Source organism: Cryptomeria japonica, chromosome 1 (genome assembly GCF_030272615.1).
Source record: "Cryptomeria japonica chromosome 1, Sugi_1.0, whole genome shotgun sequence".
Taxonomy (NCBI): domain Eukaryota; kingdom Viridiplantae; phylum Streptophyta; class Pinopsida; order Cupressales; family Cupressaceae; genus Cryptomeria; species Cryptomeria japonica.
The window spans coordinates 368900152-368972240 of NC_081405.1; positions in this window are offsets into that span (position 1 = coordinate 368900152).

The window sequence follows — 72089 nt, forward strand, 5'->3', positions numbered from 1 at the left end:
AAAACCTACTATCCTGCACAAGACAGTGAACAAATCCAAGAAGGATTGGCATCTATAGCTCAATCCTGCACTATGGGCTTATAGAACAAGTATCAGAATACCTAGTGGGGCTACACCTTTCTCTTTGGTGTATGGGTCCAAAGAAGTACTAGCTATTGAAGTATAACTACCATCTCTAAGAGTTTCTTTGCAAGGTCTTGTTACTGATGAAGATCATAGAATATCTAGATTGCAAGAACTTGAATTGTTGGATGAGCATCGACAAGTGGCATTTGATCATCTCAGAGTATATCAGAAGAGAATGTCCAAAGGATATAACAAGAAAGTTTGACAAAGAGAATTTCAAGTTGGTGACCTAGTTCTGAGAGAAAATCCTAAAAATCAGCAGTTTCGAGACAACAAAGAGAAGTTTGAACCCAATTGGCTGGGTTCCTACATTGTTGCTACAGTATTCGGCTCTGGTGCTTATCAACTCTCAAATTCAGAAGGAGAACAACTTTGTGAACTGATCAACACCATCCACTTGAAGAAGTTCTTTGCTTAGCATTCTTTGTGCCACCAACTTGTACAGCTGAAAAAGTCCTGAAAAAAAAAAAATAAGAAAAATCATTAAAAAAAAAAGGAAAAGAGAAAAAAAATATAAAGAGAGAAAATGCCCTCATGAAAACCTAGTAAATAGGCACCTTGGTAAAAAAAAAAGCGAATCTCTGCCAAGCAGGTGAAAACCTAGCAAACAGGCGCCTCTTGTACTCAAGCGCTCCATCTATCAACGCAACATTGGCATTTCCCGCTTTCATGCATCTTTTGCTTTCACTTGTACATATTTTTCAGTCACTTTTTTGACATCCTGGTTCATTGGAACCCTCATGACTTGAAACTGATCAACGTCCTAGTCTTAGGTTACTTGACAGAGCAATTTACATGTCCTAAGTAGTGTCAAACAAGTCATCTTTTCGTCAATGAATCATGGTCGTCCACTCCAAGTCAGTCACCTATCTCCTAAATACCAAAGAGTTTTTATCACTGAGTAAACAAGCAAAACAACATAATGGAAAACAATCACTAAATAGTTTGAGCTATGAATTAAAATTTTCTTTGCGTGCTATATTTTATATTGGTTTTTGATTATTATCCCTCTAAGTAACTCAAGGAAGTCTATTGTGACTAAGAGGAGCAATTATTGGGGGCATAATATTTTCTTTGTTTTCTACTTGTAGGAATGATCCCAATGATTTGGAAACATATAAATTAGCTGGGTGTCTATGATAAGAGCCTTCACAACAAGGTGAAATCGCCTCACATACCTCGACTTCGCTTATTTGTATGCTACAGGGAGGTCCATATCATTTCTTTGTTTGTTTTGAGGGAATTTCTTTATGGTGCAATTCGGGTCCTTGTGAAATCTGTCCAAGGATATGAATGAAAAAAGGGTCATTGCAGACAAGATAATACATATTGCACATTGAGAAAGAAAGGAACTCTAACCTGCCTGTTGTGTTCGTTATGCTCAGTGATGAATCTTAAGTATTTTAAATCCAGTGACTAGGCTTAGGTTGCATTTCGCATATCATTTTGCATATAATTCTGCATTTTTATGAATTTAGAGTGATTTCGGTATGGTAATAATCTCTTTATCTTTTGAATGAGAGCTAAAAGCATCATCATTTCTTATGCTAAGTGATCTATTTATCATCATTTCTCCGATCGAGTACTTGTGTTTTTGAGATGTTTTAGCTGCATACATAACATTTAATATAGATTCATACATTTTATTACTCACTCATCTACATTTATCTTATTGCATAGAAAAATGAATTTTTTTTTGCATTATTCATTACTTAGTTGCACATTCATTTATTTGCATATGGAAAGAAACAAAAATAGACTTCCATAATCATTTGCATTACATAAATTCATATTGAAAAGAAATACATACATATATAATAAAGCATATAAAAGACATCTCATAAACGAATCAACACAAGAATGATAAAGTCAAATCAGATCTTGTATATATATATATATATATATCATGTCAAGTCTAAAGGTACAAAATGATGTCGAATGACATATACAAACTCCCATCGGAGCAAGAATCGTATAGGCTGCAAAAAAATGGGTGTGTCTACAAAAAATATATCCAAGCTACAAAAAGAATATCTATCTCTGAGCGTCTCTATCATCGCCTAGTGGAGGAGGAGGAGCTTGATGACCGGGATCCTGTCGAGGTGCCCGAGCTCCCTCAGAACATGCCATATACTGAGAATAAGGAATCACTTGCTATGCTACTGGAACTGCCACACTATATGCTGTGACATAGTAGGCTGCCCTAATGTTCTGATGCAAAACCTCTTGTTGGAGGGTGTCTCACTCTGCTCTCATCGCTGCGACCTGACGATTGCGCTCTTCTCTCAGCTCCGTAAGTTGATGATCTTGCTCCGCCAGTTGAGTTTCAGCCATTATCAACTGTGACTGCAACTCTGCAAGACGTGCTCTCATTGGCCATCCTGTGTCTGTCCCCTGCTCTCTCACTGGCTCTCCACCCGCATCTCCACCTCCAGCACCACCCTGCTCCTCTCACCACTATTGGAACTATCTTGGAGCTGCTCGTTCCTCCTCAGATCCACCCAATCTCACTCCTACTCTCCCAAGGGATTCACCCTCACCCCTATGCTATCCACCCTCAGCTAGAACCCTACTGCTACTAGCACTAGGATCACCACTTGTCCACCTCAAAGCCTTGACTCTCTGTCCCTATCCCTATCTCTGGCCCTATCTCAGACCTTGTCCTTGTACCTATGCGAGAGACTCATCCTCAATATCCTCAATGCGTGTCGCCTGCTCACCTGGATCAGTAAACCTAGGAAAAGGATGTTGCTAGAACAACTCTCTGTACTGGGGCAAAACCCCTGCATCTACTATATCATTGATATAATCCCATCCAAGGCACTATAGACCAGTCAGTTCCTGCATGGCTAAGGCATAAGATAACTATGGAGACCATCACTGTCTCTCCTCATCCGCGTAATGCGCATATGCTGTAAACTCCCGCGAGATCCCCTGAGGCCAACCATATTGCCTCATCACTCGAGAAATGATGAACCACTGCACAATAGTCTGTGATCTCCCAATAAGAGGACGCATGACAAAAAGATCCCTGCGGACTAGCCGCCAATCATCCCATGGCTCCAAACCTCTTTAGGGTCTCCACACTACGGCTATCAAATCGTCTAACTACCGCCGCCAAAAATCTGTCTTGCTTAGATGGGGCTGCGTAATATAACCAACATACCTGTATATAATCGGCTGCCCGAGCTCTCTACTATCATCTACAATAGGCCAACAAATAGGAAGATGCTTCCAAGCCCAGACTTGTAAAATATATACACTTGCGGCCATGCTCCGACCATCTCTATATATGATCTCATGCATCTTGTGATACATGTGAGCCGATAAGAAAGAACCCCAGCCAAGCCTCTGAGGGGTCTCTATCAATCTCATCAACATCCTACCCCAACCACACTGGAAACCCTACTTCCCTCTATCTGACATTAGAAAACAACCTATAAATCCTGCTAGAACACACGCCAGAGGAAACTCCTCGCTATATCTGCTCATCAATATGTCCCAGCTAATAGAATGGGTCAAAATGTCAGGATCTCTGAAGACATGCCTCATTGCCTGTAATCCTGGAAGGTGTCCTAAATTGTAATCCACCTTATCCCCAACAAAAGGGATATGGAGGATCCTATATACATCCTCAAGAGTGATAGTCAACTCCCCCACTGGCAAATGAAACATGTTATGCTCTGAATGGAAACACTCTACCAACACCGTGAGCATACCATGATTCACACAGATATCTGGTAAACCAAGAAGATGAGTCAAACCACATACATCAATATGAGCCTGCTCAACCTCAGATAAATGTCAAACTAATGCCATAGTAGAAGGATAAATGCATCTAAAGAGCACAGGAGGTAATCGAACCTGCAAAAAAACCCAACAACAAAGCATCAGAAAACATTCCAAATGAGCCTACAAGAGAAGTAAAACATCAAGCAAATCCAACTAAGTCAAATGCAAAATCAAATTTTCACGTTTAGACCTTCAAAAATGCTCACTGTCTCTCAAATGACAAAACACCGAGAAGCAGTATTTCGTACGAGTCGAGAATAGCTATAGTATGATAAAACAACCCAAAACAACAAATTATTGGACCTTGCATGACAAAATGGTGTTTTTATAGACTTGTCGTACGATACAAGGGTAGGGCTCGAATGACAATTCTAATGACTTCAAACGACAAAAGAAATTTTAACAGTTACTCGTATGAGACAGAATCCTGCCTCGCACAATAAAACGTGAAACCCGACCCAAACATGCAAAAAACTTGAAAAATGAGCAAAAAAATTGAAAATTGAAAACATAAAGAGGCTTAAGATCGATCACTTATCGTTGGCTCATAGTTTCAGGGTCGATTATGATGTCTTTGGTGCTCGAATTGATGCTGATGAGTAGGGACCACCATTTTCTTTGCAGAAGGCTTTTTGAATTTTCAAACCTGGAGGGTTAAAATGATTTGAAAATGACACTTTCATCTCATATATATCTAGAAACCTAATTTTTTAACTTGCTCCGATGGACATGAAAATTGTACCCTTAGCTAATTCGCCCGCTCTGATTCCATTTTCGGGATCGAAATCAAAATTTGAGATCATTTTGCTAGTCAATTTCACAATTTGGATCACTTAGCGCTCTTTTCATCAAATGCTCATTTTTTCTTCCAATTACGCTCAATTTCAATGTTGAATATCAATTTCAAATTTACACATCAACTTTACGATCAACTTTGCACTCATTTTTTCATCAATCAACATCAATTCTTCAAATATTCCTCACAATCAATTTGTGCTCAAATAACTTATTTTCGCCACACAATTGCCTATGATCAAGTACCCTCGCTATTTTTTCGATTTCTCTCTCAAGGGGGAATACTCATGACCTTATGACCTTACATCTCACATGTTGAGAACATTTTTTTCAAATCTTCATCAAAAGTCGAGCAAAATCTTTTCAACTAAAGAAGATCAATCAATTCTTATTGCAAAGGGGCATCCGAGCTTCATCGTTTCACATCAAATTGAGATCTCTCAATCATCTGAATCGAATCAATCTCTAGGGGCATATCAGTTTAATCGCTTCAAATCAAGCTAATATTTGTCTTTCATCTGAATCAATCTCTTAACATTAATCAATTTCGTCACTTTACATCAAACTGATTATTCATTTAAACTCAATGAAAAGTTTAAAGAGTATCTTTGATCACACTAAATTTAAGCAGGTTTTTAGTATTCTTTTCTTGATCAAGTTGGATAGTTTATCTTCATCGTGTCTTGATCAATCAAGTTCAAGTTTGGTATCTTTTGTTTTTTATCATTCCTCAGTTCAATCAAGCTTGGGATTGGTATCGCTTTAATCAGACTTCATTCAGCTTTGTCACTTCGAATCAAGCTAAACACCTTACTCTTCATCTAGTTCGTGATCATTCAAGTTCAGAACCGATATCTTCTAGACATCACACATTCTTTGAACCAATGCGCTGCCCACACATTAATTCAAAGAGGGGAAAATGTAATACCCTAAAAATGGTCATCTAAACCATGGGCCCCTAATCTCAACAACATCACCAAGGTCCTAACCAAAGGCAATTAAATCAATCTTGAGCACATTATTAATTCTTTAATCATCAAATATCACATGGCAAATCAATTACTCAATATTAATTAAATATTCATTTAATTAATTGAATCATTTTAAAGAATATCATTTTGATCAATTATCCTATTTTAATTTATTAAATATCCTTGCATATTTAATTAATTAATAAAATTGCCATTTAATCATGCAAAAGGAATTAATTTATTACAAAAGAGGAATTAATTACAAAGCAAGAGTTGAATTGAAATTAAACAAAAAGAATTGAATTGAAAGAGAAATCAAACTTGAGATATTATTTCTTTTTCTAAATTTAGAACTTGAAATCATAAAAGCAATTAAATTGAATTATTGAATTATTCTCTAAAATTGGAACTCAAAGCTTTTCAGAAAAGGAAGTTCAGTTGCATTGAAAAAACTCTTTTCTTGAATAAATAAAAGAATTATCTATTTTTATCACAAATGCATGGAATTAATTTATTAATATTTCCAATGCAACTTGGACTTCTAATTTGAATGCATTTCAATTAAACTATAATTGGAATTTATCTCAAGGTTAACTAAACCTGATTTCTCAATTATTTTCAATTAATCCTAAATTGAGCTTTTTCTTTTGCAATTCTCTATAAATTCAGTCTTCAGCTCTCATTCCAATTTACTCGAGAGATATTTGAGAACACGCTTGGAGATTATGATCACACTAATTTCACTCTGGAGTCATTGAAGATCATTGTGCTTTTTAGATTATTTGCATCCATATTTAGTTTTACTCATCCATGATTGCTTGAATTGATTGTTTGCTTGAATTATTCATCCATTTTGCATCCATATAGTTAATATCATATAGATTAAATCCTTCATCTTGGTGTAGTCTAGTCACTGGTATTGCTTATAAAAAAACTGAGAGCAATCTTATACTCGCATCTTTTAGAAGGAAATTAGTCTCTTTGTTATGGTTTATTATTGATTGATTATTATTTACTAACCATGCATATAATGACTTCATTGAAGTATTGTGCTTGCAGGTACATACCCCTTTTCATGCACACAACTACTATGACAAGAGATATGTTGGTTGGAAAGATTGCTACATTTGAACTGAGCGATTTTGGTGAATCTCATGGATATTGTGAGACAATATTTAGAGCATTTGTAACCGTAAAACATAAGTATGATCCTGAAGAATGCAGAATATCCAGATATGAAAGAGAGAGAAGAGAGATAGAAGAGAAAGAAAGAGAATTGGAGGAGCTTGAAGTAATGATTGCCTAAGGGAGCCGATAAGTATGATGGAAAATTGCCTTTGAAATGTTTCTCTCACAATAAGATAGGACATTTTGCTTCTAGATTCCTAGAGAGAAAGTCTAAATATGATAGGCATGATAAATTTGATAAGCATGATAGTAATGATAGATATGAGAAGCATGAGAAGTATGATAAGCCTTACAAGCCTAACCAAAAGTATAACCATTAGAATAACTTTTATTATGTTGTTGATGAATGTTTTTTAGATGAAGAATCAGAAGGAGATGATGTTGTGTTTATTTCTATTCAAGAAGATAGATCGGGACCTATTGATTCCACAAGATACACTATTGAGGAAAAAGCTCTAGCTACTAAAGTTGAAGAGAAAGATGAATGGGTGATTGACAATGGTTGTTCACATCATATGACTGGTGATAAAAGAAAATTTGTGAATATAGAAAGATATGATGGTGGAATAGTAATATTTGGAGATGACAAAGCCTATGTGATCCATGGTAGAGGTTCTATTTCTTTTGATGTTAAGCATAACATTAATGACGTCTTATATGTTGAAGGTTTGAAGCATAATATTTTACGTGTTGGATAGATGGTGGAGAAAGGTTATGATTTGCAATTAAATAATGGAAAATACATAATCCTAGATGCCTCTGGTATAGAGATTGCATTAGAAACTAAGACTGACGGTAATATCTTTCATTTGAATGCCGATGAGAAAAGCTGTTTGATTTCTCAAATTGATGAAAGTTGGTCATGGTATAGGAGAATGTGTCATGTTAATTTTGATTCAATGATTAAGATCAGTTCTACACAAACTATTAGAGATTTTCTTATAATTGTTAAGCTTGCTAATCTGGTATGTAAGGAATGTCAAATGGGAAAGCAAACAAGGATTTATTTTGACAGTAAGCACTATACATCTGATGTATTGCTAGATCTTTTGCATATTGACCTATGTGGACCTACAAATATCAAGGTGTGCAGGGTGAAAAATATTTTATGTTGTTGATTGATGATTATTCTAAAATGATGTGGGTTCATGTCTTTTTGAAGGAGAAATCAGAAGCATTAGATAAATTCAAGATATTCAAAGAAAAGGTTGAGACTGAGAAAGGATTGAAGGTGAAATGTCTGATATCTAACAGAGGAGGGTAATTTTGTTTCGGTGAGTTTTATTCATTCTATGAGAAGCATATAATTAGAAGACAATTATTTGCTCCTAGAACTCCACAATAGAATGGAGTTGTTGAAAGAAAGAACAAGACTGTCTTGGATGCTGCAAGGACTATACTGATTGAAGGGAATGTTCTAAAGATCTACTAGAGAGAAGCTATTAGCACTACTATTTACACATTCAATCAAGTTCATATGTAAGGTGATACTGGTAAGACTACTTATGAGCTATGGTTCGGTCATGTACTATGAGATATTTCAGAATTTTTGGAAGTTAGTTTTATATCAAGAGAGATGACGATTTAGGAAAGTTTGATGCATGAAGTGATGAAGGAATTTTCTTGGAATATTCAACAAAGAGAAAAGCCTATTGATACTACAATACAAGACTAGGAAAGATAGTGGAAAGTGCAAATGTGAAGGTTTATGAAAACAATGGGAAAGAGATCAAAGCATGCTGATACGATGATGATCAGGATGTTGTTTTAACACTGAATCAAACTGAAGAATTAAAGCAGATTGATCTAGTAGAGACTGCTAATCCAAATGTTTGTGCTGCTAGTGAGAAGGTGTAGGAACCTAAAAATCAGAATAATCAGATGACCTTGAGGTATGTAAGATTGAATCACTCTGAAAATAAGATCATTGGAGATAAAAAAAAGGTGTGATGACTAGAAGAAGGTTAGCTGCTGAAGAGGTATGTTTGATTTCTAAAATTGAACCTAAAGATGTTGTTGAAGCTTGCAAAGATGAAAATTGGTTGAAAGCTATGGAAGAAGAATTGAATCAGATTGAAAAGAATGACATATGGGAGCTTGTGCCTAGACCTAAAGACAAGAATGTGATTGGTACTAAATGGGAGCAACCTGATGGATTTCATTATTAGATGATGGAGACATGGTATGCAAACTAAAGAAAGCTCTTTATGGATTGAAACAAGCCCCTAGAGGCTGGTATGCCAGATTGGATAAGTACTTGCTAAAATTGAGATTTAATAAAGGTACTACAAATAGTAATCTATATTTTAAGATTGAGAATGATAACATCTTGATTGTTGAAGTCTTTGTTGATGATATTATCTTTGGAGGAGATGATAACTTTAGCATGAAGTTTGCTGGTGATATGCAAAAATAATTTGAGATGTCTATGATAGGAGAGATGAAATTTTTCTTAGGATTGTAGATTTTATAGACTAGGAAAGGTATTTTTATATCTCAAACTAAATATGTGAAGGAATTACTGAAGAAGTTTGGGTTAGAATATTCTAAACTAGTTGGAACTCCTATGGTGATTGGCTACAAACTGTTTAAAAATGATGAATCTCTGAAAGCTAATAAGACCTTATACAGATCTATGGTTAGTGGATGACTATACCTAACTCAGACAAGACCTGACATTATGCATACTATCTGCATGGCTGCTAGATATCAAGAAGATCTAAAAGAGTCATGTAACTACTGTAAAGAGGATATTCAGATACTTGAAAGGAATTTTGAATTATGGTTTGTGGTATCCGAGGAATGATGATTTCATGATGTGTGCTTACACTGATGTTGATTGGGCTGGTGATGTGGACGACAAGAAGAGTACTTCCGGTGGTGCTTTCTTTTTGGGTAAGAAATTGGTTTCATGGGTATGTAAGAAACAAGATCCAGTTTCCTTATCTACTGTTGAAGCTGAGTACATTGCTGCTGCTAGTAACTACACTCAGCCTCTCAGGTAGTTTGGATGAAGAAAACGTTGAATGATATCAGTTATCTATGATGAGCCTACTATCATATACTGTGATAATACTTGTTCTATAAATATGTCAAAGAACCTGGTGCAACATTCAAAGACTAAACATGTATCAATCAAGTATCATTTCTTGAGAGAAAAAGTTAGTGAAGAGGAAGTGAAGTTGGTGTATGTGTCTACAAAGGAACAAATTGCTAATAATTTCACAAAGCCTTTTCCTATAGACATTTATCTATTTAAGAGACAAGTTAGGGGTATCTGCCCTTCCTGATGGGAACTAGATGCTTTGAGTTGCATCAATCCAAATAGACTTTATAGTCTTATCCTCTGGTTCAGATTGATGAGTTTATGCTAATCCTCTGGTGGAGTAGTCTGTTTGAGGTTGGAATGGTTATCTGTTTAAGGGGGAGAATAAGTTTGATTTTCTATTTCGAAGACCTTTTTCATTGATGTCAAAGGGGGAGAGAAACATGTGAAAAACTATTTTATTTGCCTGATCTTAGGGGGAGTTTGTTGGAGATGTTTTCTTTCTTTGCATTGATTGTTTTTCACATTCATATGTTTCCATCAATGCCGAAGGGGGAGATTGTTGGACATTGTTGCTGCTAGGATATGTTGTTGTTATTGATGTCAACATATTCTTGTGATTTATTGCTCTAGTGATCACAGTTAGGTTTATTGGCTTCATTATTCAGTGTTTGTTGTATTTCTAGTATCAGTACATCTTTCTGTATTGGTTTCAGTAATCCAAGAAGCTTAATTTATCATATCACATGATCTAGTTTGCAATTTAGTTTTCTGATCAATTCTTTGATGAGTTCCGTATTTCCTCTAGTTTATTTCGATGTGATCAGATCTTGAGCTGAGATTTAGGGAAAATTCTTGCGATGTTCTTGTGTATCTTAATTTTAGATGGTTTATGATTTGGTGCTATGCAGGTTATCTTTCTTCGTGACGGTTGTTGTTGTTTGGGTATTCTTGAGGTTCACATGTTGTTCGATGAAGATTTGTTGAGTGGCATTGGTATAATTGTTACTGATGATTCTAACGTGCTTGTTGGTGTTTCATAATTATGTCATATTTGTTTTGATGATCCATAATTGATCATTGTGTGTGGTATTGGTTATTTTTCTGATTCGGTGATGTTCTTTGTGTTATGCGAGATTCTTGGTGGTATAGTGTGTTGTGGTTGATCTTGGTGTGATTTTTGGTGGTGTTGCATATTTGGAGTTTTGATTTAGGTCCATGTTATGTCATATATATCATTATATTGGTCTTGATATCGATCTTTGAAACATGTAAAGCAATTTTGTAATTAGGCATTGAGGGTTTAGCTGACCTTGTTGTCAAGGTTGATGAATTGTATTAATAGGTGATAAAGTCATGTAATTTAGATATCAAGGTTGTGTTTTCATTATTAGAGAGTGGTGTATGAGTGAAAAAATGAATTCATCTTTCAGTAGTATGGTTAAGAACAGTCTTGGAGGGTTGCAGAGTAGACATATGTGCTTAACCAAAACTGTCATCAGGCATTAGTAGATGCTTTCATTGTAGTTCATTCCTTTTGGATTGTAGTCTGAATCTTGTTGTAAGTTACTGAGACTTCCTTAAGAGTTGTATCCTTTCAAGCTATTATATTTTAAGAAGTGAGCTCTAGGTAGTGAGCCTAAATGCAAGTGCATTCCCCATTGTAATATTTTCACATACTACGGTTCCCACCGTATTTTTTCCCTTAATCGGGTTTTCCACATCAAAATCTTGGTGTTGCATTGTGATATCAATTTTCTTATCTTTGTTGTTCTTGGAGTTTATCAAATTTGCATTTAAGGTTAAGTTTGATAATCCAGTGAAAACTTATTCACTCCCCCTCTCTCAATTTTCCTTCATTGTTGTTGCCAACAATTAGTAGTAGAGCTAGATCCTCTAGAAGAAGCTTGACCTCTTGAGGTGATCTGGGATGGCAATTGGAAGTGGAAGTGTTATCTTTAAGAAGGAGAGTATGAGATTTGATGAAAGTAATTATGCTATATGGAATAACCAGATGGAGTTGCACTTAAGATGTCTTGGAGAGGATTACTAGAAGATTACTAAGAATTCCTATTATGTTCCTCCAAATGGACCGGTTACTGTTGATGAGATCAAGGAAGCTGAAAATAACATTAGAGCTAAGGAAGCATTGTTGAGTGCCCTGATTGATTCAGAAATGACTAATGTAATGGGACTTTAGACTACACATGAGATTTGGGAGAAGCTTGAGACCTTGTATGAAGGAGATAAATAAGTCAAAGTTGGTAAGTTGCAAAGTTTGAAAGGGAAGTATGAGATGTTGAGAATGGGAGAAGATGAGAACAAAAATTTCTTTATGGCTAAGGTGAATGAACTTGTCCTATGTATCAGATGCATTGGTGGATCCCTTGAAGAAGATGAAATGTTTGCTAAGGTGTTGAGATAATTGCCTCTTGCTTATAAATATAAGGTAGCTACTATTGATGAGATCCAAAGTGTGACTACTATGAGAAGAGATATGCTGGTTAGAAAGATTGTTGCATTTGAACTGAGCGAGTTTGGTGAATATCATGGAAAGTTTGAGACAACATTTAGAGCATCTATATCCAAAAAGAAGAAGCATGATCCCAAAGAATTCAAAATATCTAGATATGAAAGAGAGAGAAGAAAGATGGAAGAGAAAGAAAGAGAATTGGAGGAGCTTGAAGCATTGATTGCTCGGAGATTACCTAAGGGAACCGGTAAGTATGATGGAAAATTGCCTTTGAAATGTTTCTTTTGCAATAAGATAGGACATTTTTCTTCTAGATGCCCAAAAAGAATGTCTAAATATGATAGGTATGACAAATTTGATAAAAATGATAGGAACGATAGATATGAGAAGCATAGGAATTATGATAAGCCTTACAAGCCTAACCAGAAGTATAAGCATTCGAAGAACTTATTATGCTGTTGATGAATGTGTTAAAGATGAAGAATCAAAAGGAGATGAAGTTGTGTTTATTTATATTAAAGAAGATAGATCGATACCTGTCGATTCCACAAGCTGCACTATTGAGGAAAAAGCTCTAGCTACTAAAGTTGAAGATAAAAATGAATGGGTGATTGACAACGATTGTTCACATCATATGACCGGTGATAAAAGCAAATTTGTGAATATAGAAAGATATGATGGTGGAATAGTAAGATTTGGAGATGACAAAGCTTGTGTGATCCATGGTAGAGGTTCTATTTCTTTTGATTGTAAGTATAATACTGATGGTGTCTTGTATGGAATCAACCACACAATCAGACCTCATGTCAGAATGGTGAGTTTTGTCAAGCCCTAGTAGCAAAAATTGAGCCAGCAACATCATGATAACAATAATTTGCTAATTTCTCTAGTCATCCACAAGGAGATATGACTTTCATAAATTTGTAGGAGGCTGATTTTTGTGGAATAAATTAGACAAGTGGGGACAATGTGGCCATCAATACAAGATCAAAACAAAGGTCCATAGACCCTAGTGATTCTTCTACCATAATAGATCAAACTCCATGGGCTGCCATGAAAAATACAATGCCAAAGACCCTTGATAAGGTGGCTGCTCCAAATAAAGAGCAGGATTTAACTCAAAAAGTCATGCAAGAGGAGTCACCTAAGGCTCCTATAATATCAAAACCAGACCTTGTTGTTGCAAAGCTTACTTCTTAGGCTGCCATCCCCTTTAATATTGTTGAACAGATGAAGAGGGACAATATCAGTGTATCTATATGAGATGCTCTTGCTATCCCATCTCAGAGAGACCTACTTCAAGAAGTAATAAAGGGGATGGATGTTGCTGAGTGTACCAGTCAAGGTTGTAGTTCTTTAATTTCTACAAGCTTGGTTCAACCTTTGGATGTAGAGAATCCAAAGAAAATTAGTAAGCCTCCCCCTTTTTATCTATCATTAATCATAGGAGATAAACTTGTTCATAATTGTATGATAGATAGTGTGGCTAGTAGTTTAGTTATGCCTAAGGAAATAGCTGACCGCCTAGGTATCAAATATGAACCTATCACAAGAAGAGTTGTGAAACTTGATGACATATTAATTTATACTGTTGGGATCATTAAGGATTTAAATATAACCTTGCATGCCTTCCTGGGTTGCAGTGTGTTGCAGGACATCTCAGTGATTGACCTCCCTACTTATTTTGCCATTTTTTTAATCTATGGAATTCACTGCTCAGATAGGTGGCTACCTATCTTCTAATGGGTCTCACATGTTGTTTATGACAAGATATGGTACTAAAGTAACCATTAGGGTTGAGCCTATTGTCAATGATCATATAGAGCCCTATACCCCAAGTCCTATCAATATGAATTGTACCCTCCATGAGGAGAAAGAATAAATTTCAATAAGAGAGTCGACAACTTAGTCGAAGGAGGTTTCTAATTGCCAACTTGATGAATGGGCAAATACATTTCAGTTTGATCCCATTGATGAGATCAAAGACACCAACCTAGGTACCTATTGCATCCATGAGGAGGATGCCCCTATCCCCAATCTCTCAAAAGTGGATAGTGACATGCATGTACTCCAAGATATGTTCTTTGATGGCTCAAGGAACATAAATGGTGTAGGGGCTAGTTTAATACTGACTTTTCCTAAAGGGGAGAAATATTATTTTTCTTTCAGACTTTATTTTGGTTGCACTAACAAAGTGGCTGAGTATGAAGCTTTGATTTTGGGTCTCCAAACAACACAAAAGAGAGGGATCAAAAGTACATGGAGATAGTGAGCTAGTTGTGAATTAGATTAGATCCCAAAGAACCACCAATAACAACCTTCTCAAAGCTTACAAGAATAGAGCATGGGATCTAATTGAAGGTTTTGAGGCCTTCAATATTTCTAGTGTCCCTAGAAATCAGAATAAACATGCTGATATACTAGCAACAATTGGTGCACAACATGACATTCAATCTCATGTTGTATCAAAGAAAGAACAACTCATCAGACTTGTAGTGAGACGAGTAGTGCCTGATAATCAAGTAAATTGGCAGGTCTTTAATTCTAATAAGCAGGTTGTGAGTGGTGTCGTAAATTGTACACCCTTGCTAGGGTGGTACAATTTCACACTTGGTTTAGCACCCGTCTTAGTGTGTTTGCATCTTGCATTGTAATTTCTCTTTAAGCATTTAATTAATTAATTTAATTAAATCTAAATTCATATTTCATCACTCCCCACATCATAAAATTGGTCCCTTTATCCTAAGTGTGCCCCTTTTTATTTTATTCCTCCAATAAATAATTAAATCATAAACCCTAATTATGTCCTATTTTGACCTTTAAGGCCCAATTTTGCATATCAAAACACCTTGAAATCAGCTATAACTTTGGGATTCTCTCTAATATCATCATATCTAATGGCCCTAAAAATTTGGTGAAAATTTGGTTGGACCATGTGAAAAATGCACATGGTTCTTGACTTTTTTCCCAAAATTTGGGAGCACAATTCTATGATATTATAATTCTTAACCCCAAAATATTGGCAACAAATTCAATTCCTAGGTTAGCCTAAAGATGAAATTAAGATTTAGGGTTTCATACATAAGAGCTCTCTTTCTTCATTTGAAGAGACTAAGAAAGATGATCTCAGAGCAGGTTTTTGGAGCACAATGAGCCTTCTATATAGTGAAAGAGATGGCTATGTGGAGTCTTTAACAATAATCATCAAGCATTCATCATCAATTAGGAGCCTTGAAGACATTGAAGAATAATAGGAGATCACCGACTGACAATTGGCTTGTACCCCTTCCTTAGGGGTTGGCTATGGTTTCATGTTATTTTTATGTCTTTGCATAAGCTTCATTACATCAATTTTCATATTTAAATTCATGCTTTAGATCACTTTTCATCATTTATTTAGAGCACTTACTTTGTCAATTACAAGCATTTAAGGTTGCTATAGATTGTTTACATTCATCATTTTAGGATCTTGCATACACACAAGGTTCTAGCACACACATTTTGAGTACATTATAGACTATTTGTGGAGGTGGAAATCACCAACATAATTGTTTGACTAAGGCAAAACCCTATATAGCCATCCAAACCCTTTCTTTTTAGTTGCAGGTGCAAAAGCAGGTACCCGAAAGGAGTTTCAGATTAGAAAAAGGCAAGGATAACCCATTAGTCTCATAATTGCTCAAATCTATCAGGGACAAGGGCGTGGTGCCCTATTCCTACCTAGGATAGGGGCGTGGCACCATGCTTCCCCTCAAAATCAGTGATTTTTGACATGGTATAGGCTTAGGGTATCAGAATTGCATCCTCTCAGTTGCAACTTTTTGTCAGGTTCTGAGGGACAAGGGCATGGTGCCTTGGTCCTCGTCATTTTGTATCATCTTTTAACATCAGGTACACATCCAAATTCCTCCCCCTTTCATGCTTTCAGTATCTCAGTTCCAGATCTGCAAGTTTGGGCAATTTCAGTTCGTATGTGCTTCATTGTTTATCTCCTAGTATAGTTGATCAATTTTGCATCTCTTACCTTCATTTACAACAAGAGGAATAAAAACCCTAAGAGATAATCCTTGGCTCTCTCTTTATCACAAGAAGTAGCCAAAGTAAGATATCTCCCTAGCTCTTTCATATTCCCAATGTGTTGGCTAAAGTGGGATTAGGTCGTAGTCACCTAGTCTCACTTTTTCCCCTCCACATTTTGGTGAACTTGACGTGAATCCAATCTTCTTTAATTATGATTTATGTTCTCAGATCTGAGTGTTTTGTCTATTTCAAATTCAAATTTACATTTATGATTTTCAATTCCTTGCAAGTTTCAAAAAATTTAGAGTTTAATTTTGCTAAAACCCTAATTTTTTTTTTCAATTTAAAATTGAGCTTGTGGATAGCTTAATTTGGATCATTAATTTTAGATTTGATTTAGGAACACATTTCACTCATAAATTTTATTTTCTAAATCAATATTTAGAGTGCTTTCATTGGTTAAAATTGAACATTTTTTTTAATTTTGTATGTTATCATTTGAAAGAGGAAAATTATTGTCATGATGCATTCATTTCATAAATATGATAATGGGTTAGCTTCCCTTGCTTCAATTTTTCCATCTCTTAAAGAACCTCCTCCTATCTATGACAAACTTTTATTTCCTAAAAGATTTGTTACCAACCCCTTCAAAACTCTCCCATGCTCTAAGGATTAAGATTTGAAGAGTGATCTTGACAATTCTCCTAAAATGTGCCCTTCCCATCTAGCTATCTTAGAGGAACAGGATGTTATCATAAACACTTTTCTTAATGTTATCTTACCTTCCCTACATGATGCCTCTCTAAGTGAAAAGGTATTGATGGACATTGACTTATCTTCTCCTAAATTTGGTCTTACCAATGGGGGCATGTTAGCGCAACAAGAGGTTATGAGCCCTTGTTTCGAAGATCTCCTTCCTAAGCATGAATCTTTGGAGAAAGATGTTCATCTCCCTCCTAAAGAATACTCCCCTCATGAGGATCATTTTGTGAAAGAAGATGGCATTGTCCCTTCTTTTCCTAGTGATGTAATTTCCTCTTTTGACTTCAAAAAAACTCCCACTAGAGATGATGCATTAATGAGAAATTCTTCTCCTTTCCCCGAAGCTTGTCTTACCCATAAAGATACCTAAGAAAAAGAAGATGAAATCATAATCAATTTCCTTAATTCACACCCCCAAAAGATCCTATTGAACATATTTTGAGGCAAGAGGATTATTTAAACACATTTAGTGATGCTTTCCCTCCCAAGGATGAAGAATTAATGAACAATGTTATCCCTTCTCCCCAGATTGGCAATAACAATAAGGACATATTTGTGTAAGATATTTCTAATACTTTTCTCAAAGACCTCACTATATGGGATGAACCATTAGAAGAAGGTGTTTATTATTCTCTACCCCATGAGAGAACCCTAGCCTAAGAAGATAACCCTCTTGATATTATCTCACCCTCCATTAATCTGAATCATTTTCCCTCTAAAGGTAAGACATCTCCTTCTCCTCAACTTGGTTCCCTAGTTCAAGAAGAGATTATTAACATCTCCTTCAAAGGTCTCCCTCTCAAAGGTGAAACTTTAGAAAGTTATGTTGATCCTTCTCCTAGAGAGTCTATTCCCCATGTAGATCCTTCGATGATAGAGGATGCTATGACATTTCCTACTAATACTCTTCCTTCTAAAACATCAATGCCTACTTCTAGTCTATCACCTAAAATTGATCTTATCAATGATAAGATTTTAGTGCAAGAAGAGACTATCAAAAATTATTCCAACAATATTGTCCATTCTTCTTCTAAAATTCATAAGGACACCTTTGATATTCCTACACCATCTTCAATGAATTTGATACATGTGAATGAAAAACCTAATAAACTCCTCTTCATAGTTCAAGGTGCTTGTACTTCTCAAAGTCCTCAACGTAAGCCTATCTTAGTGGTTCAAGGTGGTTATGCTAATGATTCTTTTTGCACTCCTAAGAAACCTATTATTATTGTGCAAGGAGGTTATCCGACTAAGAGCTCTTATGAGTATGCTAAGAAAATCACTAGAGAAAGTTATCACGTGGTTGCTCATACCTACAACACAAGAAACAATAGGAAACCTAATCCTCCTCTTGTTATCCCAAATTCACTTCCTCCCTCTTAACCTACTCTTCCACAAGAACCTCGTATATCACAAACTCTTAGTAAGGAGTATGATGTCATTGAACAACTTAAAGCTACTCCTGCCAATATTTCTATTTGGGATTTGGTTCAAACTTCACCTGCTTATCATGGGATGTTACAAGATTCTTTGAAAAACTTAGATGTCCCACTTATAGTGACACCTAATAACATGGCTTCCTTGATTGATCCTACAAACGAACCCAAAGCTCAAATTGTATTCACATAAGATGAGTTACGTTCTCGTAAAATCCAACATCAACATGATCCTCTTATGATTGTGGTTATTATCAATGATAGTGCTATAAGATTAACCCTTGTGGACAATGGATTTGGCCTTAATATTTGTGGTGTGGACTTATTGGTTAAGATTAATGTGGATCATTCTCTCATCAAACCCACTTCTCTTTCTATTTGAGGATTTGATAATTTTGCTAAACAATGTTTAGGTGTCATAACCATTCCTATTAAGGTTGATCCCATTATATTGCCTACACCTATTCATGTTATGACTAGTAAGTTGACATATAACCTTCTATTAGGGAGAAAAGGATTCATAGAATGCAAGCTATCCCCTCAACTTTGCATAGGCAAGTCAAGTTCATTTATAACAAAAAGACATATACCTTGTTAGCCGAAAAACCTCAAGAACCATTAAAATATAGATATTTTTGTTCAACTACTTCCCATTCTTCTTTGAATCCTCCTACTTCTTCAAGTACATCTATTTCCTTTAATGATCTTGTTCCTTCTAGTACTCTCGATTCTTCTACTCGCTCAGAATCTCCTCTCGAGGATATCTTTTCTCCCAAAGGAATGCTTTTCTCCCAAAGGAATGCTCTAAGATAATTATTAGGGATCTCTAGACTTTAACCCTACTTTTGTAGGAGAGTATACAGTATCTCAAAAAGAATTTAAGACTGAGAAGGAGAAAACTAAGGAGGAACCTAAAGAGAAACCCATTTTGTCTAAACAACTAAGTAACCATTTTGTGGATGCTTCTAATTCAAATGAGTCTTCAAATCCTTCCTCTAATTAATTTAGCACTAAGACCTATGAGGCATCACCATCTCTTTCTAATTTGGCATCCCTTTATGGTCCTGGTTTTCACATTTTAGCTAAGAGTGGCTATGATGGTAATGGTTGTGGCGCAAATGAACAAGGAATTAAAGTTCCTTTAGAACATAACACACATGAATCTTAATTTGGGCTTGGATATAATCTTTCTAAGCCCACCAAAGCATCTAAAATACCATCTCTCAATGTGAATGCTATATTTAGTAGTGATGATGACCTCACCTTAATTAAATCATCTTCTACTTCTTTCAACGCTCATCCCCCTCATAAGGAAATCTTGGTGATGAACAAATCTCTTTATGAATCTCCTCAAGAGATTTCTAATCCCACTTATGAGAATTCATCTTCTACTCATTCTAAAATCTCTTCTTCTAGGAATAAGGCTCTAATGAATTACACCTATCTCTCTCCTAAGATTTCTTGTGTGCAAGAAAATTATGACTTAGTGGCCTATTCTACTCCTATAAACTTCTCTCTTTCTAAATACTTTTTAACATTCATCATCTTATACCTATTTTTAATCTCACTTACAGTAGAGCATTTAACATGTCATATTCAAATACCTCATTCAATCTATCATGTCTTTAAATAACATTAATGGCTATTATGTTGCTCATCATTATGTGACATTGGTAGCTCACTTACTGGGGGATCATTGTCATTCATGATGGTACAATTTCATGTGCAATCATACTTATTTGAAGCAATATAATAGCCTATTTCTATCTCATCTCTTCTCGCTAAATATGGGTGGGCAAGAGTGATTTCAAACATCTCTCCTTCTCAAGATTAAAATTTCCGCTTTGTGAAGAAGTGTCTTCTATCAGGATTTCTGATTGATAGTAGAGGTGTATTCATATTTGAATTCCTTCCCTTATATTGGAACAATCATCCCTAATGGGGATCTTAAGTATGTATCCTTAATTGGGACCTCCTCCTTAGTGTTGGAAGTCTTTGATCATTTGTCAATTTCTTTTCTCCATTGAGTACTATCTTTTATAATAAACCCTTCTATTTTGTGCACATGCATATCCTTGATGAGGATCTCTTGACTTCTCTAGAAGAGTGTTGCTATAAATAATCTCTCTTTGATGTCACTTAAATCCTCCATTCTTTTCCAATTTCCTTTATGGAGTTCCATTTTTGGATTATATCTCTTGCATTTGTTTCCATTTAAATCATTCATCTTGTGTTAGAGAGCTCTCAAATCCTCACACTCTTTGTTGTGTTGGAATTTAGGTTTAGTTATCTTTCTTACCAAATGATTCTCCATTAATTTTTCATCTTGTATCAAAGCTTCTTGTGAGCATTTGTCATCGATCTTCTTTCACAATTTGATGCGGTAAACATGATACCCTATTTCAACTCACTAAAATTAGCAAGCTGAAATAGGGGGGCATATAGCTACCCTCTAATTTTCATCACCTTCCTTAGTAAGCATTTAGGTGATTTTGTGATTTTATCTAACATGTGGTTTTGTAGGGTGCGATTCCTAACTATGTACTGTAGATACCACTGGGGGCTTCGTTTGACAACTTGTGGATATATCCTTTTTCATGAATGTTCACTTTCCTTTACTTTAGCTTGCATTTACATGTAGTGTCATATGATCACTAAAGTGGGGGCTAAATGTAGTGTTGTAAATTGTACACCCTTGCTAGGGTAGTACAATTTCACACTTGGTTTAGCACCCATCTTAGTGTGTTTGCATCTTGCATTGTAATTTCCCTTTAATCATTTAATTAAATCTAAATTCATATTTCATCACTCCCCACATCATAAAATTGGGACCTTTACCCTAAGTGTTCCCTTTTTTATTTTATTCCTCCAATAAATCATTAAATCATAAACCCTAATTATGTCCTATTTCGACCTTTAAGGCTAGATTTTGCATATCAAAACACCTCAAAATTATCTGTAACTTTGTTATTCACTCTAATATCATCATATCTAATGACCCTAAAAATTTGGTGAAAAGTTGGTCGAACCATGTGCAAAGTGCACATGGTCCTCGACTTTTTTTCCCAAAATTTCGGAAGCACAATCCTATGATATTATAATGATTAACCCCAAAAGATTGGCAGGAAATTCAAATCCTAGGTTGGCCTAAAGACAAAATTAAGTTAAAATTAAGATCTAGGATTTCATACATAAGAGCTCTCTTTCTTCATTTGAAGAGACTAAGAAAGAAGATCTAAGAATCTAAGAGAATGTTTTTGGAGCACAAGGAGCCTTCTATGTAGTGAAAGAGAAACTATGTGGAGTCTTCAACAATATTCATCAAGCATTCATCAAGTATTTGTTAAGAATTCATCATCAATTAGGAGCCTTGAAGACATTGAAGAATAATAGGAGATCACTGACCGACTACTGGCTTGTACCCCTCCCTTAGGGGTTGGGTATGGTTTCATGTTATTTTCATCTCTTTGAATAAGCTTCATTACATCAATTTTCATATTTAAATTCATGCTTTAGATCACTTTTCATCATTTATTTAGAGCATTTACTTTGTCAATTACAAGCATTCAGGGTTTACTCTTTAGGGTTGCTCTACATTGTTTGCATTCATCAATTTAGGATCTTGCATACACACAAGGTTCTAGCACAAACATTTTCAGTACACTATCAGCTATTTGTGGAGGTGGAAATCACCAACACAAGGGTTTGATAGAGGAAAAACCCTATATAGCCATCCAAACCCTTTCTTTTCAGTTGCAAGTGCAGAAATAGGTACCCGAAAGGAGTTTTAGATCAGAAAAAGGCACAAGGACAACCCAAAAGTCTCAGGATTGCTCAAATCTGTCAAAGACAGGGGCATGGCACCTTGGTCCTACCCATGAAAAGGGAGTAGTTCCATGGTCCCCCTCAAAATCAGTGTTTTTTGATAAGGTATAGGCTCAGGGTATCAGAAATGCATCCTCTCAGTTGCATCTTTTTGTTAGGTTCTTAGGGACAGGGGCATGGCGCCCTGGTACTGATCAGTTTGGATCATCTTTCAACATCAAGTACACATCCAAATTCCTCCCTATTTCATGCTTTTAGTATCTTAGTTCTAGATCTACAAGTTTGTGCGATTTCAGTTCGAATGTGCTTCATTGTTTATCTCCTAGCATAGTTTATCAATCTTTTATTTCTTACCTTCATTTATAACAAGAGGATAGAAACCCTAATAGATAATACTTGGCTCTCTCTCTCTCTCACAATAAGTTTCCAAAGTGAGCTATCTTCGTAGTCTTTTTCCTATTCCCAATGTGTTGGCTAAAGTGGGATTAGGTCCTAGTCACCCAAAATCACTTTTTCCTCTACACAGTGAGCTTCCTACAAGATGAGGCAGAGTTCTCACACAAAAAGAAAAGTATGTTGTAGGACCAATATAGAGATCAGATTACATAGCTAAGATCAAACAAGTTGTTCAAGAGATTTATAAACCTTGAAGGGGATCTTTAACATTGATGATCAGATGAAAGGGAGAGCAATGAACCTAGCTACAAAGAAAGGAGACTACAAATCAGTCCCTATATCTGATGGCAGAGATCTCAACTTAGGAAAGGTATGTTTCCAAAGTGATAAAGGTACTTTTCTCAATCTTTATCAAGAGTATAATGATATTTTTTCTTTTACATATGAGGATCTAAAATGTTTTGACCCTAGCTTAGCTAAGCATACTGTTGCATTGATTTTAGCTAAACTAAATTGTGGGACAACCCCTACAAAACTTGTCTATTTCATAGCTCGTCCTCCAAGTTCGGTTGACCTACCTATTAAGTCATGCCATTTTTCATCTTTTCTTTGCATCTCTTCACATTTTGGACTTATCCTAATAAATCCTATTGTTTTTTCACTTCGGGTTTTAAAACTCAAAATGTATTTCTTTGAGTATTTACTTGCAGGCCAGGTTTTAAATCCCAAAGTGTAGTTTTTGCTTTCTTTTGTGCAGCTTGAGTTTTAAAACCTGACCTACAGGTCTTTGCCCTACCAACTACAGATCGGGTTTTAAAACTCGACCTGCAGATAACTTTCAAGTGCAGGTTGGGTTTTAAACCTTGACCTGCAATGCGCTATGTTTTTAGTACATTTATTGTACTTTTTAGTTAGTTTTTAAATCTGTTTAAGGAGTTTTAAATATCATTTTGATCATTCCTTTTGTTGTTTTAAGCACTATTTTTAATGATCTGCCCATGAAGAAACCTGTGGTTCTTAGTTTTTAGCTTCCGGTTTGTTTTTCTTCGATCCCACTACAGATTCAGGTATGTTTTTGCCTTCCTTTTATTTCCTCCTGCTGTCAATAGGTTAGGGTTTTTATTTTTGTAGTGTTATTTTTGTTTTCTTCCCTTCCATGTTTTGTCTTGATTGTTATGCGTTTTCCTTCACACATTAATGGCTTGATAACCCGACATGTCAATCCCTATTTTTCCCAATCATCATCAAGTTTTAAAATTTGATGCGTGACATAAGCTTTAAGGAAGACACGTCAGGTTTCATAACTCGACGTGTTTTTGTTTCTTTTTTTGCTGCCTAGCATGTCGAGTTTTAAACTCTGACATGTCAGTTTGATTTTCTATGAAGCAAGTCGGTTTTAAAAGCTAACATGCTAATGTATATTTTTCTATAAGCATGTCGGGTTTTAAAACCCGACATGCTAAGTGACTTTCCCAAGGTGTAGATCAGGTTTTAAAACTTGACCTGTAGCCTTTGTTCCATCCCACTGCAGATCAGGTTTTAAAACCTGACCTGCATTATTTTGACCTACTTATCTACATATTAGGTTTAAAACCCAATCTATCAGATTCCTTGCTTTGTGTCTAAGTCATTTTTGGTCCCTCAAACTTCATTTTAATCAGCAAAGTCATTGATTTGATGATGTAATTGGCTCTTGAACTGATCTCTGATGCAAAATTGCAGCTCTTTGAAGATGTTTGATCCTTCGCTGAGCTAATCTAGAGGAAAAAAGATGAAGTACAAGTATCAAAAATACTTAAATATATTCCCTAAGAGTTTTGTAAAGTCCAATGTGGAACATATCAGGGATACTGAGATCAGGCACATCAACATGGATGATTTTCTAGAGCGGGTTGAAAAAGATCTTGCTAGGATGATAAACCTCATTGCTAGTGGTTTGCACAAGTATACATCCTTCCCAATGGAAACTCACAATCCTTATTTTGTGTTAGTAGTTGCCGACTACTTTGATGCAAACACAAGTCAGGTTAAGGATGTTGATGGCAATATAGTCATCCTCTTAGACAGTGAACTCTTCAACAGTGTTTTCAAAGGACTAGTTTTTGATGAAGTTGACATTACACCTACGTCCACATAGGATCACTATGAAAAGAATATGAACAAGTGTAAGAAAACAATTAACACTATTTTCTTGCAAACTACCAGAGCTTCCACAATATCCAGATGGCCCAAGTTTTTCCATACGAATGATTTCAATGAAGAGTACAATGGCATGGTTACACTACTTACAAGAATCAAAGGCATTCCAGACTCACATCACTTTCAGACCTGGATGTTCTTATACATGAACGCCATCAGAAAGGGTACTAACAGGATAGATTGGGGAGAATAGATTAGTGATGCAATCTATGCTCAATTAAAGGAGGTCAGAACTACTCTCAAATTTGACATGATCTCTTACCTAGTGTATGTATTCGCCTCCATGAGGCACTTTCTAGGATTGTCTATAAGAGGAGATAGGAGGCAAACACCTATCTGGGATTATTACTATCAATTGAACATTCACAACTAGATAAGCCATTTCAAAAGGGTCAATGATGCATTCTTTGGTGCATGGAAGTTCCTATTTGATAAGGAGCTTCAAAAGAAGAGACTTTCACAACCAACCTATGACAAAGTCATTGAGTATGGTTGTGTCTTTTTCCAATTCCCAACCTTCACCTACATCCATGTTGGTTGTTATTCTGGTGCTCTATTCATTTTGCCAAGATATCCATAAGATAAAATCATTGTGATGGAGATCTGTAGACATTTGATACATGTGCATGAAAGAAGTCCACATCACATAACACCTGTCTTAAATTTCCTCAAGCGATAGGTAGGTATTCATTGTTAACTTCTCCTAAAGCCAAGAACATAGAAGATGAGATGTAGTGGGTCACAATGAGGAGATTCAAAGCTCATGATAATTTTGATTATTTTGGAATGAAGAACAAAATCCAGAGAAGCTATGTGCATGTACATAGGTTGGAAGATGTATGGGCAGATTGCAAAGATGAAGAGGATGTAAGAAGATTGGATTTCAGTTGTCTTACATTGGAACAAATAGAGAACCTAGATTGGCTAGGATCTCAAACACAATGAAAGATATAGATGATATTGTTGATCCTAGGTATTACAAAAGTAATATTGCTAACACTCCTTTGCCTGCTATTCAATGGTTGCAAAAGGAAAATAAGGGGTTGGTGCCCTAAATCAGGGGTTGGTGCTCCTTGGGTTGGTGCCCTAAATTAGGGGTTGGTTCTCCTTGGGTTGGTGCCCTAAACTAGGGGTTGGTGCTCCTTGGGTTGGTTCCCTAAATTAGGGGTTGGTTCTCCTTGGGTTGGTGCCCTAAACTAGGGGTTGGTGCCCTAGAATTTGTAATACAATTGTTTATTGTGAGGCTATATTGGAGCAGTAGTCTTCAACAACATTTCTCACCAAGTTTTTCCCATATTGGGGTTTCCTCGTATATATGGTGTTATGTGATGTGCCTTTTATGTGTGCTTGCATTATGGTCTTCCCTTGTCTCACCAGTATGTCTTATTGGTATTTCATATGTTAACTAGTAATCACATTTAGGATTATAAGGGTTAGGTTTAGAAACCACTGATTCACCCCCCCTCTCAGTGGCATATTGTGTTCAACAATTGGTATCAGAGCCTAGGTTCCCAGTTAGATAAGCTTTCTCCATCTTGGGCAGATTCTGGTTTTGGAACATAATGGTTAACTTTGAGTCAATCCCTGCTCTGATGTTTGATAGTTCAAACTATTCTATTTGGAGTTATAGAATGGAAGCCTACCTGTCCTCTTTAGGGTTTTATGTTTGGATGTCAGTTGTCAATGGTCTCTCTAGTCTTGTCAAACCTCCCATCATTCCTAATATAGAATGAAGATCTATGTGCAATGTTGAAGCCATGAAAGTTATACTGAGTGGGATTTCCAGTGATATCTCTTCACAAGTGGATAAGTGTAGGTCTGCAAATAGTTTGTGGGATAGATTGAAGAAGCTCTATGGTAATGAGCCTACAACTGCAGAACTAGTTTGTGGAAGAAAGAAGGATAGTAGAACAAACACACATGTAGATGATGAAGACAAGTATGTTAGCTACTATAGAAATGATGAAGAAGAAACGTATCTCTTCATGGAAAGAGAAACTAAAAGTGAGGCGCACACCTCAAAAAGTGATTGCTTGTTAGGACCTAGAGGCAACTAAGAGGGGGGGGGGTGAATTAGTTGTCTATTAATTTCAACCCAAATATAACTTAATCAAACTTGATGCATAATATTGGTAAACCAAACTTAATGTCGGTTAATAGTTTAATAGTTAATAACAGTACTGGTAAAGTTTAATGCATGAAACATAAAGACAAATAACATCCACAACACATAACACAAATATTTGTACGTGGAAACCCTGTAAGGGGAAAAACCACGGTGGGAAACCTTACCCACAATTAGATGATACTACTGAAGATAATATGTGTGTACAAATGGGGTCTGCACATGCAGAAAGGCCAACTTCCTAGAGCTCACTACTCAATCACAAAATGGGAGTCACACTGACTATAGTTGGATAGTTAAATCCAATGATAATGTACTACTCAAAATAGCATCTTCATGTGCTCAATTCAATACCGGCTAAGCTTTGATTGTCTTCTTCATACCTTCCTTGAATCTTCAAATGATGTCTGTGTGTATAGCTCTGCTTATATTCGCATATACCTTATTACAATCCTCTACCACACCTTCTACATAATCTCAAAAATGAGATCTTACATATATACCAAAACCTAAGACCAAATGTGTAGGTTAGCTCACTAAGAATATTACAATAAAATCAATTACAAATGAAGCAATATGCAATGCATCATGTTAGCTTAATGCTTTTACAATAATAACCAATCAATAAATCATCTCCATAATGTGTCATGCTATTCTAGAATAGATAGCACTTGTCAGTCCATAACCTAGACCAATTTGTTGTTAACAACAAATATGCAAACTTGATTAGACCAATAACCAAATCACCAAAACCAAATATCCAAACCAAGTCTTCGACATAACCAAGTAATCTCTAGATGATAACAGATCATCCTCAGTGTTGGTGAACAATATAACTTGTCGGTGAACCAAATACCGGTGAACATGACCAAAGATCTCGAGTGCCGATAAGTGTTCACAAGTGTTGATAAGTGTTGACATTAATGACAAAACCAATGCAACACATCCATAATACCAACTGTAGTTACATAAATCTGTCCACTTAATTAAATGAATACTTAGTACCCATCTCTCGAGGGGGCATACCACCCATTAAATTTACACCAACATAGCTCATATCAATCCTATTGGCAAGATGTGTTTGGTAGTGATGAAGAAGATGAAGAAGAAGTTGAGGCAGAAGTTGATCTTGAAGGTGAGATGGTAAGTGTACTAGAAGAGCTACAAAATATTAGAGATGAATTTAAGAATTACAAAAAATTAGTTCATGAAGAATGTAGCCAATTGAGAAAATGCCTTGAAGAGTCAAACAAAAATATATGCATGTTGACAACCCAACTTGATGAAGCCAAAGGAATGATTGATGAATTGAAATTAGTCATTGATGCTAATAAAATAAGTGAGGAGATGAAGCTAGAAGTAGAGACAAAGGACAAAGAATGTTGGAATCTAAAAGATCAAATGGAGATGTTACTACTTATCAAATTGCCATTAGTTTCATATCCAAAGTCATACTATATATTCTAGTTGGTTAGTATTACCGAATCATGCACTCGGTACACACAGAGAAGTCGGTATGAACAGTCTAGTCGGTTGCAGAATAAAGCAGTCACAAAACGCAGTATTCACCGAGCTGTTTACCGAGTAATGTTTCATGGCTACCGAGTGGTAAAGTTAACTCACCGAGTTGATATTCACCGAGTGAAATGTTCTACCAAATACATTGAACCTGGACATGCACATGAAAACTTGTTACAAGATCGAGGCACATCTAACCATTTTTGCATTGGAAATTGCACTAGGAGATTGTGTATGATTACAAGGTCAATCTAACCAATGAAATATTTTGTTTAGTTATTCATTCGAGGAATCTTTTTGTAAGATCGAAGCAATGAATCAGATCACCGCTGTAAGATATCTATTTATACAACATGATTTTAGGGTTAGAAGAGATATACAAGAGATATGTGTGTGTATGCATGAAGGAAGACTATTACAGAGACACGGAGAGGTCATCGAGAAGGTTATTAGTGAACAACCAAAGAACAGAGTAAACAGAAGGGTTTACCAAGTTACAATATGGGTTACCGAGGTATGTTACAAGCTAGGTAATCTTATTCAGAGCACATTGAATCTGCTATAGCATTTCAGATGTAAAGTTGTAGATATATGTAATGATTTTATTGTAATATTTTGAAGTTGTAAGAGAAACCTTTAACAGGGTAAAAGACTCTAACCAAGTCTATAAATTGTAAATCCTTTAACCAGGTGCAACATTTATATAGTGTTGTAAAATCCTTTAGTAAGGTAGATCTAACTGATCTTGATACTCCTAATAGGGTAAGCTATCAGAAATAGCTAAATGTAGCTCTAACTGAGCATTCTTTATTATTGCAGTAGTGAAGTTGTGGGTGCCATCCCCACCATAGTTTTTCTCTCTAATCAAGAGTTTTTGCATGACCAAAATATATGTGTTATGGAGTGAATCATGTATGATTGTTATATGTTGATTTTAGTTTTATTTTATGTTACTGCACTATTCTGTTTATGCATAATAGTAAGGTTATTATCAAAGAAAAGTTTTGGAGTGCTGATTCACCCCTCCCCTCTCAGTACATTAGCTTTCCATATTGGGCCTAACAATTGGTATCAAAGCTTGAATCTTGGAAAAGGGTTTAACTACCTAAAGAGAAAGATATTATCAATGGAAGGCTACAAACAATCTCAGAGGATTGTGCATCTTCAAGAAGAGCTGGATAATGCAAATCAAGTGATTGTAGACATGTAGAGGCAAATACAAAAATCTCTGAAAGTAAGGAGAAGATTATCTGATGACTTGCAGGATTCTCAAGAGCTAGTGAAACAAATCAAGACATCATCTGAGAATAGTATATCTGAAGAGACTGAAGAAATGATTGGAATGTTGAAAGAAAAGAACAAAGTATAGGTTGATCAATTGAAAGCAATGAAAAGAGAACATGAACATTTCAATACATAGATGATTGAAAATCTAGATGCATTAAGGATAGCTGAGGATAAAGCAAGAGATCTACAAAGAGAGAAACAACAACTTGAAGCTCTAGTATCTGATAAGGATGATGAAATCATAAGGTTAACTGGTATTCAACAAAATATGACAGATCAACTAGGTTATGCACATCATGAAGCAATTCTGAAGAATGATGAAAATCAATCATTGAAACTTGAAGTATCAAGGTTGATTGGTGAACTTGAAACAAAGAAGAAATCCAAAGAAACATTGAAGAAAAGTTATGAAGCATCAAAGATGTTGGATGAGAAACTAAATACAAGAAGACCCTACAAAGATGTAGGACTCGGTTACAAAGGAAAAGACTCTATCGAGAAAGGAATTCATACTACCAAGAGAGGAGAATCATCAAAACAAGCTAGAAACAGGATTAACATCAAACGGAAGAAGCCTATTTGCTACTACTATGGAAATCAAGGTCATACTACCAACATATGCCATATTAGAAAAGGTAAGCAACTGAATATCTCTAAGTCCAATGGATATTATGTTAATTGCAATAAATATGGTCACACACCTAATCAATGTAGGAAAAAGTCTATTAACAACTATCAGAAGGCAAAATTCAAAGGGTTTTGTAAAAACTGCAATAGATATGGACATAGTACCAAGAAGTGTTGGTTTAAGCAAAAGAACTACATGAAGTATCCACACCAAGCAAACACTGGAGGTTACCGAACTCACACAGATCCTTATCGACAATATGCAGTAGTACCATGGGATTACAATACAAGGATATGGTGCAAATGTTGTGGAAGATATGGACATATAAGTGCCAACTGTTTTATAAGATTTGGAATGAACAACTGGAGATCATGGAGAAATCCTAGTATGGCATGTTTTCATTGTCACAAAGTTGGACATTTAGCTGGAGATTGCAGAGATCAACCTAGGAAAGACACTGAAGAGATAAAAGAAAAATTCAAGATGATTTGGAAAAAGAAAGAAATTATGTTAGATGAAGAAAGCACCTTACCTACCGAGTTAGGTGCACCTATTTCAAATTAGTCAAGAAGAGGTATGAAGGGACTGCATTCTTTAAAAGTTAAATAATAACAGTTCCTATTCTATTATGTACAAAATTCAAAATCTACATAGTTAAGATGCAATTAGTTAGTTTATATACTATACAGGAAACTTGTGAAGTCGGTGTATACAGGAAACCTGTGAAGTCGGTTAATAAAGGAAAGTTGGTTACTCGGTTAAAACACAATAAAGGGTAAATCGGTAAAAGGTGAACCGAGTGCATTTAATATCTTGACCTAACTTACACGGAGCCCAATGAGGTATTTTTGAGTACTTAAAAGTGTTTTTGCGGTCATTTCCATTCACCCAAGTTTTCAAGAAGTAGAGCAGAGCAAATCAAAGTGATCAAACTTCATTTAGAGTGAATTTTGAGGTATTTACATCAATCTATTCACACTGTTAAGCTAGTTTCTGATCTAGTCAAATTGCTATTGTCTACCGAGTGTGAAGCGTTAGTCGTTTGTAAATCCTAAGGATAATTTGTCAAATCTTACCTGAAACCTACCATGGCGCCCAAGATCCAAGATCCTGTAGTTGTCCAAAATGTGGAGAAGCCCTTGCTGAAATATTCTCTAACTCCCAAAGTTGCCTCAGAACCGGATGATAAAACTACATTCTCACTCATCCCAGATCAAGTCTTGTTAGTGGAAGATGTCAGATTCTTTACCAAATGCCATGTTGAGGAACTCGGTCATGTAGAGATTAGTGACACATATGATGAACTATGCACTGATGGCAAACTGGATAGCAAATTTGAGCATATCAAAATCAAGGGATTAACTAAAGCCCTAGTCTATCCCAGTGTGTTCAAACCCTAGTGGGTTAAGTTTGTCTTGAGCAGAGTACATGATGATTTCATGTGGCTACAAGAGGAACCGCTCAAGATCATGAAGGAAGTCATTCACCTGATCACTGGGTATCCCATCTACGATCATGCTCATGCATAGAAAATGATATCACAAAAGGAGGTAATCAATCTAACTGGAGTAGAATCTGATTACCGAGGACTGAAACTCAATAATGTCATTGATGTAGAACTAAAGTTTGCAATTAGAGTTATTGGTTACTATTTCTTCCAATCTGCAAGGGAAAATAGTGTACCATGTGCTGCAGTGGACTTGGACTACAAAATAGTGAAGAAGGGAATGAAAGTAGACTTATGTAAAGTGCTACTAAAGAACTTGTTTGAGAACTTGAACACAATAAGGAAGCCGAAGAAGAACAACTTGGAAAACACACTAAAGTTCGGTTCACTACTTGTATGTATGTTTTTCTATTTTGAGAAGTCCTTTCCCTCAGTCAGTAAAGTAGAATGGGAGCTACACTGACCTATCACCCATCAGATCAATGACTACATCAAGAAGTTAGGAGATAACTTTAATGATATCATGGATCATTACTTCAGCAAATTCCAAGAGAAAATGCACAACAGGTACAAGATTCCACCATAGCTGGTCGAAAAATACAACGACAATATATGTTTTGAGGTCGACACTGATTAATGCTATGTAAATGCTGTTGAACTGAGGACTCAATCATTGCAACTAATGGGTTATGAGATTGATTATGATATTACACAACAACAAATTGATGCCTATTTATCATTACCAAGGCATGCAACCGAACTAAGGTATGGAACCTATGAAGAAGTGAAGGAGAAAGTAAAAATGAGCATTGTAGTACCTAAGGCTACAAGAAAAGCTACAAAGATGATAAAGGTTTTATTTGAGAAATTCAGAGAAGAATCCTCCTCTACACCTATCAAAGGCAATCTTGCCATTACTGAAGAGGAATCAAAAAATCAAGAGGTTGCAATAACATTAAGCACAGAGTTGCCAAAGGGTAAAGTTCTGAAAATAAAGAAACAGGACATCACAAAGGCCCTACCAACTCCACCAACAAAGAGACCCAGCACCAGAGGATCAACTGCATCACCGAGTAACAAGCAAAAGAGTGTTACTGCACCGAAGGTAACCAAGACTTACAAGAAATCTACTTGGAGACTCATTTTGGCAAAAGAGTCGAGTGATACATAGTTTGATGATGCAAACAAATTCCAGATTGTGAAAAGAAAAAAGGTAAACATTCACAGTGTTGAAATTTTTTGTGCCAATCTTAAAGAATACAGTGGATTTGCAGAATTCAGATATGTTAAGTATGAGACTAGGAATAATGATGAGAAGTGACAGATTGAAGAAGTTGTCATCTGTACACTTCTGAAGTTTCGGTTAGCACCATTAGAACTAGAAAAGTCACTTCCGAGTGAACTCTACTTACATATTGATAACAGATGGAAATATGCAATGGACTCAGAGAGACAAATAAGAGAAAGAAGTCTAGTCCATCTATTTCCTGACATGTCCGTAACAAAAATCAAGGAGCATTTAACCACATACAATTCTAAATTTCTGGTGAAACAGAGAGCCTTAAAATTGATGAATGGGCTATATATAGATGTGGAGAATGAGACAAAAGCCAAGTGGCAGGAGATCTTCAAACAAAAGGATGTCGATGAACAATCTCAAATTGAAATTGTTGATGTCACCGAGCAAGATCCAGATGTCACTGAGCAAGGTCCAGACCTGGTTGACACTATACAAATTGATGAAGATGTAATGGATGAAGCCGCACCTGAGCAAGAAATGATTGAAGGCACCACTTGATGCAGAGCATCATGAAAATCCATAAAACCTTCATTCAAGGGTAAACTTTAAACTTGAATCAAGAGACATATAAAAAGATAAATCACTCTTCTCAACTTCAAAACAATTTCAAAGGTTATATTACATCCTTAAAACCCTTCATTCAATATTTCAGATCATAACATTCACCATAACATGAGAGAACAAATTCTTTATTGCCATGGAATACCCTAGTTTAGGGTTTCATCCCTTAACAACTATTTTCACCAAAATAATCACAAAATATTCAATTCTTAACCAAATAAAGTAATACCAAAAGCACTGGAAAGAAGATTCAGAGACCTTTCCAACAGATATATCCTTTCTTCAATATTTTCCCTCATGTGACCACACCAAATGCTACAACCGGGTTGTTGCTGCCTTCACCAATCTGCTTTTCACCATGAACTGTAACAAACAGTCATCAATAACATTTTACATATTTCTCATAAAGAAAATCTCTTCAGTCAGAATTTATATCACTGAGTTAAACAAGTTCTCTCAAAATTTCAGCTAGATCCAACGGTTAAATAAAAAGACATGATCATTTTCCCAAAACTGGGTAACCCTTGGCAGGGTTTTGACAATCATTGAAAAAACAAACATATCTTGCCAAATACTCCACAAAAATGCACAAGAAAGGATTCATCTGAAAGATATTTCATCAATATATCATTAAATAACATCTACATATAAAAATTACATCAAATGTGATCCTCCATGGATCTATGACAGCCATAGATTCCTTAAAACCTCATGACAGTTTGAGGGTTTGATGGATAATCTTTGTCAAATCCCCTCCAAACTGATCTCCCTTATTGATTTCGACCAAACATGGTTTTATAAACCATTTCCAACTCCTTTCTAACTTCTCCAACCACCTCATAACTAATGGATTTCATTTTGACACTTTTGTTGCACTTTTGGCAATATTGCAACTTTGCAATTTTTACAATTTTTGACATAAATGACTCTAACTCTTACATGGACACTTTTAAAACTTCAATATGGACCAAATATGATATCTTTGGACAAAATGGCTCATTTAGCCTTACATATTATGATTTAATTGACTCAAATACAATAAATTGTTCATATTATGACTTTTGACCTCTTGCTATGCTTGTGTGCTTAGGTGCCTCTGCACCACCACTTATGCAAAACTTGTCTCTAGTGAATCTATCTTAGAACAAGTTCAGCCTTATCTTCCAGTGAAGCCACTAGTCTCAACCGAAGCTCCCAAGGACATCGAGCAAGGCACCGAAGGTAACAAATCTGAAGCTGTAGGAGATACAAGTAACAAATCTGAAGCTGCAAGAGATACAACCAAAGATCAGATGTCTCAAGGACAGACAAGCACTGCAAATGTTACAACTAAGACCCCTATCACCGAGCCACCCAAAGACATTGCAATGGCTACAGGAACCGACCAAAGTGTTGCATCTACCGAGCAACCTACCAAGGGTCAGCAAGCCTCACAAGCACTTGTCTCAGTCCCTCAGACCAAAGGAAAAGAAAAGAAGGTGAGAAAGCATGGTTTTAAATTTGACTTATCTAAACTGATTGTGTTGCCCAATGTAGACATTTCCAAATTTAAAGGGAAAGCACTCACTAAATTCGGTGAACTATGCAAAGCAAAGGCTGAAGAGGAGAAGCAACTGGCCATACAGAAAAAGAATAAAGTACTTCAGAAGGTTAGGACACTACTCATAGAAATGCTACCTTCAGCAACAGTGTCAATCGATGCAGCCATCCATATTAAATTGGATGAAATCCTTAATCAGATTGAAACATCTGGAGTCGATACATCTGAGTACTTAAGAAAGCTCAAGGATAAAGAGCTTATAGCAAAAATGATAGAGGAAGTACAAAAATCAATTGCTATTGGCAAGGTAAAACTTGTCAAATTCATTGCTGAGTTGTCCCCTCAACTCAAGCATATTCTTTATTTATTCCAGAAACTGTGTACATTTTCCTTATTTATTAAAGATATCAAAAATAAAATTGATGCAATTGAGAAAGAGATCACTGATCTCTCATCTAAGTTGACCACTGAGCCTAATTCAGTTCAGAATTTTTACACAAAGCTACAACAGCTCATGGCTCAACAGTTAGAACTAAGGAATGAAGAGCATAAAATCAGGATGGATATAATGACCCTTCAGACATTATTTCTTCCTCATCTCTCATCAGTACAGGAACAGATCAACCGAGGTACATGTTTATCAACTACACAAGAGGGAAGCACTCTTGATGGCTTAATATCACTCTTATATGATATTCAAGCACAAAACTCATTAATGGAAAGTGTCAAGGACTCACTCTCAGTCGCCCTCACCGATGCCTGGACCAAGTATAAGACTATTTTTGATCAGTTACCGCCTCCAAATGGAAATTAAGTTTTTAATGTTTGTCAAAAGGGGGGAGTAATATTATGATACTACATAGAGGAAAGTAATACCCAACAAAGGGGGAGTAATACTATATTTGGAGAGTAATCCAGTTTTGATAACACAATTTTGAGTATTGTATACAAGGGGAGTATACTGTGCAGAATATACAGAGCATTCAGAGCACACAAGTACAGAATAGAACCGAACATGCAAAATTCAGAGTTATGTATAGAATAATGATAAGGGGAGTATATCTCATATACTATTTTATTGACTATTGTATATATTGTCAAGTATAGTCATTTTGCAAGTATATAGTTTTTGAGTTATGACTTTGAAAGTAGTTTTTGTTAAACATCTCAACTAATGTCAAAAGGGGAGATTGTTACTACTTATCAAATTGCCTTTAGTTTCATATCCAAAGTCATACTATATATTCTAGTTGGTTAGTATTACCGAATCATGTAGTCGGTACACACAAAGAAGTTGGTATGAACAATCTAGTCGGTTATAGAAGAAAGCAGTCACAGAATGCAGAATTCACTGAGTTGTTAACCGAGTAATGTTTCATGGCTACCAATTGGTAAAGTTAACTCACCGAGTTGATATTCACCGAGTGAAACGTTCTATTAGATGCATTGAACCTAGACATGCACATGAAAATGTGTTACAAGATTGAGGCACATCTAACCATTTTTGCATTGGAAATTGCATTAGGAGATTGTGTATGATTACAAGGTCAATCTAACCAATGAAATATTTTGTTTAGTTATTCATTCAAGGAATCTTTTTGTAAGATCGAAGCAATGAATCAAATCACCGCTGTAAGAGATCTATTTATACAACATGATTTTAGGGTTAGAAGAGATATACAAGATATATGTGTGTGTATGCATGAAGGAAGACTGTTACAGAGACACAAAGAGGTCACCGAGAAGGTTATCAGTGAACAATCAAAGAACAAAGTAAATAGAAGGGTTTACCAAGTTACAATATGGGTTACCGAGGTATGCTACAAGCTAGGTAATCTTATTCAGAGCACATTGAATTTGCTATAGCATTTCAGATGTAAAGTTGCAGATACATGTAATGATTTTATTGTAATATTTTGAAGTTGTAAGAGAAACCTTTAATAGGGTAAAAGACTCTAACCAAGTCTATAAATTATAAATCCTTTAACCAGGTGCAACATTTATATAGGGTTGTAAAATCCTTTAGTAAGGTAGATCTAACTGATCTTGATACTCCTAATAGGGTAAGCTATCAGAAATAGCTAAATGTAGCTCTAACAAAGAATTCTTTATTATTGCAGTAGTGAAGTTGTGGGTGCCATCCCCACCATAGTTTTTCTCTCTAATCAAGAGTTTCTGCATGACCAAAATATATGTGTTATGGAGTGAATCATGTATGATTGTTATCTGTTGATTTTAGTTTTATTTTATGTTACTGCTCTATTCTGTTTATGCATAATAGTAAGGTTATTATCAAAGAAAAGTTTTGGAGTACTGATTCACCCCTCCCCTCTCAGTACATTAGCTTTCCATATTGGGCCTAATAGGAGATTCTGAGGAAAAACCTTGAGAAGTGTCAGAATGAGGTCAAGGTAAGAATCCAGTATGATGGAGCACTGATGCCTTGGACAAAATGTTGAATCAACAAAAACATTCCAAGGATAGCAGAGGTTTAGGATATGCTATCGATGAAGGATCCACAAGAAAGGATACCTTCCACAAAGACATTCAATTTGTCCCCACAGGTGAGAATAACAAAGGACAAATCTTCACTGTCAAAAATGCCCCAAGGAAGAAGGTTGACCTACCCACAACCAGTAAGGACATGAAGATGAAGATCAATGGAACAAGAAGGAATAATATTGATCTAAAAGGAAAAAGAAATCTAGGTTCACCAAAAACAAGAATACAAGAAGGAAGCCTAGAAGATCCCCTACTAGTAGAAGACAAAGAGATGTTGTTTCCTACAAGACAAGGCAAGTGTGGAGAATGAAGGGATCAAATGAAAGGACTGTGAAAACCGGACAGTGCAAGACAAGTCCTCAGAGAAGTAGAAATGGTGAAGCCAAACTAGTAAGATCACCTCATGCTTGGCAAAACAAATTTGTAGGTAATATATCCTCCTTCTCTGGTTATTTCTTTTCATGCAAAGATTATGGTCATAAAGCTAATGCATGTAAAAGGAGGTATAGGAATAGACAAAATTATTCTCCCAAGAATAGCAATTTAGTTTGCAAAAGATGTAATGCATATGGGCATAAGATATCAGAATGTAGAAACATGCATATGCTCACTCTTGGTTAAACTAACAAGAATCCATTTGCTGCTCGTAGAAATGTAAATTATGTATGTTATAACTGCAATTGATTTGTCCATAGAAGTCATGAGTGTAGAAAGAAGAAATTTTAGTCATATGGCAACCGGTGTAGTAGTCATGCTCAATATAGAAGTGAATATAGAGCATATGAGCATCAAAGACCTGCATGGAACCAAAGGAGAAATGTTCCTGCAAAATCAAGAAGTCTATTGAAACCGATAGCTAGCTGAAATAGCATGTTCAGGAGAAGAAGATCAAACCGGTTTGATGGGAGGTCCTCCAATCATTTGTTTGACTTGAACAAATTATGTTTCTACAACAATGCCTTTCGACATACTGCAAAGTTTTGTAGAGCAGGGACCAATCAACAAAAGAAGATTAATACTACTCCAAAGACAACAAATGAGAAAAGGAGGGAAACCAAGAAGGTATGGAGGAAGAAGAAAGTGGATGCAACCATGGATAAACACTATGCATTCAATGCACGGGTGATATCTCCTAAATCTTAAAGGAGATGCAGGTCCTCAGGGGGAGTTACATACTGATAACATCATTCACCCCCAAATTTTATGAGGAAAAGTGTAAGGATAGGTTTCTATCAATGAAAGGAAGAAGATGGGATGAAAATGTGTGTAGTTACTGCCTTGGCTACACATCTTCTAATGTGAAATGGATTACAGCTGCAGGAGACAATGGATGGTTTATACTGCTAATTGCAGTAGAGGTAGTTGATAGGGAGAATCTCACAAAGAAGTGCAATTTGACTTATACATTAGAAATTGGTCTCATTGTGGGTTTCCTTGTTTGTCCTATGCCCTTCTCTCCTTGTTTGAACCAACAACAAATTCCCAAACTCCATTGGAGAACTCTCTATCAATGTGGTTGCTCTAATTACTCAATCAAGGTTAGGACTCATAGGAGTAAATCCAACCATCAAGATGTCAAATTCTTTAACCTTCACTTGCAAGGGACTAGGAGGAGTCTGAGATGGTTTAGCAACTCCTACCATGTGGTTTTGAAGTTTTTTTTCCTTCATTTCCTTATTGCTTTCATAAGTTCCTATTTTCAAGGCCTAGTGGCCCTATGAGCCCCTTTTAGCCCTACCTTCATAGTTTTTTCTTATTTGATAAAAAATATCCAAAATTCCCCTAAAAGATTTTATGATATGGATACCCATTTGGACATTCTTTAATATTCAGGAGGTTAGATGGTCTGATACGTCTGTACAGGTACGACCCCCAAATTGACAGTTTTCAAGGGTTTAAGGTTTATGTGACTTCAACAATGGGTTTTATAGGACTCCACTCCTAGTCAAACCTTCATACTAACATTGAGGCTCTGAAAGAAAACCATCTTCCATGCCAATTTCTTGGCTTAATCAAATTTGACCACCCCTGCAAGCAATAATAAAAATAGAAGTCATGTTCCCTAGCCAGGCTATGGTAGAGCTCACCTAGGATATTATAGAAAATTGATCCAAAGCAACTTCTAGGACACCACACTGAGTATTTACACTTTACACAAACTCCATTACTTGAATCCCAAGGGCCATAGAGAAAACACAATGGGAATTCAAGTTGGAGCCATTTCTAGGGTCTTAAACCCTTTGCTCAGGCCAAGACTAGTGAAATCAAGAAAGATTTCAAATACACCAACTAAACCTACACAATGAATGAGAAAAAATACTTATAAAGAACCACAACAATGAATACTAGACCACCATGAAAGAACAATACCAAAATTAATCCATCTAGTATGGACTGCTATAAGCAATTTAACAGGTTTTTGTAAGAATCAGGAAATTGCTTCAAGTTGCTTATTAAGAAATTCAATGTTTGATCTTCCAACCAACTTACAATGATTTGAAAGGCCTTATATATGCCTACTCACTCAAAACCAACCACCCATCGGACTTCTAACCACAAATTTGAGCACTTTTCAAAAATTGCTCATATTGTTGCAAAATGTTGTCAAGCAAACATGACAACTTTTGCTCCACCATGCATTTTTGTAACTTGTGCCTATCTACACACTCTTAACCCCCTAGGATGGTTTCCTAACATCAAAAAAAATTTCCAAAATCCTTATGAGGCCTTACAAGGAGTTTTACACAATTTTTCTATGTGATGCTATTTTAGGCTTACAAAGGCACATTGGCCAAAACTGAGAAAACAAGTTAACACTAGAGACAATAAAACTACAAATAACCTTAAAACATACTTTTGGACATTTTAATAGTCCTTTATTCACTCATTGACCCAATGAGGATCATTCACTCCAAAATTGTGAAAATTCATCAAGAAATCTAGGTGCTCCTGCACCAGCAGTTTGATTCAAGATGATAGAGGTCAGTGGATAAGGTGCACTAGTAGAAATATTGGACTAGTAGAGTAAACCGATATGCATAGTGTGTTACTAGTATGGATTTTAATCAAAACTACAGAATAGGTGAGTCAATGTATTCCGGTAACATTGCAGTGGATCTTGTGGCTTGGATGGATGAAGTTATGTCATCAATGACGTTGGAGAAGCTTTGAAGGAAAATGATGTTGATTTCATGTGCATGCTTCATTAGGAGGTAACCGGTTTGGTAACTCATATGATATCAAGGTTAGTTGATAGTTTACATGATGTTGAAGTGAGTTGCCATTGTTGTCATGAAAGATCATGTCACATAGTTGAAGTAGAAGATGTTGGCATATGTGCAGAGTATGTTGACATGATGATATTGTGTTGTCATTGATGTCAATATGTTGAAGAGAGAACTGGTAATATATTGAAGTTAAGCAACTGGCAAAGTGAATTGGTATATGTGCAAAAGGGGAAGTGGTACATTTGTCCAAGTGAACCGGTATATGGAATGTTTTCTGTCAAGGTTTAATATGGTATGACTACCGGTTGGTAGTCCCAGCCTCAAGGTTTCCGGTTGAAGTGTTTCGAGCCCGTGTGATTCAATCGATGGCATTGTGTGATGAGTTAGAATTGTAATGGAGATCAGATCATGTTGCCATGTCAGCCTCGTGCGCGTGAAGGATCTTGCATGAAGGGGATTGATCCTATCTACCTCGGGAATGTGCGAAGTCCCTACAAACGGTGAAGAATGTGTGATGGGTTATCGCCTCCAAGAAGCGGTGAAGAATGAATGATGGAGAATGTCTTGAGATCTGTTCAAGACCGTTGTATTCAAATACAAAGTGTTCAATGGTCAGGATTGAACCGACTGAATTTCTCAACCTAAATGTTTAGGGTTTAGGGTTTATGCTACTGACTTATTTGTTTCCTATAAGGTCGATGTTGTGTTTCATGTTGAGGTTGTTGGAAAATGTTGTGTGTGTATCTAAGTGCAGAGATACGTGATTCTTGCCAGACCAAATAAGAGAATTGATACCTGCAAAGTGTGTGTGCAGAAGGAAGGAACTAAAATGGATCTGCATTGGCATTGAGTGCTATTACCAGATCATTGTAATACCTGTTGATCTCTAATCACTTCAATAGTTGGAAAATCCCTTAATAGGGTAGCTTTAATGAGCTTGCTGTAAATCCTTTAATAGGGCACCTCAAAGCCATTGAGATCATAAAATACTCTAATAAGGTAACCTTTAACAGGGATTAACCCTTAACAAAGTGAATCGGACTAGGCTCCTAACAAAGTGGACTTCTAAGGAGTTCAAAAATATCTTATGGGTATTCATCCCCACTGTGGTTTTTCCCAGTTGGGTTTCCACATGAAAAATATGTGTGTCATGTGTGATGCCTCTTTTATGTGATTTTTTTCATGTGATGTTTTTTTATTTCCTGTTTAGTGGTGAATCATGTTGTTCTAGTAAATTATTGTTTCTCTGATGATAGATTATCTGTTTACGCATAAGGATGAAGTGGAAATGAGGGAGTATATTGTATGGAAAGCTAAGTGTTGCTGGTTTATGTCTTTCACAGTCTCATTATGTTTAATCGGTAGTAATCTAGTTTAGACCGGTATTAGTGTTTGTTTGTCAAGTGCACTGTTTGCAGTCAAACCAGTTCAGAAAAAGTTTTTGTGTCTGTACTGATTCACCCCCCACTCTCAGTACCGGTTTGGTACTCACTATTCATCATTGAGTTATCATAAGATCATATGTAGATCACACATGCCCACCTTTGCCAATACAAGGTGCAAACTGGAGCACCGGTATAATACCAGAGATTTGTGGTTTAGGGGGAGCTCACAACCATGTCATCTGATTGGTATCTAACATGCTGAACAAAAAGGAAGTTTATGCTAGACATAGGGAGATCAGGTAGTTTCTTAGCTGTACCATTTTGTTTGTTTGTGACCTTGGAGAGTTGCCAATTCAACTTGTTTATCTATCAATGTCACAAATACGGTTGCCCGGAAGAATAATTGAAAAGGAGAAGAATGTTCTCATCAAGCATTGCCAGTGACTTCTAGTGGGGTCAGTTTAATTTATACTGATAGAAGTCACAATTGGATAACCAGTTAAATGGAACAACACTAATCTGATTTATCGGTACCACAACCTGCAAAGGAAGAGAAAAATGATCACACAACTAGTTGTGAACAAAGAGGGAAAGTTACCTGCATAGGGGGAGAACATACAAGTGATATCAAATTGGTATCAATGTCAGCATCAACACTTGGTATCAACAAATTGGAGTCAGAATAAATTTCTACATATCAAAGGGGAGAAGACGCTATCTGACCGACAGGTAAGTGGAATTTACTAACACACTTTTCTACAATTGGTATCAGATTGGTATATACATTTGGTAGTAGAGCAATTGGTATGAATTGGTGTCAGAGACCTCTATTGGTTAAGAGGATGTAGAGTATAATGGTCAAAGGGGGAGAAGTGACCGGTAGAAAGCTTTGTCAGTACCTTTGTCATTGTGTCAAAGGGGGAGAGAAAACCTGTAGTATACTGGATACTACATGTGTTGACATCAATGCCAAAGGGGGAGATTGTTGGCATTATGTTATCATTGATGTCAAACGATATAGCATGTTACTAGTATAGCTTGTCACCGGTAAGAAGTGGATGTCAACCAATATTGTGCTTATTGAAGTCACCGGTATACAAGTTAATGTTGGAGACATAAGTTGGTGTTAACTGGTGAATAAGTATTGGAGACAATTGACATTATGGAAATGCCAACTGGTGAGTGATAAGCTAGTAGTGTATGGTTGCCAACTGGCAAGCATGTGACCGATAAGAAAGAAAGGTTGAGAAAATGGAGAAAGTGCAATCAACCAATATGTAGTTGGATGTCATACAACAAGACTCCCACCGGTTAAAGATGTTGTCATCAAGTGAAGAGAAGACTGACAAAAACTATGTTGCAGCATGTTAGTAAGGTAGACAAAGGGGATGTCAACCGGGTTATGTTCCTGATTGAAGATGTATTAGCTCAATGTCAACAAAGTTAAATTGGTGCATAAAACCAGAGATGTGCACCAGATCAACAAGAATAAGCATGATGTGCTACTGGGACATAAGAGGAAGAGTAAGTGTGATGAGTTTGTCACTTTGAGAAACCAGTTGGGATGAAGTCCAAGCTAATGAAGGTGTAAGAAAGTATTTGCATCTACAGTCTTACTCCAAGATGTAGATTTAGGTTGATGCACAATAAGTGGAGATTGTAGAGAAGTAAGTCATCAAGGTTATTACCGGTATGCAGGTAGATGTATTGTCAACTAGAAAGAAAGGTCAACCGATAAGCTAAAAAAAGGAACAAAGCGAAGGACTCTTGTCAGATGAAGGTGAGCATGATGTGTGTTGTGGATCAACATGTTTGATGATTGAGTTGATGTGATACCATCGATAGAACAGGAAACTGCATGTCATGAATATTAACCGACCAGTGTATACTGGTAAGGTAAGAAGGACCGGTAGTATAGAGGAAACATCGGTTGTGTGTTCATTCGGTGACTAAGCTTGAATAGACATGATCAGATGAGTTGGATGATGACTGAGATGCCACATGGTCTCCAAGTGGTAAATTAATAGTGCGTCATCAAAGTTGTCGGTGAGGTAGTTGATGATTGGTTAAACATTAATGTTAACTACGAAATACAAGGATTAATTGTAGAGGTGTGTGGCTCAAGGCAGATCGAAAGGTTGACTATTGTGTTGTGATGATCGATGCAGGTTGTGCAGATACATATCTGATTTGGAGTAAGAAGCTATGAGATCATTCATTGTGATTGACAAGTGCAGACTGACAAATAGGTCATGTTTTGTAAATAAAGAAAACATATATAGGAAGCAGCAAGATTGGTGGAGTTGAGTGATCTGTTCTAGGTGGTCAATCTCAGGAATAAGATCTGATTGGATTTCGTACATCTCTTGGTCGATGAAGGAAACCCTAGGATGCCAAAGTTGAAGTATGTCTTAGCGAGAAAAGTTAAGTATAAATATGTCGACTGAAGATCAAAAGGATGATGTTGCATAATAGATTGGGTGTCAGTTTCTAGAGTTGAGTGAGCTTGTGTGAATAGAGAATTGATCAGGTTGAAGAGAGTGAAGCAACTGATCATAGGAAAGGCAACCGGTAAGAGGGATTTAACATAGGTTTAACCAATAAGGTTAAAGAGACCGGTAAACTATTATTGCACATAATAGTTGAGTGAACTGACAGCATTAGATTCAGGAAGACAACAACAAAGAGTAAAGAAGAAAGGAGTGAGTACCGATGTTGATCCAGCAAGGCAAAAATAGAGAAAGGTTTGATCATTAAGTAGAGTACTGGTAGTGACAAGAGGTAGTGGGTAATAGCACAATAAACTGATAGAGCAAAGGTAGAGTCTGAATTGGTAAGGTTGCAATAGAGGGTAAAAGTAGAGTAGAAGGAGAATCAAAAAGGGGGGTGAGAAGAGTATTGGTGGTGAGAAGTTGCAGAGAATCTAAGTGAGCAGAGAACTGGTAGAGAACAAAGCAAAGGTGAACTAGTGAAGAGATTATATGTAGAGGTTACAAAACTCATTTGTAATCGGGTTATTACTATTGTATTATTTAAAGTCATTGTAATCACTGAGTTGGTGCTCGGTGCAAGGGTTGGTGCACTAAACTTTGTAATACAATTGTTTATTGTGAGGCTGGATTGGAGTAGTAGTCTCCGACAACATTTCTCACCGAGGTTTTTTCCATATTGGGTTTTCCTTGTATATTCAATGTTATGTAATGTGCCTTTTATGTGTTCTTGCATTCTGGTCTTCCCTTGTCTTATCGATATATCTTCTTGTTTTTTGATATGTTAACCAGTAATCACATTTAGGATTATAAGGGTTAGGTTTAGAAACCACTGATTCACCCCCCTCTCAGTGGCATCTTGTGTTCAACATGTATAACTATCCAGTCTTCCAAGCTTTGATTATGTTCTAGAATCCATAATTGAATCCTCCATTTCAATGAAGCGATGGTACAAATGTCTCAGACTAAAAAATCATTTTCGATTCCTACCACTACTATCACCACAAAGATTCCACCTCTAGGTACAATTGTTGTTGTAATGACTTCTATTGCTCAAATTTCACAAGTTGATTTTCCTGCATTAACTAGTCAGGATACATCATAGGTACTTGCCTCTACTCAAGAAAAGATCACAACTCTGCCACCACAATCATATCTTCCACCATGGTTGGATATTGTGGCTTTAAAGAGAAAGAAACAATTATTTTCTCCTGATGAGTTTGATTTTGGTCAGTTGGCTCTTGTTAAACCCAAGACATCCAAGAAAGCCAAGAATATTTGTAGAATATTGGTTGATCTCCGACTAGTAAAAGAAAGTATGCTGAGGTTCTAGTGCCACCTCTAGATAAAAATAAGAATGAAGTTCAGCCTTCAAGTTATGTGATGCAAACTCCGGAGTTGGGAATAGAGCCACATAAAAGTGTCAAGAAGGATACTCAAGCTTCACTAAATTCTTTCATGTGAAGATTTGATGAAGAGAGGGCCAAGCAAATAGCATGGAAATAAAAGTGTGAGGAGCTAACCAATGTTCTCCTCAAAGTTACTCAATCATAAAAAGAAGTAGAACCCTTGACTTCTTTTGTGGATGAATAATCTATCAAGAAAGAAAAAGATGTAGGTATGAAGGCCAGAGTGGTTGATGAGTGGATTGATCATCTGAGGTTTAGAAGGTTCACATCTTTTGAATTCTATAGTCAAAATTATGCTTGATTTTGAGCTCGCATTAATTCAGGTACAAGATGCAAAATCATTGTTATCCCAAGAAGTAGAAGAACATGAAAAATATTTAGCACTTTTGGATAAGATGAGGGAATATAAGGTAGACATCCTTGTGGAAAATAATGTTGTGATGTCTCAAGGTGAGTACATCCAGAATCGAGCAATGTTGAAACACAAAGAAGAATTGACAAAACTACTGGTTAAGGATCTATATCAAGACAAAGAAGCATGTGATGATGGAATTTATAATATTTCTTCAAGGATAGCTGAAACTCCTTGCCAATTGTATGATGAAGATCAAAAGGTTTTATCACTTGAATGATGAGTTTTCTTTGACATCATTTAATAAGTTGATTGAAATTCAAGTCAACTTGGTTAATCTTGCATCTATGTTGAAGAAAGCCAAAAAAGGATATGTGAAAGTCAGAGAATCAATTTCTTGCATTCACGCAATTGCCATCTCAACATCAGCACTAGAAAAGTATGAGATGCAATCTACACTAGCTAGATTTGAAGAATTCCAAATGACAAATGATGAAGAAAATGAAGAATAAAGTGTCCTCTTGACACTAAGTAGTTTAGATTCATGTAGTTGCATTTTCTTTTGTTGTAAGTTTTTATGTAGCTGTACTTTTATTTTATGCACAAGTTGTAAAATTTTTAGACTTTGCAGTTGAATCAGTCGACTATGCCCACATTTTTCTCAACTCCTTTCCTATAAAAGGAGGAGCCTCAATTGTAATATTTTGTCTTTTACAAGCTTAGCAAAAACTCAGCCAAACTTTTGTCTCAAGTGAAACTTTGTGTTCTCTTGTGTTAAATTTGATCAAACAAATAAAGGAAGAAATTTTGTGATTCCAAACTTTGTGTTGGACAAGAATTGTTACTTATAAGTGGATGTTTTTATGTCATTTACCTAAATGTGTTTTTAATTTACTTGATGTTATTTGCATATGTTATGTGAGTGAAGGACCTTTCTAGATGCGGATGTAAACTTGGAGTTATATTGCACATTTGGAGTTTATTGTAATACAGTGATTACGTGGGATACTTTGTGATACTATTGATTACTTTCCATGGCTAGAGATTATTTATCTTGAAGACTTTGGGCTGCAAGATATCTTTAGTTTTTAAATTGGAAATAGTATCTTTATTCACATTAGACTTTGTGCTTGTGTTAATATAGAGTAAAGTGAGTTATTGTATGCAAGTGTAGTTGATTATTGTAAGAAGATTGTATCAAGCAAAGGGATTAATGTTAATTCTAAAAAAAGAAAATTATACACCCTAATAAACTTATAAGGCACTGAGAGTTGGGAGGGGGGTGAATCAGTGCAAGCAAAACCTTAATAAATCTGATAACACCTTTGACCAACTTGAAAATCAATAAGAATTCGTGAAATATAACCACATAAGAAAACATTCAACAAAGCCTGCATAACATAACACAATGATTTTTCACGTGGAAAACCGAATAGGAAAAACCACAGTGGGAATTAGCACCCACAAAGATCAACTAACTGCAGTATAGAGATTTGACAGGTTAAGGTCATACAATCACCCTGTTAGGGGTACACCCAGTTAAGAGTGACTTAGCTCGTTTAAGAGATGTACAATAAGGCCTCTTAGGACCCAACCCTATTAGGAACTACCAACGTTACTAGGATTTACAAACACAATATATTGTCTCACCTTGTTAGAGCATTTCACCTTCAAAACCTGCTGGGATCCTACCACACCCTATTAGGAGTGACCTTGTTAGAGGATTTCCTTGCTGTAACTATTAGGAAGACAACAAGTATAACTGATATGAAGTTAGCACCTCTATGCCTGATTAGATCCACTTATTCTCAGCTTCTATCACTGACTAAACATCAAACCCTAACTTCTCCTTCTACCCCACGATCAAATTCTCTCTCTTGATACCTAAAATCATATAGTTTTCATCTTCCTATAAAGAACTTTGTTAGGTCAGTTAAGAACCTTGGAACAATTCCCTAGATTCAATGAACCTAGTGACCTTTTACATTTTCCTGCTCATTACACTTTTCTTATGTCGTCAAAACAATATATATTTCAAAAACATAACATAAAGTCTACTGGTTACCGATCAAACAAACTCTTCTATAACTCGCTCAATACACTAAATATGCTGATGTAGTTCGGAACATAGGTGCATGTTTCTGTCTCCAATACTCTTGTAAACCTACAACATCTAACTTTTATCCAATCGTACGTATCATTCGCTTGATCATCGCTCTGTTCCTGTTTATTGGTTGACAACAACTTAGCAGTTTTGCTGTCTAACTGATTCCACTACCGGCTAGGCTATACCAGTTGGTCTAGATAACCTATATGACTCAACAAAACATGGTTTCCATCAATGACAATAGAAATAAAGTCATCAAACAACCTATTAAAACTCTATCATCATCATCAAGCCAACAATCTCTCCCTTTGGCATTGATGGCAACACTTAGGAAATTTTTTGTCTGTGTCACATTACAACAATCATGACTCAATGCAAATACATAATACAACTCCCCCATAGCAATTACATGCTATTACATTATTTTGATTGACTTATACTACTTCCCCTTGGACAACAATGAAAAAGGTAAGCAAATACAGTTGAAACAAATGAATACAACACACCAAAATTTGCATTACCAAATGTATAAGAGTTCAAAAATTTAGAGTATTACATTTTGAGAAAAATGTCAACAAAATTAGTCTTAAAGACTTTTAAATCAGTCTCCCATGTCTCCAAAAGAGTAGATGTAATCTCAATGTGTGTAAGGATCTGGTATGCAATCTCTTCCATTGCATCAAGTGTACTCATTTTCGGTGTAATCAAAATTGCCTCTGTCTCTTTGTATCCTCTTTGCAAAATTTATAATTTGGGGACTAGATGAGTCTGTAACTCCTGCAATGATGTAGTCCTCTTAACCTGTTATGCCTCATATGCTTGAAGCTTATGTTGTATCACTATGACCAATCGACCAAAAAATGTTGCTAAACCATTTAAGGGGCCAAATGATTCACTCAAATTCTTTAGCTCATGTTGAGCTTCCTTTCTCTTCTTATCAATATCATCAAAGAACAATGAAATATTGCAGATAGTTGAAATAATTTTACCTCCTTTCTTCAATGCTTCTTTGATTTGGTCCATGTTCACAATCAGAACTTCTCCGTCTTTGTCAATTGTCTTGATCAATGTCTCAATCCTTTTATTTTCACATTCTCTCTCTACATTTTGTACATCAACCTCTCCAAGACTCTTCATTTGCTCCCCTACTAATGTGACCAAGTGGTCTAGTTTTTCAATGGGAGTTGAGAGACTATCAATATTAGTCTCCGGTAAGAGACTAGAAAATATGTCAGCTACAGTCTGTATGGTTTGAGCTTCTCTCCTCTAAGCTCTCATCATCTTATTTTTGGCCTTGGATTGCATTGTCGATGCAATCTCCATCAGTTTAGTTGAACTCAACATATCCATGTTTATTGGTCTTTGGATGCTCATTGTATCATCATCCTCATCATCATCAATGTGATATTCTTGTAAGTGACTTGGGGGTCAGTTTTTTCTCTTGTTCTTCTTCTTTATTCTTCTCTTCTTCCTTCTTTGGTGGATCTTTAGTTTTCTCAACAACTATTTGTACACTCTCTTGTGTGTCTTTCTGCATCTCTTCAACCTTCCCTGATGGCTCTGTGGTTTGTACATCACCAAATTGTGCATTCTCCCATGTATTTATCTCCTCTTCATCTTTACCAGTTGGAATAGCTTATGGTATCACTGGTTCTTCTATTGTAATAGTAGAAACTAATGTGGTAGTAGAAATGGATGTGGCACCACCTTTTGGTTCTTCTCTATTTGTGTAAATATCTCATCAATTTCAAACACATCCGGTAGTTCACCTTCAATTACCGGTGCTTTAGGGATATCTTCTTCCTCATAAGAATCTATTATCTCCAGTTCCTCTTGTTCAAGTCCTAAAAACTTCTTCAAAATTTCCTCAGTCTCAGCTTGCACTGACTGGGACTCACCAACAAGAAATCTTGTTATCCTCTATTTGGTTCTAAATAATGGTTTTGATTTTAAAATAATTTCCTATATATCCTCCTTGGGGGTCTCTGGTTGTAAATGCATAAGTACATACTCTACTATTTCTCTATCCTTCTTAATTGCAGTAGTGCATCTAGCTTCCAATTTACTATACAAAGAATCAGGTATATGTCCTTGTAATTCAATGAATACTTTTCTATAATGGTTCATAAACCAAACAACTGAATCTTCAATTTGTTTATGCTCTTCCTCATTAAATTTTTTATAGTACTTATGTACACCAACCAATACACCATACTTCCTTATATTAATCAACAAGCTCTTAAGAGAAGTAGGTTTAGTTACCTTAACTGATTTGATAATAGGTACACCAACCACTTTGAACTTTTTGCCACTTGCTCTTAGTTCTTTCTTTCCTCCTTCTGATTCAATTTCCTTTGCTTCTTCCTCTGCTACAACCTTAAAGATTTTTTGTGTTTGTTCTTTCTTTCTTTTCCCTATAGATTTAGGTGTTTTACGTGCTTGAGGCTCATGTTGTTTTACTTTTCTCCTGATTTGTATCGTTGGAGGAGGAGGGGGCTTCTCATTCTTGACATCTGCATTTCTAGTTTATCTACCGATGGTGACACTAGAGGTTCCTTCCTTCTTTGCTTAAAATATTATTCTTGCTTCATCAATCATCTCCTTTGTGAAACCTTGTGCAACAGAAAATTCCTCAACCTCTTTCCTGACCTTTTTGGCCACTACTGGTTTGGTCAATTCAGCTTGTACCTGTATTGATTTCTCTTTAAAGGTGTCAAACCTAGATACATTAGGATCTACTGGTTTAGATAGATGGTGATCAACATAAATAGTCAAAATGTCTACCTCTACCTCATACCCCATAGGCATGACCCATGAAGTTCGTTGATCTGCAACCTTCATCTGACAGGTATCAGTATCAACCATAAAACAAATGGAGTCTACATACCTTTTAACAACATACTCTGGTATCCTTTCTCTATCATGTATTCTCTTCTGGAAATCCTTGAACTATCCCCATATAGTCTTTGTAAACTTGTTAACAAGGATCTTAATGTTGTTCTTAATTTGCAACATTGTCGGTGTATCCATAGACCATTGGATATCACCTATATTGGGAAAGAAATTTTGACAATAGAAAAACAATCCAACAATCAACTGACCAAATTTGAACTTTTGTCGCTTTTCCTTCTTGACTGATTCAAGATTCAACATCAGTTGTGCCCTCAAGGCCTCTGCTAGGTCATAATCAACATTCTCTTTTAACATTCGGTAAGTTGTGTGGATAGCAACTCCAGGAATTCTAGTCATCCGGATCGAATGGTAAATCTGTAACTGATGACCATGGATACAAATTTTACTTTTGGATCTTCTATATCATTTACTATCATAGCATGACCATCCCACTTCAACTTTGTCAGTGGGATAACCTCATCCTTTGAGACTGATCTCAAGACAGGGACTTCATTGGTTGTCCATAATCCAGTGACAGGATGTATGGCTTCCTTTGTGATCTTGTGTGGTCTATCCAACCACATAAATTGATCATGAATGCTTCTTAGAACATATCTCACATGCTCTTCTTCAAAAACATCCAAAAACTTTAAAGCATGGTGAAAACCCTTATCGGTTATCCTTATGAGTTCATGCTTCATCACACCTTGTTTATCACATAGTAATGTGGTCAACATGTAACACACTATAGGGAACACTGGATAGAACTCCAATTGGATATATTTCTATTGACTTATGAGGATGTATCTTAAACTTTGGTTGAGGTATTTTAGTAATATCAACAATATGTGGTGTATCCATTATGAAAATTCAAACACAGACTTAGATTCATAGAGAAATACCTTTCAACTTCTTTGCAACTAGGGTTTTCGATCTAAATGTTCTTTCACTGATTCTCTTTTCCACAAATCTTCACGATCCGTTATCAACTTTGCCAAAATAGCAATTAAATGCTCTTCTATGCTTATGTCGCTCTCCAAATGTGCTCTAAAAAATGCTAGGTGAGAAATGAAACTGTAAAATACCTTTTTATTTGCCTTTTATGAACTACATTTAATTCTAAACCGGTTGAACATACCCTAATCATTGTTCACTCAAAAAACTTGCTACCGGTTCATATTACACATCCAATTTATGAGTTTACAACTCAGAACCACTTCATAACATCATTTTGCATCAAAACATGCAGATTTAACTTACCGTAAACCATTTAGGGGGTCTGGAAATGGATCTGACAATATGCTTCCCCTAAGCTTCAAACATAGCTTAGTTTAATGGTGAGGGATTATCCGCACTAGGTGAATAATTGGAGTCCTCTAATGGTTTCTCCTCACTTTTCTTCCTCCAAATATTATTCATCTCACTACTAGTTTCTTCCACATCTAGCTTCTCCTTTCCTTTTTGGTCAGCAAATTTATTAATCGGTTGGTTCATTCTAGCTCTACAAAATCTTGCAATGTGTTCTAGTTTGTGACAGTGGAAACATGCCATTCAAGATGCTCTTCAAGGTCCAACATTGCCTCTATTAGTTCTTCTCTAGAAATTCATAGCCACATGTCCATAGTTATGACAGATTGAACATGTCACATTCCATCTATTTTCCATTTCATACAGACTATACCGGTTCACATAAGGTCTTTGTGAAGTAGGGTTCCTCCGGTCATTATCAGATCTCTGATTGTTCACTCTTATCCTGCACTCAATAGCTCTATTCCCATACTTGTTGCAATTGAAGCAATATCCATCAAAAGTATTAGGCTTATATCCTTCATATGCATTAGTTCTATATCCATCTAAATTATTGGTTCTTCTTCTACAAACATTTGCAGTATGATCTACCTTATGATAGTTAAAACATACTGGTTTGTAGGTTATCTTACCGGTATTCTTCTTGGTCTTAGGTGCAGATTTGGGTTCATGCATGGTGTCCTTGGTACTAGATGGCTCTCCTTGTTCAAAGGTTATGTATCCCAAGCCATTTGTATCTTGGTTTTGCCTTTGTGTGTGAATCTTCTCATTAAGCATAGCAGTGCTCCTGTTGAATTTAACTAGTAACTCACTAGCATCAGCCAACTCCTTGGTAAGTTCCTCCTTCTTCTCTGTGAGACTTTCTCTAAGAGACATAGCCATGTCTAGATCAACTTGTAATTCCTCTTTTTCTTCTCTTTCCTCATGAAAATGTACATGCAGGGTACCAATCTCCTGGTTCAGCTCAAAGATCTCATGCTCCTCTCTTATTTTGTCTTCAGCTGTCTTCTTGGCTTCCTGCTCTTGACTCATCCTAATGGTAAGGGATTCCATGCCTCTCCTTAGATTTGAATTTTCCACCTCATTAGACAAGGCATCAATGTTTGCTTCCTTAGATGAACTATTTTCACTAAGTTCCATCAACTCCTTAGCCAACTCTCTATTCTTAGCTAATGAAGCTTTGTACTTAACTCTTAGTTCACCAAGGGCTTCTTCAGATTCTGCAAGCCTATTTTAAAGCTCTATATAACTCATTGAACCTTCCCCCATGTTATCCTTAGGGATCCTTCCCAAGTGGTCAATGCTTAAGGGAATTAGGCTCTAATACCAATTGATAAACTTATAAGGCACTGAGAGGGGGGGTCAATCAGTGTAAGAAAAAACTTAATAAATCTGATAACACATTTCACCAACTTGAATATCAATAAGCATGTAAGAAACATAACCACATAAGCAAACATCCAACAAAGTAGGTGCTGGTTAACATATTGGATCTCTCAAAATAAATACTCCTATTGCCCAATAGAAAACCAATGAGAACCAACAGTAGGGTAAATAATATTATTTTACCCTCTGCATAAAGGTACAACTCCCTATATGATATTCAATGAATTTTGAATAAACTTAATCATGTAATTCACTTTTAACCAGAAAGAAAACACAAGTCTTTAACATTCACTTGTCAACACAACGTGAATGCTTCATGATAGATAATGAAATTCATATCAAGACATTAAACTTCAAATAAAGATTAACTTATAGCATGATCAAAAAAATATTTGAACTTTGATTGATACTCACTCGTGTCTCACAGGACAAGGGGAATCAGAATATTCAAATGCTTTTAGCTAATTTCATTCATCAAATTGATTCACAGACTTAAAATGAAAAATTAGAGAAAGGAATCCGACACATGAACACATAATTATTCCAACAAAAATCTTTATATATTCAAACTCACAGGTTCTCTAAAGTTGTATCATATATTCCATCCCATTCAAAGATGGGTATTTCACTAAAATTAACAAGTCAAAACCAGTTTGCTTTCTTAATTTTCACAAAATTTTATGGATCCCGCCAAAACATCCATAACTAATATTTATAGCAACCAAGCTCAATTGTCTATTTTAAGCAAATGAAACTAGCCCATTAACTCAAACCAAAGTTTCAAGTAACAACCGTTCGCAACTGAAATTAACTAAATGGCCAAAAGCCGTAAATAGAGCTATAATGATAAAAACAAAAAATGGCTTAAATTGTCTCAGGGGTGTGTGTGGTGCCACGTATATTTTGCCACTCCATATGAGCCATGAAGAGGTTATGAACAACTTGGTAATGTGGGAGCCCAATGTGTAGGATGCATTGCTTCCAAACTTCTTTGTCCATACTCACTTGCATAACCTTAATTTTGTGCACTTCTAAGTGATCTGAACAAACAACTAGCATAGATCCAATTCGAGCTACTCTGGTGAAGTCATCTCTGGTTAAAGACTTTGATTCTTTAACCAAGTTTATCTTTCCTTTGAAACTCTCCACCATATCTACTACCTACTCGATGGTCTGTCCATCTTCCTTAAGAAGTTGTACATCAATGCACTTTAAGTCTTTCTGCATCACGGCAATGAGTTCTTTCAATTCTTTCAACAGCTTAATGGACTCTTCGTGACCTTGCTTTATGATTGAATTTCTCCATTCAATATTTTCCTTGGCCACATACAGTATCTTGTCATCCAAATCGTTTACTGCCTTTTCTGTGAGAAATTTCATGACACCATAGTTCTGCACATCTCTCATCTGATTCAATACTGCAGCCCATTTTTTCCTTTCCTTCTCCCATGCCGACACCTCTGTTTCAAGCTCTTGAGTTACAATTACAACATCTTCGTACACCCTGATCAGATTGGTGATATACTCTGTTCCTTATTGAATTATGGATTCAAGCCACTCCTCAAAGGTTTCCACCAAAATATGATTCCTCTGAACCTTATCCAACAAATTTTGGTTCATGGGTGATTTAGGATCAAAACTCTGAGAAACCTGTGATAGGGGCTGTGGACTGGGATGATGTATGGCATTGATGTACTCTTCCATCTGCTTAACAATCTATTTCAACTCCCATTTGTCCTTCTCATCCTTCCATGTTCTGGATAACATTCTTTAGTGGAGGATTCTAGGTGTTTTGCGTCAGCAGCCCTTGAAGCAGTTCCTAAATCAACCTTTTGAACAGCAAAATCCTTCTTAGTAGCATTCTCTAAATCTTTGTCTGAAATCGGCCTAGCCACTTTAGCTACCCAATGCCCTGTATTCTCATCCACTTCTAGCATAGCTTCTACTTTTAGTTTCTTCGACTTAGGTGTTTTCTCGAGGCATCTACTCACCATATCCTCCATTGGTATGCTGATAGGGACTACATTATGTTTCTTACTAATTGATGCTCCCAACCACCTTGAAACATTTGGAGATTCTTTTGCTGGTGGCATCTTATATTCAGATGAATCCATGATAGCCAAAGTAGCCACTTGACTGGGGCTTTCCTCAGGTTGCTCCTTTTCTTTACCTGCATCTTGAGCTACAGGGATGTTTGCTTCTGGTTCACCCATAATCACTTGCGCCTCTTCACTATCAAGAATTATGATAGTTTATTTTAATGAAATTTCTTTACTTTTCTTCTTACTTCTGGAACGGGTGACTCGAACTGTTGAGGGGCCAAATAGTGGTTCTTTCAATCTTCTAGTTTGAACCTTCTCACTTTGTGTATCAGTGACACCTGCAATATGAACAATAATGTTAGAAGAAGAAATTGGTACATCAGCATGAGGTTGCTCAACTAATTTCTCGGCTGAGGTAGTAATCAATCTTATTCCAGATCTACGGTCTCTTTACCATTTTTCTATTTTCCTTGTAACATTAAAGGTTTTAGATTGAATATTTTCTTCTTCTCTCCTATCCCAGTCAATTTTAGGAATAGGTTGCTCATGAACTCTTTCATTGAACTCCGGGTCCAATACATCTTCACCTTCCTCTTCTTGTATTTCTGCTATGTTCATTGGCAATTTCAAAGTAATGATTTTCCGTATAGTGAACCTTGACCATAATCTTCTCCGGACTTCAAATTCATCACGGAAATCTTCCCAATAGTCTTCTAACTGGGGTATATGTGAAAAGTTCACATCAACATTCAAGTGTTTCATTCCATATTCTTTGCTGTCAAACCCCTGCCGAGCAACATAAGGCTGCAAATTCATTTTCTTGAGCTCCACTTCTAAGTTCAATGAATCAGAAATAGTTTTGCAAGTATAATATCCGAGTTCAACTGGGAAAATTGCTTCAGACTCACTTTTCATCCCTAATTTCTTATCAACATGAGCTAACTGTTTGCAAACTTCTAAGAGTACATAACTATCAAGAGCATATCTGGGCAATTTGAAAGGTTCATCTTTAAAGCCACCAATTCTAATATAAGTAAATCTAGGAAATTGAATAAAACAACTCCCATATGTACTGACCAACTTTAATGCCTCAGGTGACATTCTATTTTTCAAATTTCCCTGTAGTTCAAAAGTTAATCTTCCCACAAAGACATCATTCCATCTCAAGAAGTTTTATGTGTACCTCTGTATCTGCAAATGTGGATAGAACTCATAGTCCTTCATTCCATTAACCCAAGGTTCTTGATATAATCCTGGCCATTCTCTGATACAGGCTAAAATATAAAACAGGTATGAAGTCATATGAAAATCAGCTGTTCCAACAAAATTACTCAAACCTTCGTGCAATCTTTTAGCAATTACTTGCTCCGAGTCAAGGTATTTCTCACCAGATAATAATACATGAATGTAAAAATACATCCAGTCTTCCCAATAGAAGGCATGTGAATTCCCCTTAAGCCTATTCAAAAGAATCACAATATCTCTTACTTCTGTAATAAAATGCTCTCTTGTCAAGGGTTTAGGCAACCTAGAACCTCCCTTCTGTATTTTAAGGAGCCAGTTTCTAGCAATGATGCTCTGATAAACACTTTTCTTCTCAGTGAAAAATGCGTATGAGGTTCCTATGGACCAATCTTCATACGACTCTTTGTGAGGAATTCCAATTGCAGCCATTACTATTTCTGTATCAATCCGCACTATCATGTCTCCATTATTGGCTCTAATACACCTATTACTAGCATCATATCTGTTCATGCATGCATATACTAATTCTGTGCAAGGAGCAGCAATTGAAAATGCGGCAGCCTCAACCAGACCACTGTGAACTATCTTTCCCATCATGGAATTGGCTTTTGGGTTCTTAGCCCTTTCTATAAAATTATCTAACTCATCTTGAACGAAGGCTGTATCATCTAATTCTGGGAGGGTACTAATCAAGCATGATGTTCAACCCACTTTTAGAAGAGTCGATCTCATTTTTGCTTAAAATTGCATCAATCAAACAGAATTCAACTTTGAGGCAAAGAATTACACTTTTCCAATTTAAGAACTAAAACAGAGTAGGGGAAAATAAGCAATTGAACTCACCTGTCTTCACCATCAAACTGTGAAACCCTTGGAAAAATTGAGCTAAATTACCTTTCGCGTCTCTACTCTTCGCCAGCGGCAACAATAATTGTCTTACCTGAGAAGCATCATTTTTAAGGACGGAAAACACTGAAAAGTACCAAAACACGCATTGCCCTAGCTCATTTATCCATGTAAAACCCCTCATGATTTGATATAGTTCTGACATGCTCATTAATTAGAAATCAATTTCACATAGTTGACATGTTTTCTCATGATTGTTTTCTATAATTACAATTTGAAAACACGAAAAAACAAGGAATATTCTGTTTCCATCGCACCGCCTTTTCTTCCTAAACACCATCGGGCTGATTTGAAACACCGCTTTGAACCTTGAACTTTTTAAAAGAAGTTCATTGGTTCAAAGTTCAATGACAAAAGATCAACATTTGCAAATAGACAAAAAGAGACAAAAGGAACATTCAATGACACGGGAATGAAACTTGAGCTTTGAACCATTTCAAAAAAAGGTTCAATGGTTCAAGTTCAAAGCGACCACAAGACTAGTACTAAAGAGACAGCCGCAAATCGCAAGACAAAAGACCGATTGAACCTTGAACCTTGAACTAGAAAGGTTCAAAGTTCAAGTTCAATGACTATGCTAATGAAGACTTAGAACTTAATGGATCGCATTTCCTTTGAACCCGAATTTTGAACTTTATAAAAGGTTCAATAGATGAGTATGAAACTCGATTGATGAAGACTTAAGCTCTGCGAAAATGATGACCCTTATTTTTTACGAGCTATAAGCAGAAAAAAAAGGGGTAACGACTAGCTCTAACTGGGGACCAGGACTGTGAAGGAATAAGAAGGAACTTAGAATCTCTGGTTTCACACTAAAACAAAGACGAGGATGCAAAATAGGTACGACAAGACACAACAAAATTGAGCTATGTACAGAGAATGCAGGGAATGCCTGCTTACAATTTGTAAAGCTTGAGATCCTATCCATTATAAGACAGGGGAAGAATAGTACCATTCATATACGTGAGCTTAAAAGAATTTGGTCCCTTAACTTCATGAATAAAAAATGGACCCTTCCACAAGGACTCAAATTTTCCATGTGCTCCCCTCAGCTCCCTTCTTTTATCCCAGAGTAGGACTTGATCTCCCTGCATAAATTTCCTCAGCCTGGCTTTACGATCAAAAATCTGTTTAACCCACTGCTGGTGTTCCATAATGTGGTCAACCAATTTTTCCCTTTCTTCTTCTATTCTAGCTAGATGCATAATTCTCCTTTCCAGTGCATTTTGAAAATGTGAATCTTCAATAACTGTCTGTAATTTGGAAGCTGCCAATTCAAGAGGAAGTGAGAGCTGAGCCCCAACACCATACACAAGTTCAAAAGGTGACATACCAATTGCTCATTTTGGTGACATCCTGTTTGCCCACAGGGCTTCATATAACCTTTTATGCCAATCTTTAGCACTTTCACTGACCAATTTCTTCATGATATTTATCAAATTTTTGTTACTAGATTCTGCCTGACCATTACCTTGTGGATAATAGTCAGAGGAATGTGCCAAAGAAATACCGTAATCATAACAAAACATGGATATTTCTATAGAAGAAAAATTTGCAGCATTATCAGTCACTAGCTTCAATGGTACCCCAAAGCGAACCAGAATATTTTCCTTTATGAACTCACATACTACTTTTGAGGTTGTTCTCCTAATAGGCACTGCTTCTACCCACTTAGTAAAATAATTTGTAGCCATGAGAATATGTGTATGTCCAGCGCTAGAAGAGGGTGTCAGTGGACCAATGAAATCTAGTCCTCGCTGATTGAAAGGTTCTTCCACAACCACTGGCCTGAGAGGTAAAGCGACTAGTTGCGGTTTCCCTGTAAAGAATTTTCATTTATCACACTTAGCAACCTAGGCATAAGCATCTTTAAACATACCGGGCCACTAATAGTATTTCCTTAATATTTTGTATGTGGTGACTGTAGAAGAGAAATGTCCGCCACAAGCATCATTATGAAATGATTTCAACAAGGCCTCACGCTATGCTTTATCCACACACCTCAGGAAAGTTCCATCTAGACCTTTCTTATATAATATGTTATCAAAAATAACATATTTAGCTGCTTTTAACTTCAAGTTTCTCTTTTCTCTGGGAGACAAATGTGTAGGACATTCTCCATATGTCAGGAAAAAGGCTACATCCATGAACCATTCATCTTGCAGGCTAACAAACAGAGCTAAAGGCAAACTTTTTTCTTCTTCTTTATTTTCTGCCATTAGGCGACATAATCCCTGTCCATGAACTAACTTTGTTGGTTTGATATCCAATTCAAATTCTTGAACCTTTGAAAACCAAGTTGCTCTATTATTCATTCCCACCTCTTGCTGAGTCAAGATACTTTTAACAGCAGAATTTGGCACAAAAACAATTGAATGAGAATGCAATATGTAATATCTGAAATGCTTAACAGCTTTAACAACTACGAAATCCTGCTTCTCATTCAATGAATAGTTTAATTCATGCTTTTAAAGTGAAATTCTCATAAATGCAATGGGGAACTCTTCATCAAGTTCATTCTTCTGCAGGAGAATATCGGACATTGTATGTAGTGAAGCATAATAGTAAATGATAAAGCTTTTCTTGAAATCAGGATTAATTATTGTTGGAGCATGAGCAATGGCCTTTTTAACCTCTTTGAAAGCTTTCTTTGCTTCCTCTTTCCATTTAAAGATTTATTTTTCACTCATCATTGCTACAATATGTTTAGTGATTTCAGCAAAATCTGGCACAAATCTCCTGAGAAAGCTTACCTGACCAAAGAATGATTTGACACCACTCCTGTCTAATGACAAACTTAGCTGTTGGATAGCTTTAACATGATCAGGATCAATCTTGATACCATCTTGCGAAACTATATGTCCTAAAAGCTTTCCTTCAGTAACACAAAAAACTGATTTCTTTGGGTTAAGAGAAATACCATGATCTCGACATCTTTGCAACACAGTTTCTAAATCCTTGAAATTATCTTCCCTTTTCTTGGAGAAAACTGTCAAATCATCTAGATACACAACAATGATCTTACCAATCAGATGACCAAAAGAAAGTTTCATTGCTCTTTGGAAAGTAGCTCCAACATTTATTAGACCGAAAGGCATGCGGTTATAAGCAAAAGTTCCCCATGGTGTTGTAAAGGCAGTTTTGTGTTGATCTTCTTTTGCCACACTTACTTGATTATATCCAAAAAAACCATCAAGCATTGACATCATTTCAGATCCGTTAATAGTTTGGAGAATGTGATCCATTGCTGGTAAAGGATAATTGTCTTTTAGGCTAGCTTGATTCAAATTTCAGAAATCAACACAAATTCTTATTTCTCCATTTTTCTTACGATCCAGAATAATATTAGCCACCCATGTAGAATGATGAATTGGATAGATTATCCTTGCCTGAAGCATTTTATCTATTTCTCTTAAAATTGCATCTACAACTTTTGGGTTATAATTCCTTAACTTCTACCTGAAAGGAACCGCTCCTGGTTTAAGGGGAATATGATGTTGAAATTGACCTTCTCTAAAATCCTTCAAATCTTCATAAGACTAGGCAAAAACATCAAGAAACCTTTGCAACAGTTCAATAAACAAATGCCTTTCTTTCGGAGTGCAACATTTACCCAAATTAACCATTTTTGGATTATTTTCATCACCAATATTAATTTTCTCATATTCACCTAATGTATAAGCATTATGGGAATCAGTTCTTCTTACACACTTGTCATTGTGGTCAAATAGGCTCTCTAAAGCTACCAATCCTTTTGGAATTTGATTTCCTTTAAGTTGAACTACTCCCTCTCTGAAGCTTCCCTTCTCATCTGGACAAAATTCATTACATTGGTTTTCTGAACCTTCAAAATAATAAGCAAACATAGCAGCATTTTGTAAGAACTTATCAATATGTTTATCATCTTCAAACAGTTGCCAGAAATCCGAATTATCAGGAACATTTGGATGATAAATTACTTCAATTCTATAAACATCAGTACCAAAATCTGGATGTGGAAGTAGTAAAGATGCTGATACCGCTAGAGAATCTGCGCGAGAATTTTGACTTCTGGGAATAGCTTCTATTGAAAATGCATCAAAATACTCAATTTCATCCCAAACTCTATTTCTATAATGCTTGAGCCTCTCATTTTTCACAGAATAACAATTGCGAACCTAATTAACAATCAATTCTGCATCACCTTTAGTGCACAACAGTTTAATCCCTCTTTTCTTGGCTTGTTCAATTCCTAGCAATAATGCTTCATATTCTGTGGTATTATTTGTATTTTTTAACTCTAGTTTAAATGAAAAAGGAATCTTCTCACCCTATGGAGAAATAAGTACCACTCCAGTGCCAGATCCAGCAGATGCACAACTTCCGTCAAACTCCATTGTCCACAACCCTGCAGCGTGATCAACCACATCTTGTGACATATTTTTTATGTCATCAGAGAAAAGCAAATAGTTACCAAATTCACATTCCTGATACAATATTTGTGATTTTGGATCAGCTGAAGGAAACACTATAAATTTGGAATTTGGTTCTGGCATGAGAGTAATCTTCTGTTTTCCCATAGGAATCGTTGCCTCAGACCAATCCATTTTAATCTCACCACCTAGGTCTTTACAAAAAGTTCTACTCAACAACATTCCATAACTTGCTGGAATATTAGCAACCAATATTGTGAGCTTTACTCTTTTATTGGAATGAACTGCTAAAGCAACTTGAGTGTCTTTAATTTGACCAAGTAAAGGAATTTGTTTAGAATCCATTGAGAAGCATTTGCCAAAGGTTTTAGTAAGTGTGAGACCTAATGCTTTGGCCACTATGGAAGGCATTATATTATCTGAAGCTCTCGAATCAATAATACAGTTATTAAGTTTATAACCATTGATAAATAAGGAGACATAGAAAGGCTCAGGTTTCTGGTCAAGCATATGTGATGGTTCTACAAGTTCATTAACCGACACTTTTGATGTAAAAGTATTCGTTTGTTCTATTAACTGAGCTTCAGTATTGAATGGTAAAGACTCAAAGTTTGTCAATAATAAATCAGAAGGCTGCAACTAAGAGTTCTCCCTCCGCACATATTTAATCAACTTTTCCAGCTCTTTGGGATTCAGCTTGAGGTATTTAGCAGGAGAGATCTGAATTTTTGATGTTTTGCAAAACTCAACAATATCAAAAGGGATATCAGACTCAGGTCGCTTCAGTATTTGAACCTCTTGAACCTTTGAACCTGCTTCTGAATTTTGGTTCATAGGTTCCTTACCCTTGGTTGAATTTTCATAGGATGATGGAGTGTTTGTATTTTTAAATTGATGCTGGTTTCTAGTGAGAACAACACAAGAGGGATCTTCAAGGGTTACCAATATATCACCTCCTCTATCTGATTCAGACTCATATTCAAGGAAGTGTATTCCAAAGTCACCAGGTTGTCCATGAATTTCCTCTATCGAGTCAGGCTCATTTAGAACTTCTCTTGTGCTAAGCATCTGTGCATGTCTCACCATTTCTAGACAAGAGTTACCATCATGGTCATCTGTTAAGTGAAAGATGCACATATTTCTCCTGGGAGGGGGTGCTTCAATGGCTAATCTTCGCTGAGTTAGGGGCAATTTTAAAGCTTTATTTCCTATTCCGACAGGCTAATTATTAGGCCATCTTGGAATATCTTGATAAGGTTGAGGGTATGATGTATTAGCCTTGGGGAGTTGTCTTTTGAGAGTGATCACATCATTAACCAATCTTTGGATTACAAGATCAGAGGGAGTTATGGAAGTTAATGGCTATGAGTTAGCAGCTTGAACTTCTCTACTCCATTTGCCTGCATTGATCAGATCATCTTCTAATTCTACTGCAGTGGTTTTGGCAATAGCTAAATCCTGGACTCTTTGCCTACGAATAAAGAAACTTATTTTTGCAGGCATTGCATTAATGAAGAAACATTTCAAATTATTATCAGAAGGTCTCCGATTGACCAGAATCTTATGAACAATCTTGTCAAACTTTGCCACAAAGTCTCTCATAGATTCAGGTATCTCCTTTTTTAGTTGAGCTAATTGGGCTAAAAGAGAAGGGTCATCTTCTGCCACTTTAAACCTATCCTCAAACCTAGTTTTCAAGTCCTATCAGTTTGTTATTACACCATTTGGAAAATGATAAAATGAGTCAGCTGCTATTCCAGTCAATGTCTAGATGAACAACCTTATTGCTACATCTTCATGCTGAACCGCCAACATGCCACATGCAATATTAAAAGCATTAAAATGCTCATCAACTATAATTTTCCCATCACCATTAAACTTAGGTAAATTCTCTCTAGAACCTTTAGGTAAGGAATTCAAATTTGCTCCGAGGGCAAGTGACCTTACTGCTGGACCCCAGGGATTATTTGTAGCCATGGGAAGGATAATATTCAGAGGGATAGGATTAATCACAGAGGGAAAGGCAACACCATGTAAAGTCAAAGAATGGCAAATAGAAGATTGGGAAGGAATAGAAGGAGATCTTGGGGGCCTACTTCTTGCCCTTCTTTGAGGTGTAAAGGAAGGGAAGGAATTTAGATTTCGCAATTCTTCAAAAACTAAATCAACTAACCCTTCTCGCCTTTGGGATCTAGTATATCTTCTGGTCTCTAGTGTGCTCACACCCTACAGACTTCAAAATAAACTATGAACCAATTCAAAATAACTTATGGCTGTAAAACTAATCTCATTATTTGACTCCCCAGCAAAGTCGCCAAAAATCTGTTGGTTAACAGATTGGATCTCTCAAAATAAATACTCCTGTTGCCCAATAGAAAACCAACGAGAACCAACAGTTGGGTAAATAATATTATTTTACCCTCTGCATAAAGGTACATCTCCCTATATGATATTCAATGACTTTTGAATAAACTTAATCATGTAATTCACTTTTAACCAGAAAGCAAACACAAGGCTTTAACATTCACTTGTCAACACAACGTGAACGCTTCATGATAGATAATGAAATTCATATCAAGACATTAAACTTCAAATAAAGATTAACTCATAGCATGATCAAAAAAATATTTGAACTCTAATTGATACTCGCCCGTGTCTCACAGGACAAGGGGAATCAGAATATTCAAATGCTTTCAGCTAATTTCATTCATCAAATTGATTCACAGACTTAAAATGAAAAATCAGAGAAAGGAATCTGATACATGAACACATAATTATTCCAACATAAATCTTTATATATTCAAAATCACAGGTTCTCTAAAGCTGTATCATATATTCCATTCCATTCAAAGATGGGTATTTCACTGAAATTAACAATTCAAAGCCAGTCTGCTTTCTTAATTTTTAAAAAATTTTATGGATCCCGCCAAAACATCCATAACTAATATTTATATCCACCAGGCTCAATTGTCTTATTTTAGAAAATGAAACTGACCCATTAACTCAAACCAAAGTTTCAAGTAACAACCGTTCCTAACTGAAATTAACTAAACGACCAAAAGCCATAAATAGAGCTATAATGATAAGAACAGAAAATGGCTTAAATTGTTTTAGGGGTGTGTGTGGTGCCACGTATATTTTGCCACTCCATATGAGCCACAAAGAAGTTATGAACAACCTGGTAATGTGGGGGCCCAATGTGTAGGATGTGTTGCTTCCAAACTTCTTTGTCCATACTCACTTGCATAAACTTAATTTTGTGCACTTCTAAGTGACCTGAATAGACAACTAACATAGATTCAATTCGAGCTACTTTGGCGAAGTCATCTCTGGTTAAAGACATTGATTCTTTAACCAAGTTTATCTTTCCTTTGAAACTCTCCACCATATCTACTACCTGCTCGATGGTTTGTCCATCTTCCTTAAGAAGTTGTACATCAATGCACTTTAAGTCTTTCTGCATCATGACAATGAGTTCTTTCAATTCTTTCAACAACTTAATGGACTCTTCATGACCTTGCTTTATGATTGAATTTCTCCATTGAATATTTTCCTTGGCCACATATAGTATCTTGTCATCCAAATCATTTACTGCCTTTTCTGTGAGAAATTTCATGACACCATAGTTCTGCACAACTCTCATCTGAATCAATACTACAGCCCATTTTTTCCTTTCCTTCTCCCACGCCGACACCTCTGTTTCAAGCTCTTGAGTTACAGTTACAACATCTTCATACACCCTGATCAGATTGGCGATATACTCTATTCCTTGTTGAATTATGGATTCAAGCCACTCCTCGAAGGTTTCCGCCAACCTATGATTCCTCTGAACCTTATCCAACAAATTTTGGTTCATGGGTGATTTAGGATCAAAACTCTAAGAAACCTATGACAGGGGCTGTGGATTGGGATGATGTATGGCATTGATGTACTCTTCCATTTGCTTAACAATCTGTTTCAACTCCCGTTTGTCCTTCTCATCCTTCCATGTTCTGGATAACATTCTTTTAGTGGAGGACTCTAGGTGTTTTGCATCAGTAGCCCTTGAAGCAGTTCCTAAATCAACCTTTTCAACAGCAAAATCCTTCTCAGTAGCATTCTTTGAATCTTTATTCTGAAATCGGCCTAGCCACTTCAGCTACCCAATGCCCTATATTCTCATCCACTTCTAGCATAGCTTCTGCTTTTAGTTTCTTAGACTTAGGTGTTTTCCCGAGGCATCTACTCACCATATCCTCCATTGGTACGCTGATAGGGACTACATTACGTTTCTTACTAATTGATGCTCCCAACCACCTTGAAACATTTGGAGATTCTTTTGCTGGTGGCATCTGATATTCAGATGAATCCATGATAGCCAAAGTAGCCACTTGACTGGGGCTTTTCTCAGGTTGCTCCTTTTCTTTACCTACATCTTGAGCTGCAGGGATGTTTGCTTTCAGTTCACCCATAATCACTTGTGCCTCTTCACTATCAAGAATTATGATAGTTTCTTTTCCTAAAATTTATTTACTTTTCTTCTTACTTCTGGAACGGGTGACTCGAACTGTTGAGGGGCCAAATAGTGGTTCTTTCAATCTTCTAGTTTGAACCTTCTCACTTTGTGTATCAGTGACACCTGCAATATGAACAATAATGTTAGAAGAAGAAATTGGTACATGAGCATGAGGTTGCTCAACTGATTTCTCAGCTGAGGTAGTAGTCAATCTTATTCTAGATCTACGGTCTCTTAACCATTTTTCTGTTCTCCTTGTAACATTAAAGGTTTTAGATTGAATTCCCCTTAAGCCTATTCAAAAGAATCACAATATCTCTTACTTCTGTAATAAAATGCTCTCTTGTCAAGGGTTTAGGCAACCTAGAACCTCCCTTCTATATTTTAAGGAGCCAGTTTCTAGTAATGACGCTCCGATAAACACTTTTCTTCTTAGAGAAAAATGCGTATGAGGTTCCTATGGACCAATCTTCATACAACTCTTTGTGAGGAATTCCAATTGCAGCCATTATTGTTTCTCTGTCAATCCGCACTAGCATGTCTCCATTATTGGCTCTAATACACCTATTACTAGCATCATATCTGTTCATGCATGCATATACTAATTCTGGGCAAGGAGCAGCAATTGGGAATGTGGTGGCCTCAACCAGACCACTGTGAAATATCTTTCCCATCATGGAATTGGCTTTTGGGTTCTTAGCCCTTTCTATAAAATTATCTAACTCATCTTGAACGAAGGTTGTATCATCTAATTCTGGGAGGGTACTAATCAAGCATGATGTTCGACCCAATTTTGGAAGAGTCGGTCTCATTTTTGCTTAAAATTGCATCAATCAGACAACATTCAACTCCTAGGCAAAGAATTACACTTTTCCAATTTCAGAACTAAAACAGAGCAGGGGAAAATAAGCAATTGAACTCACCTGTCTTCACCATCAAACTTTGAAACCCTCAGAAAAATTGAGCTAAATTACCTTCCGCGTCTCTACTCTTCACCAACGGAAACAATAATTGTCTTACCTGAGAAGCATCATATTTAAGGACAGAAAACACTGAAAAGTACCAAAACATGCTTCGCCCCAGCTCATTTATCCATGTAAAACCCCTCATGATTTGATATAGTTCTGACATGCTCATTAATTAGAAATCAATTTCACACAGTCGACATGCTTTCTCATGATTGTTTTCCATAATTAAAATTTGAAAACATGAAAAACAAGGAATATTCTGTTTCCATCACGCCGCCTTTTCTTCCTAAACACCATCGGGCTGATTTGAAACACTGCTTTGAACCTTGAACTTTTTAAAAGAAGTTCATTGGTTCAAGGTTCAATGACAAAAGATCAACATTTGCGAACAGACAAAAAGAGACAAAAGGAACATTCAATGACACGAGAATGAACCTTGAACCTTGAACCATTTCAAAAAAAGGTTCAATGGTTCAAGTTCAAAGCGACCACAAGACTAGTACTAAAGAGACAACCGCAAATCACAAGACAAAAGACCGATTGAACCTTGAACCTTGAACCAGAAAGGTTCAAAGTTCAAGTTCAATGACTATGCTAATGAAGACTTAGAACTTAATGGATCGCATTTCCTTTGAACCTGAATTTTGAACTTTATAAAAGGTTCAACAGATGACTACGAAACTCGATTGATGAAGACTTAAGCTCTGTGAAAATGATGACCCTTATTTTTGATGGGCTATAAGCAAAAAAAAAAAGGGTAACAGTAGGCAAACCATAAAACAATTATTTTTCACGTGGAAACCCAAATGGCAAAAACCATGGTGGGAATTAGCACCCACAAAGATCAACCCACTGCAGTATAGATATTTGATGGGTTAAGGTCATACAATCACCCTGTTAGGGGTACACCCAGTTAACAGTGTCTTAGCCCAGTTAAGAGCTATACGATAAGGCCTATTAGGACCCAACCCTATAAGGAGATACCCACATTATTGGGATTTACAAACACAAGCTAATGTGTCACCTTGTTAGAGGATTTCACCTTCGGACCTACTAGGATCCTACCACACCCGGTTAGTAGTGACCTTGTTAGAGGATTTCCTTGCTGCAACTGTTAGGAAGACAACAAGTATAATTGATCTAAAGTTAGAATCTTTGTGCCTGATTAGATCTGCTTCTTCTCAGCTTCTATCATTGATTAAACATCAAACCCTGACTTCTCCTTCCACTACATGATCAAATTATCTCTCTTGATACATAAAATCATACAGTTTTAATCTCCCTATAAAGAACTCTATTAGGTCGGTTAAGACCTTTGGAACAATTCCCTTTATTCAATGAACTTAGTCACCTTTTACATTTCCCCCCTCATTATAGTTTTCTTATGTTGACAAAACAATACATAACTCAAAAACATAACATAAAGTCTATCGGTTATCGATCAAACAAACTCTTCTATACTGGTTCTTTGTTCTTCCTCACTATGACTACCAAATCCACCATAACTCGTTCAATATACTGAATCTACTTATGCGGTTTGGAACATATGTGCATGTTCCTATCTCCAACACTCCTATAAAACCGCAACATCTAACTCTTCTCCAATTGTCTGTATTGGTTGCTTGATCATTTCTTTGTTCATGTTTACCGATTGATAGCAACTTAGCAGTTTTGCTATCTAACTGATTCCACTACTAGTTAGGCTATACCAATTGGTCGAGATGACGTAGACGACTCAACAGAACATGGTTTCCATCAATGAAAACACAAATAAATTCATCAAACAACCTATTACAACTCTATCATCATCATCATCAAGCCAACACACCCTAAGCTTACCCCCAGGATTTAATTTTTAGTTGTTAAAATATCAAGTTCTATTAGAGAAGCTCCCCTTGCTGAGAGGAGAGACTTTTTCTCATCATAGTTGTGTGTGAAACATATATTTTGTCTTTATTATGTTGGTGACAAAATATTCACCCAACACATACCATAGAATTAGATATTAATGTTAATCCTGATAGACAAAAGAAAAGACCTATAAACCCCAAAATTGAGCCTTTGATGAGAAAGGAGCTATCCAATCTTATATTATCTAACATTTTTTTCCAATCAGGTATTCTTATTGGGTAGCTAGCCTTGCTCCAGTTAGGAAGAAGAATGGGAAAATCAGTTTGTGTGTAGACTTTAAGGACCTCAACAGAGCCTCCCTCAAAGATCATTATCCCCTCCCTTATATGGGACAAATATTAGCCAAAGTTAGTGGCTCGGAAATATTTTCATTCTTAGATGGATACTCAGGGTATAATTAGATCCTAGTGCAAGAATAAGATCAATTTAAGACTACATTTACTACTAAATGGGGCACTTATGCCTATTCCAAAATGCCCTTTGAACTAACAAATGCAGGTGCAAATTTTCAAAGAGCCATCTATATGACCTTTAAGAGAGTATTGGTAGAGTTTGTACTAGTATATGTTGATGATATCACTGTATACTCCAAGCATGTAGCATACCACTTTGCTCACCTTGAGCAGGTATTCAAAAAAGTGCAGGGAATATGGTGTGTCCTTGAACCCCCAACAAGTGTGTATTTGTCACTGATAAGGGAAAACTACTTGAAAATATTGTATCTAAGGATGGTCTAGCCATAGACCCCAAAGAGAGTGGAAGTATTGTGTCTCTTCCACTTCCACATCATAAGAAAGGACTTCAAATTTTCTTGGGAAGAATCAATTTTGTTAGAAGGTTTATCCCAAACCTCGCAGCCTTGGCTAAACCTATCACCGCCATGCTCAAGAAGGATCTTCCTTTCAAATGGACTAATGAGGGGAAGGAGGGCTTTGATCAGATCAAACAAGATGCAATTATATATGTTGTCCTAACAAAGTTAAATCATGAAGGATTGGAGAAACCCATATCTTTTTTCAGTGAAGACCTAAAGGACTATGAACTCAAGTACAACTATGTGGAAAAACATGTCATCACAATGGTGAGAGCATTGAAAAATTTTCAGTACATTCTCTCAGACAATTGGATTCTGTGTCAATTGAATTTCATCCTCAGAATGTTACCTGCAATAAGTTATTTTCACAAAATACAAATGAAAATGAATACAGGAAATCCAAATTCAACCAATGAAACTACATAAAATACATACTAAAATAAAACATTAGTTTACCTTCATGATTTATGTCTCATTGTCTCCTAACTCCACTATTCCTGGTTGCAGATGGCGTGCTCTCAGAAAATGCACTGATGACTTCCAAGATGGCATATGAAGAATGGACTGATAACTTGTAGTTAACTGATACTATGATATGCAATACTACATGATTATGCTAAATGATATTTGCTATTTGCTTCAAGATTAAAAATCACGGATGCATAAGATTATCTTGCAAAATGGACTTGAAGTCTCTTGAAGTCTAACTCTCTCTCAACTGAAGCTCTTGATTTTATAGACTTTGAGAGGATGAGATGATGTGGCTTAGATCAACGGTCATGAGCAGATCTACAGATTTGAATG